The 70,421-nt window shown below is 52.8% G+C and overlaps 1 protein-coding gene across 1 annotated transcript; it reads right to left on the bottom strand.

Annotated features, from left to right (window-relative positions):
• Positions 1 to 29,824: 29,824 nt before the first annotated feature.
• Positions 29,825 to 30,958, bottom strand: Actrt2 (actin related protein T2). The gene has a single exon (XM_055615032.1). The coding sequence runs from the start codon at positions 30,956 to 30,958 to the stop codon at positions 29,825 to 29,827; it is 1,134 nt and encodes a 377-aa protein (XP_055471007.1).
• Between the last annotated feature and the right edge of the window lie 39,463 nt (positions 30,959 to 70,421).

The raw sequence follows: 70,421 nt of genomic DNA, 5'->3' as shown, positions 1-70,421 counted from the left end.
CTTTTGGCTAGCTTCCTCGCCCTCGCCTTGGATCGCATGGTGTCGGCTCGCGGAATCTCTCTCCTCCTCCTTGAGCCCAGAAGCAGCTACACACTATCTTCATCTCCCTAGCATTGTCAGTTTGGACACCTTCGCACATGCGCACAGAGCACTCAATCTGACACCCCTCGCCGGGGCCAAAAAAACTTTGCAATGTGTTCATCATCCTCTTCGTCGCGCCGCCGCCGCCGCCGCCTCGGCGCGGGATTGGGGGGCTCTCCGAGGCCTTCCCGGTCTTCACCTCACTTCTCGCCCTCCCCCTCCCCCCCTTTTCAGCGCAGCTCGGAACTGGCCCTTTAAGAAAACATTCCCTGCCCGCCGCTCCCGCCTGGGGCCCGCACCCCGGACACTTTAAAAGGACCCAGGTAGCCCCGGAGGCGAGGCGACGGGCCCCCGCCCCGCGCCGCGCGGCGCCGCCGCTCCCGCCCAGGCCGGGCGGCGGAGGGAGGAGACGGCCGCCGCCTGCCGCCGACCCCTCGGCAATCCCCGCAGACGCGCGCAGTGTCCGGACGCGGCTCCGGGCCGCCGCGCGGCGTTTGGTTGCGTTTTATTACTAATTAAAAAGCTTTCGTTCGCCGTCGCCCCGGAGCGCTCTCTCCCGAACGCCCCTCGGTCCCCGCCCGCACCCCGCGCCCGCCGAGGGGGTGTCGGGGCCCGCGTGCCCCGGAACCCGGCTCCTCCGAAGCCCCCGCCGGCCGCCGCCCCCGCCCCCGCCCCTCCCCCTCGCCCCCACCCGGCGGCCGCCGCTTCGGGCTCCGCGGCTCGAAAACAAACAGCCGAGGCGCCGCCGGCTCCGCGCTCCGCCACCGCCCGGGACGCCGAGCCGCGCCGGACCCGTCGGTCCTCGGTCGGGCGCGGCGGCCGAGGGCAGCGCTCCCCGCGCCGGGGGGCGGCCGTGCCAAGGCCGAGCGGGGCGTCCCGCACCTCTGCGCCTCCGGGGCGGGCCCTCGGGCCCCGGCCTCCGCGCCCCGCTGGGCTGCGGCCGCGGCCCCCAGGTGAGTACCGGGCGCCGAAGCGCCGGAGCTCGGCCACTCTCCGGAGCCGGGGTCCTCTCCGGACACTCCCCTCCGGCCTCTCCCGGCCCTGGTGCGTCCTGGGCTGCGGAGCCCGAGGCACAGGTGGAGGAGTACGCGCTGGAGAAAGCCCGGCGCCTCCGCCCCTGCCGCCTGCCCCTCGGAGCTCAGGCCAGCGAGGGGCCTGGCCGGGCGAGCAGGGTGGCCCCAACTAAGAGGCCTAACGGGGTGAGTGCGGAGTCCCCGTTCCAGCACGGCCACGATTTGAGTTTCAGTTGCGAACAAACGGAGGCGCTGCCCGGGCTGGGTCACGGCCCTGGGCGCCCTTCCCGAACACCGAGGTCCCTCCAGGCAACGAGATTGAGAACTGTCAGGGCGTCACCTGAGCCTTAGCAGGGCCAGGCGCCATTTGGGGCTTTCTGCCTCCCAGGTGGGGCTTCTCGCCATCCTCACCCCTTCTTTGTTGTGCAACGAAAGCAGTCTCCTAATACTAACATCCGCACACCGAGTCCCTGTTAAACAGCAGTCCTCAGAGACTCCTTCCTTTAGGCTCCTCACCTAATGGAGAGCGCTGCCGGGCCCGGGCTACCCCAGAGAAAAGCCCCAGGGCGGTCGAGCAGCGGCGGCGTGCTGAGCCTTCTGACCGCCAAAGGATTCCCCGCAGAGACCCAAAGTCTCTGAGGAGCCCACAGCTCTGGGTGTCTGGCCCTGCACCCGGCTGGCTGCACGGACTGAGGCCCTTTCGTGGAAAGGCCTCACTCCTCTCCCTTTCTCAGCCTCTCTACCTAGGTGGAGTCACAGATCCGCTCCGTTTCGAGTACTAGGCTCCCGGGTCTCGCTGCTGCAGCTCCCGGTGGTCTTGGAGGGCCCTGAATCTGCTCACCTCCAGGAGGGGGGGGGGTGATGGAGCCGGCAGAACCGGCGACACTGCTCCACCTGGGCCGGGAGGGACCCTAGTATGTGCGCTCAATCTGGCTAGCGTAGCAAAGAAGGCTCAAGGCCACCCAGTGTAGCACCCCAGGCGGCCCTTGATGTTTGGGGAACACCTGGGAAGACACAGAGTTGCTGGTAAAGAGCTCTCTGCTGCAGAGGGACCCTGAGCACGCACACACACCCCGGCCGAGGCAGAACCCCTGCTTCCTCCAGGGAGTCCGGTTTGCTGGAGCCCCTCTTCTGGCCCCTTCTTTGCTAAGGAGGACGCAGAGTTCTGGGCAGGTTGGACCAGCTCAGCCCAGGATGGAAGCAGGCGCCTTCCCTTGCCAGTGGAGGTGTGCGGAGCTGGCGGTAGCAAGTCCCTCCTGCTCTTAGCTGCCACCCTCTGAGCCCGGAGGGATGGCTGCCTGGGGAGGAGGCCTGGGAACCCAGGCTGACCAGGAGCCCCCAGGTGCAGCAGGGGCTCTAAGATGCCGGACCTCCTGGCCTGGAAAGGCCGTGGCCCTGGCCAGGCCCTGCCCCCGCGTGGCCGGAGTTAGAACCTGAGAGGTCAGAAACGGAGGAATTCCTCAAGGAGAGTGGGAAAGCAAGGGAACGCAGACTCCAGTCCCCTAGGAGGAAGTTTTGTACTTCCATCCCACAGAGAATTTTTTTTTTTTTTGGCAGGAATGGGGGTCGACACAGAGGAACAAGTGTGGGCAAGTGGAGGGCCTCTGTGGGAGCGATTCTCACTAGATGCTTTAGGAACCGTTTTTAAAGTCGAGTCAGGCCTTGGGGGAGTGTAGGGTCCAGGGATTCTGCAGTGAGAAATGCTGCCCACTTTGGGGCTGACCAAATAATTCCCTGTGCTGGACAACTGCTAATACTGCCAAGTTCAAGGACCAACTTCATTGCTGGCGGGGGAGGGGCATGCTAGTGAAGAGAAGCCCAGCAACCTCTACTGTGCTCCCTGCTAGGGAGATGCCTCCCCTTCTAGCTGAGAAAGAGGCTGCAGAACCAGGTCAGATCACGGTCGGGCCTGGGGAAGGACCAGACTGTGGGAGTGGTCCTCAGTCCCCTAGGGAGCGCTGAGTGCCCCCAGCCTTCCTGCTGCTCTGGCCTACGGAGTTTCTTTTTTAGCCACACCCAGTCCCAGGCCTCCTAGGGGAAGCCAGCCTCTGGAGAGGCTGGGGCTCAGAAGCCCCGTCTTTACCCCTCTCAGCGAGGCGGGCAGCCCCTTGTGCAGCCTGGCTAGGTGTGCCTGCCACCACCTTCCTCCTCTCTCCTCCCCGCTCATGAAGCTCTTCCTCCGTGTTCTCCACAAGTTCAGTCTGTACAACCTCCCGGCTGTGGTCCCATCCTGCCGGTGGCAAAGGAGACAAAAGCACCTCTCCCTGAGTTGCCACGGGCTTCTTCGTGCAAGTGTCATGGGAGGAATCTCAGTTGGACTCACCCTACCCTGGCACGTGGGCCACCAAGCCGGGACGGGTGAGTCTCCTCACCACGGAGGTGTGTTTTCATGCTCCACGCCTTTGGTGGAGGTGGTGGCTGGCTACCACTGCACAGACTGGCAAAGAGAGCAGAGACTGAGGCAGGGAGAGTCACTGCCTGCGGCGAGGAGGCCAGACCGCTCGCTGCAGCTTGGGTCTGACCTCGCACTTAGGATAGGCTTAAAAATACCTAAAGAACTGGTCCCAGGCAGGCCTAGAAAGTGTCCCCAAATGGGGGGCCCCCAGCACCCAGGCTTTACTGCATGTGCCCCACACTGGACACATGTTTAGATCCTGCTCTGCCCAGCTGCCCTCCCAGCTCCAGGGAACCTTAACGAGACCTGAATGACCTTGAGAACGGAAGGACAGTGGTCAGACTTTCTGCCCAAGGGGTTCTCTCTGAAGGCTTGGGACCTCCCAGGCCCAGAGTGTGGCTCTGGGGGGTGTGGGGGGCTCTCTCAACCAAGCCGGCCCAGGAGTGCTAGCTTAGCGATTTTGAACAGCCCCCAGATGTTCAGAAACAGACGTCTTTGGATCACAGGACGACTTTTGTCCCTGCGTGCGCAGCGTCCTAGAGGTCTGCACGGGAGTCTTTGCACGGGGGCTGTGGCGGCTAGGGATTCCAGCAGAATCTCGTCTGGCCTCCGTCCTGAGCCCCTGCCGTCGGGACGCACAGGAGATGATTTGCCGCTCACCTGCACGCCTTTTGGACAGTGAGGACAAAGTGGGGGGGGGGGATGTTTTGCTTTAAAATATCGAGAGCTTGGGCCTCCTGCACTCCCTTTTCCTCTCCCCGCTTGAGTACAGGAGGGAGTTGGCTTTTCTGTCTTGCGGAGGGGAAAACCCGCTCCAGAAGGCGCTGGACGCTCCCAAGGACTCTTCCCGCCTGGAGAGCACAGTGTGCGGAATCGAGTGCAGAGAAGCCTGGGCTCTTCCAGCTGCGCAGAGGCTGCGGCCGCCGGGAGCAATAAACGGACTCTGTTCCCCGCTACTTCCCTCCTGATCCCTTAACCTTCGAAAATTCGCCAACGAATCCGAATCTGCGGCTGGCGCTGCGAGTGTCCGCCAGGCACGTGCTCATCCCGGCCCGGGCAGCGGCGCGGCCCGTAGCTTCCTCCCCTTCGCCCGAGCTCACCGGCAGCAACTTCGTCCTTGCAGGTAAAAGCCGAGGCGTGCGCTGAGACAGTTCAGCCGAGTGGCACCGCTCCGGCTCCACGCTGCCGCCAGTCTAGGATGCCCCCGCTTCTAGCGAGCGCGAGCACGGAGGGCCCTGGCAGCAACGAAAACAGCAAGCTGCCGGTGCCTCCCGCCCCGAGACTCGGGCTCCAGAGCCGCAGAGTGGGAGCCTGCCTTCCAAGCGCAGCCAAGTCCAGAGCTGGGTAGGCTGGCCAGACAACCAAGTCTCCTCGGCTCATCTTGAATCCGAAACGACATTTCGTTTTTGCAGAGTCGCCTACTACTTAACGATTCGGTGGTAGATTCGGCTCGGTACAGCTGACACTGTTTGGGAACCAGATTCTGTGTTTGGACTTAATGCAGTGTTGGATCTCACAGTTCACACTGTTAGGAGGGAGCTGCTAGGTGATTCTCCTCCTTTACCCTTCTGTGACTCGGCCATTCATCCTTCCCTTCAGAGTTCTGCGTGATTGGCAGGCAAGAACGGTTAGTTTTCAGGGCCAGGCTGAAGGCTGAGCCGGCAGAGTGGCACAGCGCAGCCCACCCTCATGACCACAGTTTGAGACCGAGACGTGGGTGCTCAGAGAGGAATCTCCCAGGCGGCAGTGGGGCGGCTGTCATGCCTCTGCAGCCCTGCTTCCTCCCTCGCGCCTCCCTCACTCCGTGTCGGGTGGGGGAGTTGAGAGTCTCTTCTTGGCCCGGGAGAAGATTTAACAAGGCCTCTCCACTTGGCACTCAACATCCTGAAGAAGGGGGACAGGGTCATGGTGCGGCCAGAAGGGAACAACCTTCAGAGGCTCTAGCTCCAGCCGCTTTGGGGGACACTGGTCCACCCCTCCCCCACACCTTCACATCACCCCAGCTCCACCTGGCCGCCTTAGCCTGGCATGTGTGGTACACACTGCAGAGACCAAGCCCCGACGGAGGCTTCTGAAAACTTCTCTCTGGGAGAAGGCGGAGTGCTGTCCAGCAAGAGAAGAGTGGTAAAACTTCCTGTCTTTCCTCACCACTAAGACCTCTGATCCAGCAGACACCGAGAGAGGCCAGGGAGATGCTCAAAAGGTCTCTGCAAACACACACACACACACACACACACACACACACACACACACACACACACCTTCTGCTTTCTACTAAAGCAATAACAGCAGAACTCTGTAGATATGCTTTGTGAGCCAGCAAGAAAAGGGCAGAGACCAGTATGGCCTGAGGCTGGGAAAAAAATTAACAGTTCTGCAGGGTCACTAAAGGTGATGGAATCAGTGGTCCGTGTCCTCCAGGGACAAGGTGCCAGATCCCCACCTGTTCCCAAGCCCCAAAGGTGGAAAAGCCCAGGGCAGTGGCAGCAGGGAGTCCTAAGGGCTTCACCTGGCTTTATGACTTTGGATCACTGGCATCCTGCCCTCAATCCTCCTGACACTCAGCACATGGCTCCTCAGTTGCGCTGCGGAAGACACACCTGGGTTCAGCATGGTGTCTGCCTGCAGAGAATAGGGACGGGGTGAAGCTGACTGGTCTCCCCTGAGCATCTTCTCTGGGGGTGAGGTGGCTGTTGTAATTGTAACAGGCATCAAGTATCAGTAGAGGAGGGCTGGGTTGGGTCCTGCCGGCTGCTGGAGAAACTATCCTCTAAGCCAGCATGAAGCCATTTGATAAGAGCAGCTTGACTCCTTGGAGGCGACCCCCTGAGGTCAGGCTTGCAGAAGGTGAGAGTGGGGAGGGGCCTCAGAGACCCTGCTCCCACCCACCCACCTTTTGTATGTAATTCTGCCGTAATTGCAGGTGGTCCCAGAGGGCTAAAGGATGCGGTCTTGGTGACTAAATGGGGGTGGACAATTCTAACTGTGCAGCCCTGGGGACTTCATCCAATCTGGATGTTGCTCTGGGTCACTCATGCTCCTATGAGGAATCCTTCACCCATACTGTGTTGTCCATGGAGTGTGAGAGAGCGGGGGGGGGGGGGGATTAGGTGGCCTGTAATCTTGACAGCCCACACTCCTTTGGGAGCCTCCCTCAGCTCCTTGGCTTTACAGACCCTGTTTCCTGGTGGCACGGGGTGAGTGGGTGGGTGAACCTGGCAGTACCCTGGCAACAGCCTTCAGGGGAAGAAGGTTCCGCCTGCCAGGAGCTCCCTGTGGATTGGTTCTGTGGATTGGTTCTGTGGATTGGTGACTGCAGAGGCTAGGACCCCTTTCCCTTTGCTACTTTCTCAATTCCTCTCCCAGAACCTAGAGTTTGTCCCCAGAGCTTCGAGTTGAAGCCCTGGAAAGCACCTGTCCTCGGCTGGACAGAGAGGGCCATTGGAACCATGTGTGGGGTTCATTCCCTGTGGACTTCTTACAGGCTTCACAGCCCCTGAGCTCCAGGCTTGTCTGGAACTGAGCAGACGCAGCCGCTTGGGCTCTGTGCTTCCAGAGTCCGGTACTCCATGGGCAGTCAGGAGGCCCTTACCCTAATCTCATTTCAGGGCTGAGCTGTGGCTGTCTGGGGTGAGGGAAGCCCTCATGCCTGAGACAGTCGCTCTGGGGGTCTCATCGCGGGGCTAACACAGCGAGGTCATGTTCTGACACACCAGCATATTCTGTATTTGCGCTTCTATGAGGCATTTTTAATTATAAAGCAATGTCACCAGGACAGAAACAAACAGTGTCCGTTAAGCGTTCGTGAGGCCTGCAGCACAGGGGACACAGTGGTCCCAGTGAACATGAGTAAGCCAGTTTTCACATTAGAGAAATAACAGTTCTGGTAGAAATGCAGCACTTTTAAAAGAGGTTAATTAATAAACAGCAGGTAATTGCTCGTGGCACGATGTGGCAGAGGGTAATTTTCATTTTTGAGGGTGGAAGGACCAGATGCCCCTCCCTCCCCACTCAGCATTTCTCTGTAATAATCACCTTGGCTTCCCTTCCGCCTTTAATTTTTACAGCTGGAGCTGTTTATCATCGCTCCAACTTTCACTAAAAAAGGCAAAACTATCACTTAAACAAAGCTATTGAAAACTCAGCATCATATGTGGGTTTCTTAACATAAATAAATCATACAAACCAAGATTTATGTTCAAGGATGATGTCATTCATTGAAGGCTGCCTTCTCAATCAGATCAGTCTCTCTCTCTCTCTCTCTCTCTCTCTCTGTGCGTGTGTGTGTGTGTGTGTGTGTGTGTGTGTGTGTGAGAGAGAGAGAGAGAGAGAGAGAGAGAGAGAGAGAGAGAGAACAACTTCTCTAGCACCCTGGATGTTCTTCTCTTTGTCTCAGGTCATCGAGATGATCATGCCTTGTGTCAGCCCAGCAGAACCAGGCCTAAGTGGCAAGAGCATTCTTCTCCTGCAGCTGAGGAAGAAAGCTAGGCTTGCCCAAAGAGCCCAGTAAGCTCTTGCTGTCGGTCATGGTCCCTCTGGTCTTCTGACTTTTGGAATGAGTCCAGCTAGGAATGGCTCTGCCACAGAAGCTTAGCCATGCTGAAATGACTGAGGAATGTTACAGCCACAGAGAGGTAAACAAACAACAGCCAGGCCATCCATACACAGTGCTGTGTGACCTCAAAGGGGTGAGACACTGACCTGTGCTTCAAAATGACGAACCTCAGAAACATGGCAAATGCATGGCGCTGTCCATTAAAGGCCACACACCACATGATTCACAGTCCAATAGGTCCAGAACCAGAAAATCCACAGAGACAAACGGGGGGGGGGGGGGTGGAGAGAGAGAGGGAGTGACTGTTGGCGGATGAAGTGATGAAGCTCTGTAGTAAGCATGGTACAGGCTGCACATGGAGAAGTTTAAATGTCACTGTTTTGTTGACCCTAATAAAGTTAATTACGCATCACAAATCGGCATTTGAGTCTTTAAAATTAAAATATAATTACCACAAAATCCAGCATTCAAATTTAAGGAAACATTCTTACTTTTCCCAGTGGACATAAACAAATAGTATTCATCCCAGATCTGGCACTAAGGACAGAGCAAATAAATGATTCCACTTATTTACAGGACTATAAGCCACTTAAGACTTTCCCTCCCCAAACTATTAACTGCATATATATCCCCAGGGATGGGGGTTATGGTGCCCTAATTGTACTGATCCCGAGCTCTCTCCCCCATGAGGGAATGTTCGTGAGTGCAAACTTGTGAGGGCTTATGGTTTCTGATAGGTAATTGCTGCTGCTCAAGATTCAAGACAGCAACTGCCATGTTATACCAGGAGAGCAGGGTTACACAGTTCCATGCTCATCTTTAAAGCTTTAACTTTCAAAGTGATCACACAAATAAGGACTGTATCCTCACACAGCTTGGAGAGCAGTACACAGGTGCTCAGCTAAAAGATGGGTGTATATCCTTCACAGCTCTCCCTGTAGTTGGAGGTTTGAAGCCTTCCCCTTCATTTGATGTGCAGTCTTAGCCAGAATCAAAGCAAAAGAAGACAGGCATCTTTCCATTTCTAAAGGGTGAGTAAAATATCCTCCATTCATTCTCTCGGGGTACGGTGAGCCATGAATGGTAGGGCGCTTTTACGCCTCAATGTGCATGAACCCTGGCAACTACACGAAGACCTGAAGAGAGCCAGTTGCTGAAGGTCACATGGTACGTGATTTCAAAAATGTCCAGGCAAAGTTACCGAGACAGAATGTAGAGAGGGGCTGCTGGCAAGAACTGGAAAAGTGGTGATGTCTCAACAGAGCAGATGGAAGTTCTAGGTCTGAGAGCAGGTGTGCCTTATAAGTCCAGCTTCATCCCCCTGAGGATGTGCTGAGGGAAACAGCCCTGACCCAGATCAGGTGCCTAGCAGACTGAACTGCGAGCCTTTTATTCTTCAAGAGTTATTACAAGAGCTGGAGGAATGCCTCAGCTGTTAAGAACGCTTGCTGTACCCACGTGGTGGCTCCCAACCTTCTGTAACATGAGTTCTAGGGGATCCAGTGCCCCAAGAATACAGTAGTGTCCCAGTTAGGCCTCTAATTTTCTTGAGGTCACATCCGTGTGGAAAGGCAACACTTCACAAGCTGGGAGACTTTCCTAGTAGGCTAGAAAGTTCTGAATGCTAAAGACACAACAGGGTTTGAGATGTAACTCTTTTAGGACTTTACCTGTCTGAAGATGTCTTTTTCCAGCATAGCAGGGGGATAGTTGAGCTAGGTATGGAATTCTAGCATAGTGATGACTTCTTCATTCAGATTTAGAGAATGTTGGCCATCTTTTCTTCCAAGGGAGCTAAGAAGTCCATGAGAGATTTCACTACCTCGGCTTTTATGTGACTTGCTTTTGCTCTTGGAAAAATCATAGAATCGTCTCTTTGTCCCTGGAGTTCCGGTGTTTGCTGAGCTTGTGTCCATCGACACTGGAACCTTCAACTTTAGGTAATTTTCTTGAATTGCTATTGTTGATTTTCTGAATTATTTTGTCTGTCCATGGATTTTGAAACTTGAAGGCTGTACTGCTTTCATCTCCCCATGTAGGACATGCATATACCAAATGTCTGTCTCTCCTTGGCTGGCCATTCATGCCAAGGAACTTACTGAGAGAAAGGATTTGGAGCTGCTTATCTCCATGGTTGAGCTCCATGACTGGATGCTGCTAAGAATCCTGGGTGTTGCCATCTTGAGGAATCCATCTAGTCTCCCAGGGGCTTTTCCAGGAAGCTGTTGGTGGGGGGGGGGGGGGTCTGGCTGTCAGCCTTAAGTAGCCAGACTGAAGAGGTGGGAGTCTCTGCAGCTTCAGGAGAATAGACCTTTGGATTTCTGCTAACAGGAGGGGAGAAGTTGCTTTGTGGAGAAGTGAAGGGGAGCTAGGAATTTAACTTGTTTATAGCATACTCTTCCTAAATTCCAGGAGTGTTCTTATTAATCCCGAGTTTAGGGAGCTCTATTCTCTAGCCCAGGGGAGTATTCCTCTTGTTTTGTGTTCTCTAGGATTTACATATACTTCAGCTGTGATCCCAGAACCAGCAGGTCCTGTAGGAGGGACTCCCAGCCTGATTCTTCACCCCCAACACAGGGACATTTCCTGTGCAGAAGACAGGAAAGAAGGGAGATGAACAGCTTGATGTAACCCAGATTCTTGAGGGAAGGTAAGCTCTGACTGTTGCTCACCCTGCAGGTTCTTGCATCTGGTTCTCGAGGACAGCGCTTCTCCAGGACCTTGCAGTGACTATCTTCCTCATGATTCCAAGGAGGGCAGGACACCCCAAGGGAGGAGCTGCGACAGGGGAGTCTGCCAAGCCTTCCTCCTTTCATACTACCCTCCTGCTGCCTTAACTCATACTTAGTCCTGCGTGTTTTCATGTAATTCAGGGAGCAGTGCTCTTCCTGCATGTTTCTGGCACTTTCTTCCCTATATCGGACCCTATTGTGGGTGAACTCAGCAGACCTGGCTGAGGCGCTGGCCTCATCCTGCAGAAAAAAAAAAAAAAAAAAAAAAAAAGATGATGAAGCTGAATTGGGCCCCTCTGAGACCCTACTGTGTAGAGTCTGGGTCACTCTGAGGCTCACAATGACTCCAGCCAGGTGAAGCAGGGGCGTGTTGTTCGGGTCGGAGGCTATCCTCACTGCAACCTCTATCCAAATATCCCCGTGATCCCACACAGTCGCCTGTGGTAGAATGTGGACTCCCTGAAAACGAGCCATGGCAGAAACAGCTGCCCCAGGCTCCAAGGCTTTTATAGGTTTGCCTTAAAGATTTTATTCCAGAAAAAACCCAAAGCAATTAATTCAAATTACAGAGTAGTCATTTGCGATAATATTTGCTTTAAATATATGTTTTTTTAAAAAACCCTCAGCTGTGGGCCTTGAGTGAGTTGGAGGTGAAGGACACCTTGAAATAATTACATTTTTGCGCATTTTATGTTGTGAAAATGGCTTAGTCAATTTGGAGAAGAACATAAAGTGTTCGGCTGACTCCCCTGTAAAGTCCGTGCTGTTTCTCTTCCCGTTCCTGCCAGGGCGACCACGCTGGGATCATTCGCCCTTTCGCCTCCAAGGTGGATTTCTTCCAGAAGGCACCCAGGCACTGGCCCAGCTGCCTCTCCGTCCAGCTCTTGGCAGCAGAGAGGAGCAAGGCCTTTTTTGGAGGTCCACCTGATGGTGGCATGGGGAAACCTGGAGAACAGATCTGTGTGTGGGCGTCCTCAAGCTGGCCCCCAGCTGGTGGGGAGCGGAGTGGCGACCCCCCCTGCCCACTCTGTCCTGGGAGCTTTGATAGGGGCTTTACCTGCAGATGGGTGCAGTTCAGAGTAGGGCAGCAAGCCCAGCTGGACTGTAGCCAGCCTACATGTCTGGAGAGAGGGTCAGAGCCTGGAGAATGGGCATTCGTTAAGGTGATACCGTGAGTGGAATGGCATCAGGATGTGGGCCTGTTCGGATTCAGGGGTGCCTGATGCTCCCACTGCCACAGATTCCTCCTCCCGGCCACACAGGCAAGGATGGAGACTTGTCTTCCTGTTCTGCTTGCCTTTTCTTTCCGTTGTTTTTGGTATGCCGTGGGACTTAAATTTCTCCTTTATTTGTATATATAGGCTGTATGCGTGGGTGTGCATGTCACTCATGTGGTTCTTTCCCTTCACCGTGTTGGTCCCGGGGATTGAAATCACGTTGTCAAGGTTCCTTTACCTGCTGAGTCCTCTTAGCAGCCCGGGTCTTACAAGAGCTATGCAAGCACTACCCCAGCCCATCTGTACATTTGCTTATTTCAAAATAAAGAAATAAATAAATAAAACAATTGAGACAGGGTCTCATGTAGCCGAGGTTAGCCTTGAACCTGCTTTGTATGAAGCTGAAGATAACCTGAAATTACCTCCCGCATGTTAGGATCACAGGTCCACACACACGCACGCGCACACGCACACACAGCAGCCCACTCCAGTTTATTCTGTGTTGTGGACAGTGCCCAGAGCGTCACACCTTCTAGGCAGCCATCGTTCATTCAGCCCCTTGAGCTCAAAAAAACAAAAACAAAAGCCCACATTTACATTTTAGCAGCATCCTATATTTTTTCCACTAACAATTTGTTTCCACTTTTGTTATACTTTTAAAAATCCTTGCCTAACTCAAAGCCAACACTGTCTACCATGTTAACCCTAAAATTTTATATATTTATTTTTAGACCAAAGATATACAGCAACAGTCCCAGCTACTCAGAAATGAGGCAAGGGGGTTGCATGTGCCCAGAACTTGCGGGCGGGTCAGGACAGCAGAGCAGAAGGCCCGTCCTTAACGGAGAGTGGAGGGGCTGGAGCCCAGCGGTTAAGAACTGGCTGCGCTGGCAGAGGCTTGGCTCCCAGCACCCACACCAGGTGGTTCACAACCAACTGCAGCTCCAGGTGCAGGGGATCCAACACCATCTTTTGACCTCTCTGGGCACCTGCATGCATACTCACACTCTTATAAACACACAAACCTATGTATAAACAAAACTAAATATTTTCTAAATAGCAAACTCATGTAGGGTCTATTTTGAGCTAGTACTTACGTTGGAGGAGCTTTGTAAAATTTATTTATGTGTTTATCTATGTGTGTGAATGTTTTGCCTGCATGCATGTGCGTGTACGGCATGCATGTCTGTGTCCTTGAAGGTCAGAGGTAGGCATCCAATCCCCTGAAACTGAGGTGGTAATGGTTGTGAGCCTCCGTCTGGGTGGGGGGAAACAAACCCAGATACTCTATCAGGATAGCAAATGCTATTAACTGCTGATCCATTTCTCCAGCCCCCTCTTTTTATTTTATTTTTTAATTTAGAAAGTGACTTTTAAAATGTATGGGGGGACAGACATGTGGAGGTCAGAGGACCTTGCAGGAGTCTTTTCTCTACTTCCACTGTGTGGGTCCCAGAGATTGAACCCAGGTCTTCAGGTTGGCAGCAAGCACTTTTGCCCACTGAGCCATCTCGGCAGCACTGAACATGATTTTCTTTGCGTGTGTGTCTAATTGTTTTGGCATCACTTGTTGAGAAGTATTTGATTTCGCCATGGAACCAATGCTATGGTTTGCATCTGAAATACCCCCAAATTCTGTTGTGTGGCAGGCTCACAAGCGGGAGTCTTTTGGAAATGTCTGGGTCATGGGGGTCTGACTTCATCCATAGATTCATCCATGGATGGGTTCTTAGCTTAATGGGTCTGGAGAGGAAGGCGCCTTCATGTGAAAGTCAGTGCTCTGCTTGCTGGGCTTCATGAGGCGAGCAGCGGCCTTCACCACACATTCCCACCAGCACACGGAGCTTAGCCACCCTGCATTGAGACCTCAGAAACAGCCAAGGGAACCTTTCCTCTGCTTAAGTTGTTTACCTCAAGTGTGTCTACAAAGTAACAAGCTGAATCACTTGGGTTGACAACCTTGCAAAAGCTAACAGGCACGAGTGAGTCCGTGGGCTCCACCGGGTCTGTCTGTCCTTCCTCCCACCAATACCGCACTGCTTGCCTCGCTAGTGCACCATAATATATTCTGGGGGATGTTGTTACTGTTTTTGTTGTTTTGTGCGCTTGGTTTCTTTGTTTTGTTTTTTAAAACAGAGCCTCCCTGTGTAACCCTGGATGGCCTGTAACTTTTTAGGTAACACCTGCCTCTGCCTCCACAGTGCTGGACTAAGTACATGCCAGCTATAACATGCTCCAAAATATACCATGTCTTTCAAATTCTGTGGGGTTTTGTTTAGGCTACTGTGCTGGCTAGTTTTATGTCTGCTCGACACAAGCTACAGTCAGCTGAAGGAGGGAACCTCAGTTGAGAAAATGCCTCTAAAGCATTTTCTAAATTAGTGATCTGTAGGGGAGGGCCTGCCCATTGTGGGCGGTGCCATCCCTGGGCTGTAAGAAAGCAGCTGAGCAAGCCTCCATGAGCAAGCCAGTAAGCAGCACTCTTCTGTGGTTTCTGTCTCCAGGTTCCTGCCCTGTTAGAGTTCCTGTCCTGATTTCCTTTGATAATAAACTGTGATGTGATGACAAATAAATTCTTCCCCAACTTGCTTTTGGTCATGATGTTTCGTTGCAGCAATAGTAATCCTAACTAAACAAAGAGCTCCTTTCCATGTAAGCATGAGAACTGCCCCATTTCCAGTCGACGTTGAATCTGTTGGCCCAGGTTCGGGAGTCCTGCCTTCCTAACGGCGCTGAGCTTCAGGTCCATAGACACAGGCCCCTTGCACTCTGGGTGACATTTCTTGGTTCTCACTGTGTGAGATGAAATAAACATTTTGGGGTGGGGAAAGATTTAAGGCCCTGAGATAAAGTAGACATATTTCTGGATGTACACTAAGTGTCGAGTTTGGCCCAAGAGAAAACAAAAAGTTACAAAGGGTCAAAATGGGAATAAGAAACGCCCTTCCGTCCTCTGCCCTTCTGCCCTTCTGCCCTTCTGCAGCAGAGCCCTCTGCCTGCATGGATTGCAGACCAGTTCTTGCAAGGGGCAGATGTTGTCTATTTTAGAAAGGATTTTCTAGAATGTAACAAAGGGAAAAAACACTCTGTTCAATTTTTTTGAGGCACCATCTGACTAGGTAGATTGGTCTTGAACTTGTGATCCTGTCTCAGATGCTGGGATTATAGGTCTACATTGAAAGATGGGTTGTCATGCCATTCCAGCTCCTCGCTGGACACCAGATCTGCTGGTGCCTAACTGTGGGTAAGGTGCTTGCCATGCTCTCCTGACCTGTGTTTGGCTCCCCAGAAGCCATGTGAAAGCCAGATGCACAGTACAAACATTTGTAATTCCAGCTGCTCTATGGGAAGTAGGTGGACACTGGCCAGACAGCCCGGCCTACACAGCAAAGACCCTGGGTAAATCGGATTTTAACTAACTTATCACAAGTACTTCACTAGAGTTTTGAAACACTCTTGCCAAGGCCAGACAAGTGTGCTCACCATCATTTTATGACTGTTGGACAGCCGTGACCAGTTGCCACCGCTGCCAGGGGCCAAGGAGAAACCAGGGTGCAGAGACTTACAAGCTTTAAGGCATGTGTTTTCAATACCAGCATCCAGGAGGCAGAGGTAGAGAGAGCTCTCTGAGTTCAAAGCCAGTCAAGCCTACATAAGCAAAGAGCCTGTTCCTACAGATGAACTGTGAGCATCTGTGCAAAAATTATGAATAAACAAAGACAAAACATTATTGTCATTATCAGTACTATTCTAGATGAAAAATCAACACATACACACCCAACACACATGTATATAAAACACACGCACACACAGTATGTATACATACAACATACATGTACCCACAACTCATATACTGAGAACACATGGACAGATACACATAGCATGCATACAGAGAGTGTAACATGCACACACAACACATACCTGTTTGTATACCTTCCATCTATATACAGGACACACACACATACAGTCAACATTGTACACAGAAATCACACATGTATATGTTCATATATTTGTATGCACATATGTGCACATATGTGTTCATATATGTGTATATACGTGTGTGCATGTATATATACGTATATATTCCGCCACCATACTTATGCCCCAGACGGCTGCCCAAGGCAGAAGAGGAAGGATGGAGAGGAAGGATTGGGATAGAGTGTAAAATGACAGAGGCAGGTGCTGAGGAAAGGCAGCCACAACCATGAACTAGGAGCTCAGGTAGCTGGGCTGGGGGCGGGGATGGGACGCCACACTCAGGCTAAAGGGCTCAGTTATGCGGCTTTGGCACCCGTCTCCACACGCCTTTGTCCTCGTGAGTGCCCCACACCTCTGAAGCCCTGGCATTCCTGGAGCCCGGAAAGGGGAAGGGCACGTCTTCTTCCCCATGACCCTGCTCTGCCCCGGGCCAGAGTCCCCGAGGTTTGGGCCCACACTTGACCAGTGTCTGGGTGGTCTGCCACAACTACTCTCCGGAAACCCGACGCCCTCCAGCCAGTCGTCTGTCTGGTGGACTTGCAGCTGCAGGGGCAGGCTGCCCCGGCAACCCACGGCCCACACCACACCATTCCCAGGCTGCTGCAGGGGGATGCCCCTTCGGTCTCAGTTTAGCAGTAGAAGGGCAGCTGTTCCCAGCTGCATCTCAGTGGGACAGAGACTGTGAGAAGAGGCTTCCCTGCCCTCGCTACCTCCCCGTCCACTCCCGGCTGCCCCCGTGCTGGACCCGACACCAGCTGCTGCAGGTCACCAAGGTGTTGCTGAGGTGGCCGCCACCCAGGACCAGCAGCGGGGCTGAAGCTGCCTCCTGCTGCCGGCAGTTTCCACTTCACTCTCACTTGCCCACCCTGTTTGTTGCCCACAGAGTTCTCGCCCCTCCACAAGACTGCACATTGTCTGTATTTTTTGGATGAGGAACTTGCCCTTACCAATGTGGAAGAGCTCGGCTCTGAAACTTGACTGGCTTGCTGTTTTGGTTCTTACACTGAGGAGGCACAGGGGCCTCAGGAACAAGGTCACCTGAAGGACGCCGAGGGCCGGTGTTCAGGGAGCAGAGAGTGGAACACCACTACTGGCTGTTTTCTGGTCTCCTGGCCTCAGGACCTTTGCACGTGCTCTCAGCCAGCTCTGCTTACCTTGTCATTCCAGCTTTTCCTGCCTGTTCAGTTGTCAGGACTCGGGAAGGAGGCCATTTCTGAGTGCTCTCATCTCAATGGGTCAGGAAGCAGAGAAAGACAAACTCCAAACTGTTTCTCTTGAGTACCCCAGTTCATGAGTGGGTCTGTCTCCTCATTTGATTCTCTCTGAAAACTTCAGTCTTCTGGGTGATTCCCAAATCTAAGCAAATTGACATTAAAGAATAGCTATCCGTCATCCTTCACAAGGCCAAGGCAATTCCACCATCTTGATGCATTTTCTATGACTAGAGTAGAATTCCCAAGACTGAGTGGTCATAGGATAGAGGCTTGTTTGGCTTCTGGTTTTGGCGGCTGGGACTCCAAGATGAGGTCCAGCTTCCTGTTAGTTCCCGTGCTGCTTCATTCAGCCTCTGACCGGAAGCAGGACAAGGGGAGCTAGCAGGAAAGAGAGCAGGAGCCACGGCCCAGCAGCTGCCCTCACTGGGATGACCTCAGCTCTTGGCAGATCTCACTTTCTTAATGGCTCCAACCACTCTTGAGGGGTCTCCAGCACCTCAGTACACCCCAACCTACCACCCTGGACAGGCTTTACCAGAAACTTAGGAGAAAAACCACTCTTCGATCGTAGCACTTGCCAAACCACTCAGCGGGGTTCCCGCTGACGCAAAGCCAAGGTCCCCTCACTGCTGTCTTCCTGGCCTCAAGAATGGCCCCCAGAACTGGCCCTGCTGAGCCCCATGGTGTGGGCCCCCTGCACTCCACAGGCAGCCATGACCCTACTGCATTCACACGTAGCCTGAGCCCACTCAGATGTCTAACCAGGCTACCCAGAGGGAGAGCCACCCAGCGCCCAGCGTGGAGCAGCCTCTCAGAAGACGGGTGAGTTCCTCCCGTCTTCTGCACTCTATGTTCCAGTGTGTCTCCACACTCAGATGTGGACATTCCCAAGTGTGAGTCCAAGATGCAGGCAGCTTCCTTGGGGGAAGAGTGGACCCTGTCACCCATGTCAGGCACGGCCCTTGCCAGACATCGCCCTCCCAGGTGGAAGCCCTGTCCCCAGCTCCCCTCTGAGAAGGGGTCTCCTTATCTTCTCCGTGGTTTTATGCTGTGGCCAGGGGGTAGAAGGTCTCACTCATCCCCACATCAGGGAGAGAGACAAAAACTATTGCATCACCCTGGTGGAAAGAATGGCTTTGGCTTCGTGAAGTCCCAGCAGAAATCCTGCCATTATTCAGACTCTAGTTCTGCTAATGTTGGAGCAGGGAGGGGCTGACCGCAGGGGCGAGGGTGGGGATGTCCACAGAGCCTGGGTAACTACCCCTTTGGCTATCACCTCCCAAAGGACTGCCTCTCCTGATCCCATCTACACAAGTAGCCCCTGGAGTGAGACCTTTGACCTCAAGAGAGTGGAAAGCCTTGGAAATAAGAAAAGCTCCGGCCCAGAAGCTTGCCGCTCAGGGTGGAGTCAGGCCAGGAGGGGCTGTGCTTCCCAGCATCCTGTGCTGGATGATCTGTGTGCGGGTTAAGGGGAGGGTCCAGGACATTCTTCTTCAGTCCTTCCTAGACCAGGGGACTACAGGCTTACCTGGTGTCTTGACCCCCCCCCCACCTGAGGAGAACAGACACTCCAGCCTTCTGTCGGTCAAGTACTTGACCAGGCATCAAGCACAGAACACACAGCCAGTCGGGTCTGAGCCCTGACATCACAGCCAGTTCTTAAGGCCACTATTCCTGGGATGTGGGGAGCAAAGGACATACGGACTCATTCTGGTGATGCACTGTGAGGACGAAGCAAAGCCCAAGGCTCACCACATCCATTATCCAAGGAGCTTCTGCCTCTGGTGGCTCCCCATCTCACCTTGTTCAGGAGGCACTCCTTCTGCAAGAGCAAGTTTGAAGGTAAGGTATCACACACTCAGCACCCTGGAAAGTCACACATTTAGTTTGCACAGCGATATGATGGTCATTGTGGGGCCAGGCCGGAGGGGGCTGACTGCAGCTGTTTAGCTGTTTAGCTGTGTGTGCTTTCACATACGTGTGGTGCCTGTGTGCTCACTTGCCAGTACAGGGTACACAAATAAATGTACGGGTGTTCGTGTGTTCACACACATGCCTGGGGCGTCTGTGACTGCACATGTTTGTCCGCTCTAGAGCACGCGCTGAACCACCTGGCATCTCCAACGCACCCCAGGAAGCAGGCACTGGTCTAGGGAAGGGCCAGAGCTGCAGGGAGGGAGCCCTTCCGCAGTGTGTCTCAGCCACAGGGACAGTCACAACTCTTTCCGACTCCACGGCCTGGCAGTGAAGGCGTCGCTAGACTGCCCGGCCACCGAGCGTTCACACCAGCTCCTGAAACCCGAGAGCCGTTGGCAACCTGGGACTGATTTCTAAGCCGAGACTTGGCTGTGCTTTTGTTGCAAGGACTTAAGATTTTTATTTGTATTCTTGAAAGGTTGACTCACTTGTTCTTTAATAGTTTTCAGAAAATCTAGCTGGGGCCAGACTTGGTTGCTCACACCTGTAATAGGAGGCTGAAGCAGGAAGATTGCCATGAGTCCAAGGCCAGCCTGGACTACACAGTAAGGCTCTTCCTCAAAAAAAATAAAAAATCAAAGTCAAGCTGGGTTTCTAGGAAAAAGAGTCAATAGAATGCATGATGTTTTCTGTATACACATATGTGTGCTGTAGTCTGCAATGTTCACACGTGTGTGTGTGTGTATATTCATAAATACATATGTGTGTAGACATGTACATCGCTGTTGATACATATGTGTGCATAGATGTGCTTAAGTGGAGAAATGTGTTCATGCGTGGCTGTGTGCACATGTGTATGTTATGTGTGTGTATGTGTGTGTTCTGTGATCCGTATAGCATGGTGCAAATGTGTTCAAAATGCATGCTTTGGTGCCAGTCTGTGTGCTCTATGATGTGTACACACTGTGTGTGCATGTGTGTGCTACGGTCTGGATATGCTCATGCTTGCATGTGCATGCAAGTGTCGCTATAGTCTATATACGCTCATGTATGTGTACACATACATATTCATGCATGCTCTAAGTCCACACCTGTGTGCTATGATCTGCATACACTGTGTGCGTGTGTGTGTTTGCACAGGTGAGGTCTATTTCAAGCGGCTGCTCCTATGATTGCAGCCGTGGCAGGTGTGCTGGGATGGAAACCCCACAAGAGCTGAGGTTGCAGTCTGGAGCCAGGAGGGAGGACTCCCTCCTTCCTGAGAGGCCGCTGTCGTGTCCCTTGAGGCCGTCAGCTGATGGTGTGAGGTCACCCACAGCAGGGCACCTGCTTTCCTCAAAGACCACTGACTCAAGTGCTGATGTTTTAAAAAATCTCCACAGCAAAGTCAAGCCACTATCTGATTCGGTTTGTGGGCGCCACCTTCCATCCTGGCAGATGTGAAGAGCATCATCTCTGAAGCCCCCAAGACCTGGGACTTGCATGTCTTGCTCCCTGGGAATTCAGGTGAGAGGAGCAGGGGTATAGTTTCTAAACAAAACAACAAAACAAAACAAAACAAAACAAAAAAACCAAGGTTGTGACTGGGATGCCACTTAATGGTACAGCATTTACCTAAGTATGCAAAGCACAAAGATGCAAAAACAGAGATGTAAAGCCAGGCTTGGTGGTGCACACCTATAATCTCAGCACTTGGAGGGGCAGAGGCAGGTGGATCTCTGAGTTCAAGGCCAGCCTGGTGTACAAAACTAGTCCAGGGCAGCCAAGGCTACACAGAGAAACCCTGCCTCAAAAACAAACACATAAATAATAAAGGAGTAAACAGTAAGTGCAGCTATTAGCACTCATCCACTCTGGGCAGGTGCTTTGAGCTGAGCCTGAAGCTGCGGGAGCAGAAGGGTCCACAAGCTGCCCAAGAGAACTCAGAACATCTTTCAAGGAGAGGAAGGGAAGATGTTTGATCTTCTCTGAGGAGGGAGGGAAGATGTTTGATCTCTGAGGACTGGAAATGCAATGGCCATGTGGACAGCTGAGGGCAGGGGCAGAGCTGAGGCAGGGCTCTGTGGCTTGGGTCACTTGGACATTCAGTCTCACCACCATTCTCTCAAAAAGCCCACCTGTCTCCTGAAAAGAAAGCTGAAACAGGCAGAAGAGAGTCAGGGTCCTCCCCTGGGGATAAGTGGGGGGAGGGGCAGCATCATACACCTCCCAGGGGTCAGGTGGAGGTGTGGTCAATTTACTTTTGAGATGTGCTTCATTAAGGGTGAAAACCCTTTGGCTGCTGAATCTGAACACACACACACACACACACACACACACACACTACATTCGTATCTCACTGTCCATACCATCAGGAGAAGCGAGAAGCCCCTGCTGTGTAGACAGCCTGGCTGGGGTAGGGAGGTGGGGAGGTGAGAGGAGGCTGGAGCAGGCTGCTGACTGGATGTGGATGGTTTACCTGCACAGGGGCACAGGACAGAGCCAGTTCTGCAGTCTGGCTGGTCAGGCTCTTGAGTCGCCTCAGCTAGGGTACATTCACAGAGCCTGTGGCACCAGGGATGGACAGAGCTTTCTCCCCAGGGATGTGCCCGCTGAGAGGCAAGGCGAGTGGGTGTGTCCTCAGCCTTGTGAGTGGGTGGACAACCAGCCAGGGCTCTTAGTCTGCGAACCACCCAGGGACCCAGACTACCTACGGCAGTCTGCCTATGGTCCTGCAGGCTACCTGGGTTTTCAGGGAAGAGACACCCCATCTCTTCCCTGCCATCTGGCTCAGAAAAGGCTAGTCTGTGGACTTGGCCCCATCCTGGCCCGATAGATAAATTCTGGGTCTGCTGATTGTCAGGGTCCCCCAAACACAGGGAGCTTTGGGTGACACAGAGCAGAGAGACAGAGGCCACTTAGGAGGCTCCCTTTCTGCTAGAAGGAGATGGGGACAGTTTGTGCCCTGAGCTTCTGCCACATGTAAGAAAAGACACACACACACACACACACACACACACACACCTGATGTCCTGAGCACCAGGTTCTGAGGGGAGCGTCCTGCTGTGGCCCCCCTGTCCTGTGGCTGTGCTGGAGAGCCAAGCAGCTGACTTAGAGCTGGTTAACAGGTTTTAGCCTGGAAATGACCATGCCCTTTGCCCAGCCTCAGAGAGGCCCTGCAAGGACAGCTGGTTTGGAGGTGCCTCTGTCCCACCCGCTGGCATGGTTCTGCCTGGAAATTAATGCTGTCCCACCCCAGGTGCTCTCCCCTGGCAGCTTCCAGCTCAGGGCTTCCGAGTTATAGACTATCATGACCAGATCTGTCTGGCCAGTCCCTGGCTCTGGGCAGGAACACGCAGGCACAGGGGGTCAACAGAGTGGGCTGCCTTTGGTTTCTGATCCCCAGAATGCGTCCATTCTGAGCACAGGATTTTCTGTTTATCATCCTCGTCCCCTACATGCACTGCCTAGAGCTGACATCTTAGGCTTTTACAGAGCCCTGCTTCCTCTTCTCTGATTTATGTTCCTGGGGATGAGTTTTATAGGAAACAGCCTCTGAGCTCCTGTGAGATAAAAGGCAGCTCCTGCTCCTGCAAGATGGAGACACTCACCCCACCGCTCATAGATCTTAACACTCTGGGCTCAAGCTGCAGCCTCCCACACGGCTGCCTCCGTCTGCTATCAACCTCATCCTGGTGCAGAATAATGTCTGTAAGACTCTCCTCTGCACGATAGCCATCCTTGCTGTGTAACAGTTCCCTCTGAGATTGAACATTTCACACTACAGGGAAGCTCCTTAAACAGGAAGGCAAACAACTCAAAAGAGCTTCAGGAAGTCCCTGAAACTGAGCAGACTCACAATGTTGGGGAGGGGTGGGGATGTCCTAGCCCACCCATGTACATGCCCCACCCAGAGTCACCCTCAGATCAAAAGAGCCAAGCTTGCTAACATGACTCTTAGGAGCAGCCTGAAAGGACAAAAGGAGTTCATCTGCCTGGAAGAGGTTTAGGCCAACTGAGTCACTTGGAAAAAGCAACCTCCAACCTGCTGAGCTGTCTGCAGGCTGCACAGCGTGCTCCAGGCCCCAGCTTTTGTGATCTGTCACCCATGCTGGGTGGGCTTTGGTGATGGAGTCTTTGAGTCATTTTCTGCTCCTGTACCCACATTCCTATAAGTAACTACCCCACACTGGGGAAAAAAAACAGAAACAAAAACACATAGTAAACCAAGTTGATTTTAGTGGTATCCATACTTCGTTCTGTTGTGGGCTTCCTGTCTGTGTTGAATAGACATATAAAGTGTCTCCGCAGGAAAAGTTTTTTCACACAACACCTGCTGGCTACGGATGGTACCAGGACAACTCCTGGTACCTTCTTTTCTGGCATCTTCTTTTCTAGCAGTGTCCCACCAAGGACCCCACTCTTCATCTTCCTCTCACGCCACACTTGCCCTCTCACTCCAAAAGCTGGTGAGTGCCTCCAGCTCATCCTCTGTGCCCTCCATTCCCAGTACCCCGGGTATTCACACTCCCAGCCCCGCCAGGTTCTAGGACACCCTGTGAAACAGGCATATCCCTGCTTTTCCAGCTCGTGTGTGTCAACTCCGCATAGTGATTCTCCAGTGACAGCCGAGTTGTCGGCACCTGCAGTGAGCTGGCCCCCATGGGACTCTCTAACACCCACTACCAGGCACAGAACACGTCACCCACCGTGCAATCCTAGCGCAAAGAAAGAGAGCAAAGGCCTCGCCATCCCCTCCCCCTCCATGCCGTGCACAGGGTTTGTGTGTGAAATGTCCCTGTCTAACTAGGGGAAAGAGGAGACTCTGGACTTCCTGCCTTCCCTGAGGCGCTGGGGCGGCTGCAGGGCCAGGCTGGCTGCAAGAGTGGGCCAGACCTCCTAGCAGGCTGCCCTTCCAAGGAAGACTCCAATTGGTGTCCAACCCTCCCCACTCTCCCCCTGCAATCAGGCCTGAAGATTTCACACTCTGGAGCCGGGATGGTGCTTGTTTTGGCTGGCCGGTGCAGGCAGCCCATCCTCGCAGACCCCGGGTTGCATAATGGTGAGGTATCCGCTTACGCCGGCTGCCTCCTTGCAGCAAGGCCTGGGCAGCCTTCCTTGGGTGGGGCAGCCTCCCTGGGAGGTGCCCAGCCCCACCAGGCTAGCTGTAGGGTCTCCTGGATCTCTCGACCCCCTGCAGCAGCTGGCAGGACCACGTGGTGTCTGAGCCTCCAGAAGCCAAGAGCAGCCACCTCTGGCCGGAGTTGGCCCTCGTGGGTGTAGGCGGGCAAGGGGCTGCCTCCACCCACTGCTCACTTCTCTTCCCAGCCTCTACGTCATCGTTGGTTCTGCCAGAGCACTGTGGGCCCTGGGTCAAGAGACAGCAGTGCAGTTGGAGGACAGATCCAGGAAATGGACTGCTGGGTGCCCTTGTTGCTGCCCAGGGCCCTGAAGGAGCCTTGGGAGCAGCATCTGCCTCCCAGGTCCCTGTGGGCCCCTGGACACGGCCCAGCTGGCCCAGGTGTGAAGAGGTCCCTAGTGTGCAAGGCCCTCACAGCCCTTCTGCTGTCGCCAAAAGGTGGAGCCAGAGAAATGGGAGATTTGAATAATGGAAGAAAATTATTATGTCTTCATGTGAGCTGGAGCCCAGCCCTGCTCCCCATGGGTGTGATAACTGGGGGCGTCTTACATTTCTCCTGCTCAGAGCCAAGGCCAGCCATGACAATACGCACATTGTTTCCTGTGCCGGGGTATTGTTATCCGATGACAGTGCCTGAAACACCGCTACGGGGCTTAGGCTTAGCACACGTTTGAAACCGAGGGCATCTGTAGAAAGACGAAGGCTGGGGGCAGGGACTAGAGAGTCTGCAGGGAATTACAGTTTTATACAAGTGGCCTGGTGACAGCCAGGCACACAGCTGGGCAGGGCCTGGCATGTGGGAGCTGTGAACACCCTGGTAGCCAGTGTCCATGGGCTTCAGAGGTTCCTTCCTGAGACAAAACTAGACTGAAACTGGCTTTGTTTTCTCACCTGGGGCCAGGTGAGGGGGTGTTCCCTGCTCCTGAGCTGTTGGACCTGCCTTCAGAGTCTGATGTTCAGGTCCTGTCTCAGAACAAAGAAAGCACAGCACACTGTTCGGGAGGCAGGGGGACACCAGGTTGCTGACTCAGGTTCAGGGATAGACACTAGTTTTCCTTCATACACAGAGGCCGGGAAGCCTCTCCTCTCCATACCCCCAGAGAGGAGAGCACCAGCCAGCCATCGCGGCAAGCGGGACTTCAGCCCTCCCCAACCGCAGCCCACCATTCCCTCTAGACTGCTGGCCATCTACATAATCATTCCGGAGAGGACTGGAAAGTGGTGGGCCCCAGGGCCATGGTTCCTCCTGCAGCCAAGCCCACCTGCGAATGGCCGTGTCCTACATCTTGAAAAGGGTGGACGCTACCTCTGAGTTGGCATGAAGTCAGCAAGAGTATGTAGGAGGGACAGCCCTGGGGAGAGGCCCTGGCTACCACACACAGGGCCGTCAAGATAACCTGGCTTCCCAGCAAATCCCGCTTGGCTTTCTGTGTTGGAATGTGGAGACAAGTCTGAACTCTTGAGCCTCATCCCACATGAGGAATTGGAGGGGATGTGTGCTTAGATTCGTTGGTTGACAGGACTCCTGCACTAGCATAGAGGACCAGGAGGCTGGAAGTCCCCAAAGGCTCCTGTCTAACCCTACTGTCCTGAGAAGGGAGCTGGGGAGAGGCACAGGTGTGCATGTAGAGTCAGAGGCTCTTCCCTACCTGTGGCTCGAGGGAGCCTAAGAGCCCTGTCTCTTGCTAGTTCCAGCTCTTTCCAGAGAAGGACAGAACAGCTGGCTGCTCAGACTCAGACTCTGGCCAGCTGCCTGGTAGGGATACCATCTCTCTCACACAGATCTTCTGCCCCTGGGAGCATCCCATTGGGATATTAAAACTTCATAGGAGGCCAGGGCCCAGGGCCAGAAGAACTTTACACCTGGGGCTCTTTGGTTCTCATGGCACACATCTGGACAGCATCTGTCCTCACAGGTGCACAGAGTCTGAAACCCCGAGGTGCATCCACCCTATGCAAAAAAGAGCTGGGGACCAGCTGAGGGACATGGAATTCTGCTCTGTGCTTCCCGGGTCTTAGTCTGTCAGTGCATGGTCAGCCAGCCCGGCTCCTGGCCTCACGGGTTCTGCTTCCTGGGGGTGCTCTGGACTGGTCGGATTCCTTTGAGTGCTTGTGAGATGATGAAGCACCTGACTATGAATGAGTGGGTGAGTGACATGATGGATTTGTGAATGAATAAGTGAATGAATGGGTAAGTGAATGGATGGATGAGTAAGTGCACAGGACAAGCTTCCTGGCATGAGCATCCTGGGAGAATGAGGTCTCTGAGGATAGTTCCTGACGGGAAGAGGAACAGGGGAGCCACCCTAGCTGCTGTAACAAAGTACCAAAGGAGGCAGCCTCACATGTCGGGCTGAGATCATTCACCTGCCAGTTCCTCCTGGAGGCTCTGGTGGCTGTGGGCTTTGTCTTCTCTGTGTGCTGCTGTGTCCTGCAGCAGACTGTCCTCATCGTGATTATCTGGCGTCTGCAGTGAGGTGGCAGGGCCACCCAATCTACCTTCTTCCGAACCTGAACTGAGTGCCAGGATCCTGAGATACCGTGGAGGTGGTAGAGACAGCCCCAGCCCCAGCAGCCAAGAGCAGCTTGAGACTGTTGGGGACGAGCAGAAGAGACGCATTCTAGGTACTACCGTTTCGGTTTCAGATTCCATTTAGTCATAGGGAGAAATTAAGTTCAAGGTCCCAGGCCCTAGGCGAGCTGGGGACTTCCCAATAGCTGAACAACTTCTGTTGTAAGGAAACAGTTGTCTAAGTCCAGACATCTCAGGGGCAACTTGTAAGGAGACAGTTGTCTGAGTCCAGCACATCTCAAGGACAACTTCTCCATCAACTAAGCTCATGTTCTCAGGCCCAGATTGACAGAAACTCCCTTGCTCAACCTCTTATGACAGATACGACTGACAATGCCACAGCCCAGCCTTCTCCCACTCACTTTATGGCTTCCTTCTTTAAATATGCTGAACATGGCCCCTTCAGGGCTGCAGTTCAGCTCCGAATCTGCTCTGCAGCCCTGGTCAATCAGCAGCAGCTTGATTACAATCAATTTTCATCATCTGCATTGACCTAGTGTTTGAGTTGTGTTGGATTTAAGCGGATCCCACAGCAGAGACAAGTAACCGAACACGGTGATATTCAGGGGAAGGTTGTGCTATTAGATGGCCCGTGGGTGACAGGGTACAAGGGACATCTTGGCCAGACCTTGCTTCAATTCTGTCTACTCTCCACCATGAGTGTGGGCCTCTGAGTCTCTCAGGAAACCTGCTCCTGAGAGTTCTACTTGCAAACCCCTGAGCTGTCCTCCAGAGGAGCAGCTGAGATTGGAAGATGCTGCTGTCAAGGCCCAAGACAGGGCGCACTGTGGAGCACAGGGCGGAGGACACTGCCCACACGGGCGACAGCCTCCTCACACTCCAAATAACAGCTTGCCCCTGTCTGTGCATGGAGCACCGCTCGGCTGGCCTAACTCGGGGTTACTCATGAGAACAGTCAACTACTATATTGGTCCTAAAGTCACCTTCTGTGGTTTCCCCCACAGAACTCCTTTTAAGATGGATGAAACATGCACACATGGACATCAGTTTGCTGATGCCTGGGAAAACACCACCGTTTTCTTTTAAAGAGGTGTGGGGTCAGGTTACTATGAAGATAACCCAGTCAGTAAAGTTATTTATACCCAAGTATGAGGGCTCAGATTTAATTTCCAGTCAGACACAGAGGAGCTTAGAGAGATGGCTCAGCAGTTAAGAGCACTGGCCACCCTTCCAGAGAGCATGGCTTCAATGGCTGTTTTATAGTTTCCTCTGAGAGTAAACATTTCATCCTACAGGGAAGCTCCTTAAACAGGAAGGTAAACAACTCAAAGAGCTTCGGGAAGTTCCTGAAACTGACTAGACTTACTAGTCCCCTCCCTGCCGAGAGTCACCTTCAGGCCAAAAGAACCAAGCTGCTAAGAAGACTCTCAAGACCAGACAAGCTGCCTGGAAGGACAAACCATTTTATCTGCCTGGAAAAGGTTTAGAGCAACTGAGTCACTAGGAAAAAAAATACCCTCCAACCCATTGATCTGTCTAAAGACTGCAATGTTCTCCAGGTTCCAGCTTTTATAGTCTGTCAGCCATACTGGGGTGAGTTTTGGTAACGTAGCATCCTTTGAATTATTCCTATCCCTGTAAGTGATCCCCGTAAAACCCGTAGCTCACCAAGTTGAATTTTGTTGGCATCAATACTTAAGTCTGTCATGGGATCCCTATCTGGACTGAATAGAAGCGTGGGTAGCATCTCCTTAGAAAAGGTTTCCTCACAGAGCGGTGGCTCACAGCCATAACTCCAGTTCCATGGGATCTGAAACCCTCTTCTGAACTTCTCACAAACGTGCTCATCATACCTGCAAGCAAACCACTCACAATTATGAAATAAAGTATCTAAAATAATAAAATTATTCTTTTTGAAGGCCAACGTGAAGGCCTGTATTTGCGGCTCCAATGTTAGGGACATAGTCCCAGGCTCTTGTGGGCCCGATGGCTGGCCAATCCATGCAACACGGTGAACTAAGTGCAAAGTGGACAAGCTCCTTGGGAACGACACCCAGGCTTCTGGCTTGCTTCCGGCTTCCACACGCATGCATACAATACACGACCTGCACACATGGACACACACACACATGCATGCACAAGGCAGGGAGGAGGGGTAAGGGATCATAGGATTTCTATGTAGTTTCCACTTCTCTGACAATTACATTTTGGGAGAGGTCCACCAAATGCATGTGGAAATTCCCTTCATGCATCAGCTAGTCAACCGTTACTTTACTGACAGCCATTAACTTTGTTTCCAGTATTTCAGCCCAAACTGATGCTATAAACATCCTTGAAAGTGAAAACAAACAGAATCACCCAAAGAGGTGTAAGGAGTCCGGAGCTGCTGATGCTTGCCCCCAGGTTCAGGCTGTCACCTCCTGCCGAGGACAGAGGCTCCAGGACAGCCCTGTCCTGCCTGGCAGGGACCTCCAGGGGACGGTCCTTGGGCTCTCAGGACCCAACAGCACTTAGACCAGCTCTTCAGCCTCCTGCTGACTGCTGAGCAGCTCTCACCTACCCGTGCAGCGTTACTGGGCAGCCTCTGGCCTCTGGGCCAGAGCTCTGCAGCTGAACAGCACCAGGGCTCTCTCCGAAGAAAGGGCAGGAGCACAGGGCATAAGAAGAACTGCCACGGAGTCACAAGGGTCCTGGTAAAGGCCTGGAGAGATGGCTTAGTTGGTAACGTACTTGCCACAAAGTGCTGGGGACGCAGAAACAGGAGGCTCCATAGCCAGCCAGCCTACCCTAAGTGGCAAGCACCAGGTCCTAGTGCTTGTCTCAGAAAGAAAGGTATGGATGCTCCTGAGGAAGGATACCTGAGGTCACATGGACACACACACACACACACACACACACACACACACACACCAAAACGATGCTTCCTCGGAGGATGAACAGAGCCTGACACAGTCAAATGCTTCACCATTCTTTTATTGAATATGGTGTGTTAAAGCCGTGGAGATAGTTCACTTCCCAAGGGTGCCCCTTGCACGGGACAATGTGATTACTGGGAGCGTGGAGCACTCCTTCAGAAACACCGTCTCTGGACCACCGACGCCCCAAACTCCTTGAAGTCTGCGGCCGTGATCCACATCTGCTTAAAGCTGCTCAGAGACGTGACAATGGAGGCGCCGATCCACGTGGAGAACCAGCGGTCTGGCGGCGCCGTGATCTTGATGGGGACCCCTTTGCAAGCCAGCTGCTCCAGTTCCTTTAGGAGCCTGTCGTCCAGCCCCTGGAACAACGTGGAGCCCCCGGACAGCACGATCTCCCCGAACAGCGTCTTCTGTATGTCAGTGTCACACTTGGCTATGCTGTTGGATGCCATCTGTGCCAGCCCTGGGCCATGGGTGCCCAGCTGGTCTGGCGAGAACAGGACCTCAGGAGCCTGGTATAGCTGGTCTCCGATGTAGATGATGTTCCCGTCGGGCAGCTTGTACTCCCTCAGGACGTCTTCTGTCCGCCGAGAGAGCTCCTCCTCGGGCTCCAGGGCCACATAGCAGAGTTTCTCCTTGATGTCATCCACCAAGGACTTATCCAGAGGGCATGGGAAGGCTCTCCCGCTGGCCAGGAGGAGCCGTGTGAGGAGCTCCGTGATGTCTCTGCCAGCCAGGTAAAGCTTGCTGACGGCGTGAGGCAGGGAGTAACCCTCAAAGATAGGGACGGTGCAGGTGACCCCGTCCCCGCTGTCCACCACCAGGCCCGTGACGCACGCCGAGGCGTAGAGCGCCAGCACCGCCTGGTCTGACAGGTAGAAGGCGGGCACCTCAAAGGTCTCAAACATCACCTCTGCTGCCTTCTCTCGGTTCTCCCTGGGGTTCAGGGAGGGCTCCGTCATGAGCACAGGGCGCTCGCTGGGCTTCACGCCCAGCTCCCACTCGAAGAGATGTCTCCAGAGCTTCTCCACATTGTCCCAGCTGGTGACCAGGCCCCGCTCGATGGGCGAGTGCAGGCGCAGAGTGTCCCGATTGTACAGGGCTTCCTCCCCAACAAAATATTTCTTCTGGTTGGCTCCCGCTGAGGCCATCTTGAGCTCCGGGTGTCCCACGACGGAGCTGGTGACATGCCGGGGCCCAATCTCCCCAGACAGCCCTGCCTTACAGAGCCCGGAGCCACTGTCAAAAATGACAGCAGGGGACTCCAGCGCCTGTGGGTCGGACATGTCTGCAGCACCCTCCTGAGTGACACAAGACTGCCCGATGAGCCTCTGTGGGCCAGTTCGTGTCACAATAGGCTTCCCCGGAAGCTCACAGGGTTCCAGGGTTCCTGGAGGTCTCCCAGGCACAGCTAGCAGACTGACTCCAGTGCCCGGGAATCCTCCATGCTCTCGGGTGGCCTGCTTTCCTCTCAGGTAGCCCTGACCTGCAAGGCCTTTTCAGGGGTGTTTGTCAATATGCAACAATGCAGGGAAGTAACACGTGTCCTCAGTGGGTGTCAGAGCCCTGCACAGTGGCCCTGCAGCCCTGCGTCCTTCCAGGGTGAGGCACTCAGCAGAAAAGGTCTGGGTGATGTTGTGAGGGACCACACTTCAGGGGCCTTTCAGAATGAGGAAGCCTGAGGGTGATGCCTTGTGTAGGACGGCATTTCACTTGCCAGGCTCAAGGGGCCACGTCTCACAGACCCTCAGAACATTTCTTTTTGAGTATGCCCTATTCCAGGAAGCCCTCAGGAATGTCTTCTCACTGTCTACTTGGCTCTGGTTCTCTGTCCATGCTCCTGTTCAGGTCGGGGTCCATCTCTCTGTGCACACCCTAAGGTGCCTACCAGCAATTTCTACTTCATTTCAATGTCACTCATTCAGAGGTGTCCCTGGAGTTTGGGACATCTGTGTGTCTGGGCCTGCAGGACAGTCAAGGCGTGCCCATGGACAGATGAAAAGGAACTGCTAAACAAAGACTGAGCGAGACTGGGAAGGTGGCTGGTGTCACCTACTATGACCTCAGAGACACACAGAGGCGTACACTGGCTTCAAGAACCGACCTGGCACTTAGCTTGGGTTGAGGATTGAGCCTGGACACAGTTTTCCTCTTCCTTAATGATGGCAGGAGCCTTGGAAAGGTAGACTCATCCAGCTGTTCCCCTCCCATCATGCACAAAGACACAAGTAAGCTAGACATCTCCTCCATCCTGAAAATTCTGCCAGAGCATCGCTTTCTGGTGCCACAGCCTTCCCAGTGCCTGGGGGGTCCCTCGATACTCACCCAACCCTGCTGATCCATCACTAGGCCTTACTAAGAAAAGCCACCATGAGGCCACACCATTCAGACACATAGGCATGACACAGACACTGTGAAAGTGGGAAGTGGGCTGAGCACTCACATGAAAGGTGTCATGAGCTGTCAGCATGGACATCTATTTAAGATGTGGCTTCCTGAGCACCACTGAACCCCACCGGGGGTGGCGAGGGGAATTTGGTGGTCACTGGAGGCTTTGCCCCAAAGGAGGCCCAGAGGAAACCATCAAGAGGCTGAGGCTCAGAGGGGACTGAGAGACCTTCATGAACACAGGTGTGAGCGTGTGCTGCAGGGCTGGGGTCAGGCCCCACCAGAGCAGGAGGTTCCCCAGAGGCTGCAGTCTGCGGACCGTGGGCTCTGCCTCCCTGAAGGTGCTCTGCACGCCTGCGGGTGTCATATTGGACTGGCGAGATGGTGGCACTCAGCAATAGAGCATCCTGCTTATGTGAGGCTCATTCTGTACTGAGCCCGACAAGGCAGCCTCGACCTTGAAAAGGACCCAGTGGCCGTGAATATCGAGCTGACTGTGTCCTCTACCTAGACCCGATTCTGTATGATCTGCCCGTTTGCTTTTGCTGTGGGATGGCTAAGACTTAAAGTCCCACATTTTGTGGTCAGTATCGTTATCTGAGTGCCTGGGGGATGGGTGGCGGAATGCTGTGACTTGGGGTTCCATCCTGCTTGCATCACAAAGGCCCCGAGTGCTCACCTCAGGCCCTGCCTTCATTTTCTAGCTCAGCCAGAAGCTCTTCCTGGCTGTGAGCATGGTCTGCGGTGGGAGGGGAGGAAATGGTGCGTGGGCCAGCGTCTCAGTGGCCAGGGCTCACTGAGGGTTTGCCGTGCACGGCTGTCATGGGGCACTGAGGCTCCTTGGCACCCTGCCGATAGAACAGCATGTGAGAGCAGTGTACCAGGGGCCGGCAGATTCCGACACAAGCACAGGCAGGCAAGCCCGGCCTGTCTCGCCTCTTCAGCCTCCAAGTTAGGTTCCCAAGTCTCTCAGGTCTCTCATCCTCCACACTGCTGTGTGTGCGGGTGTGCATGCATGCGTGTGGTGTGTGTGTGTGTGTGTGTGTGTGTGTCTGTGTGCTGCGTGTGTGTGTGTGTGTGTGTGTGTGTGTGCTGCGTGTCTGCACAGGGTGCAGTATGCACAGTGGCCGCCGTGTGCGCACTGTGTGTGTGTGTGTGCAGTGGGGAGTACGTGCGTGTGTGTGGTGTGTGCGTGTGTATGTGCAGCGTGTGTGTGTGCAGCGTGTGCTGCGTGTCTGCACAGGGTGTAGTATGCACAGTGGCCGCCGTGTACGCACTGTGTGTGTGTGTGTGTGGTGTGTGTGTGTGTGTGTGTGTGTGCAGTGGGGAGTGCGTGCGTGTGGTGTGTGTGTGTGTGTGTGTGTGTGTGTGTGTGTGTGTGTGTGCAGCGTGTCTCTGTGTGTAGTGTGTGTGGTGTGTGCACGGTGTGTGTGTGGTGTCTGTGTGCCTGTGTACAGGTACACGTGTAAGCCAGAGGACAGCTTCAGGGTGACTAAGAGTATTGTTCCTTGGTGTTAGACCTTGTTGGTGAACCTTGTCATTAGTACCCGCAGATACTCGCTTCATGATTCAAACAAGCGAGATTAGCGATGAGGAGGGTGAGATAAGGTCATGCCTGGGTCACCGCATCATGAGGAAGTGCGTTAATGGCCACAGCGTTAGGAAGGTTGAGAACCCCCGCACGAGGCCTTTCCCCCACGGTCCCCTTGCTTCTGAGAAAGCACATCTGTAGCGGCGGCAGACAGCTGAGAACAGGACAGCGGCCTTGCAGCAGCCAGCCGCCCACCTGTGCCCACCCTCCTCTTCAGGGGTGTCTCTCCTTGCTGCTGAGCCAGGCGAGGCATGGGTTTCGGTATGGTACCACCTCCTCTCTGTCCCAGGACAGCTGTGGCTGTCACGGGTCAGCACACCCAGCTGAGTGGCCCCGCAGGACGGTGAGCAGACCTTTGCCAGGTGCCAAATTCAGTGGGTGACAGGATAAGACTGGATTTTCTTTCCTGGCTTTTCTATTGAAGTCTAAAGGAGGCAAGGCCCAGCCCAGAGCATAGCGAAGGCTCAGCAAACTCTGTCCTAACACCAGTGTCTAACCGGACAAGGGACAAAAACTCAGGGAGGTTGTGAACACTGTGCACAGAGGAGCCAAGGTATCCCTTGGAGTAACACCACAAGGCTACTGAAAAACAAAAAACAAAACAAAACAAAAAGGGTGGGTTTATGAACCATGGCCTGTGAATGTGACGGGCTGGTTGGGAGCTGCCCTGGGGCAGAAATTCCACCTCTCGGGTGCTGGGAACTTCCTCTGCCCTGTTTAGAATCCTTGATGTGAGTCCACCTCAGAAACACTCTGACCCGAGTCCCAGGGTCTGTATGTCCTGGAAGGACGGTGCACACCTTGGCTTGGCTGAGACCCTTGAGTCTCCTGTCCCTGCAAGGATGTGCTGTCAGCAAGACAAACATACGGTAGCTGGCCAGCAGTGCAGTTTCAGGGGCAGCCACTACAAGGGTATGTTTGCCATTAACCCAGGATCTCTCCTCTCCCGGCTCCAATTAGAAGCTGCCCGAGTCTGCCGCCCCTACCCTAAGCCAACCAAGCCTCATAAATCGCTTGAACAAGTTTATGGGCAAACTGGCTGTAATGACGTACCCTCCCCAGTGCTCGCTCTGGAGGGCCACTGTTCCCTCCACGAAGCAAGCGTGCCTCGTGTCTCTTCCACCGTGTGTCTCAATGGCAGTCTGCTCCCGCCTGCCTCCATATGATCTCACCTCTCAATTTAAGGTCATGGTGGGAGGTGGGAGAAAGCCCTGGGGTGCCCGAGAAGGTACTAGACATTCATCTGTAGGAGTGGCTAGCCCCGTACCTTCCCAACATGCCTGTCCTGAAATGCGTGGGTCCCTAAGCCCTGAGACAGGCCTACCTGTCTGTCTTACCATCATCTGTAGTTCCATCTCTCACTAGTGTCCCAGCACCTCGGCCCATTAGTGACCAGCAGGCTGGGCTCATTAGTACCAGCCTAACATCTGGTGGCCAGATCCTCTTACACGGGACTGGTCCACACATTAGGAGCCCAGAGGAGCAGGGTGGCCCTCCAGGTGACAGGATACACACTGTCATTGTAAGATCTGTGCTGTCTGAGGGTCAGTCTGGGGCCACACATAGCTCCACAGAAGGCTGCCTTCCCACTCTGGGCTCTCCCAAACATGCTGGAACCGAGAGTGTGTTCCCCAGCAACTACACCCTTCTGAGTCTCAGAGATGCAACTGGAGTCATTCAGGCACTTACCAATGTACTTATCCATCTGCCCATCCTCCTGTTTACCCACCCACCCACCCACCCACCCGTCCACTCACTCACCCACCCATCCATCCATCCATTACCTACCCATGCATCCATCTACCTACCCATCCTTTCATTCCCTGCTTACCTACACATCTGCCCATTCTTCTGCTCATCCATCCCCCATCCATCCATCCATCCATCCATCCATCCATCCATCCATCCATTTACCCATCTATCCCACCCAATCATTCATCCATCCATCTACGCACACACCTACCCCATCCATACACCCATGTATCTACTTCTCATTTACTCACTCGCCGCTCATTTATTCATGTAAATATTCATCTTTCTACCAGCACAGACAAATCACATACCTCTCCTCTCTCCTCCCTTCCTTCCTCCCCTTCTTCCTTCCCTCCTCCTCTCTCTTGTTTTGTTTGTTTCTTTCCTTTCTTTTTTCATTATTTCCTTCCATTTATCTTTCCATCGATCATCCACAGATCCAGCTATACCCATCTATATGCCTTTCCACCATCCACTCATTCCTCCTTCCTTCCCCAGTAACTGAAGTTAGCATCTCCTCTTGCCTTATCTCCCTTTCTTTGGATACTTTTAAGCTTAGACTCACAGTCATCCCCCTGCCCACGCCTTCCCAGCATCAAGAACCCTCCCTACTCCAATATCCCTCCCATTCTGTGGGGTCAGAGAAGATAACCAGACCACACCCCCATGTGGAACTGGAGGGGTAGGCCTCACCACCTCAGCCAACCAGCCTGCCCTCCCACCTCATGAACCAGGGAGAGGGAGGACTTGATACAAGCTTGACCCTCACTGAGGAGCCAAAGAAAAGTCCTTGGTGCATTGTCCCTGTGGGGCTCTGTGGAAGCTCCTTGGGTAGGCAAAGGGAAGCAGGCCTTCCCAGTTCTTGGAAAAGCAATCTGAGGCCAGCTGGCCATTTCTCACTAAAGGTCACAAACCCTCATGTAACCCAATCCTGTATAAAGGGCCTGACCCCTGTGGCATCCTATTGGCCTCATTTCTCTGGAGTCCTTAAGGCTCATCCTCCACTGAGATGCCCAGTGATGATCGCTGACCCTGTTGCTCTACCCCACCCTCGTGCACCCCATGTACACACCTCGTGTATTTCTGCTGGGGGAAGTCAGGAGTTCTAAGATCCCTGTCGTGTGGACAGGCAAGGACAGAACCTAAAGATACTCAGTCTCCTCTGTGTACAGCCTTGGCTCAGGAAGGCCAGTCGGTCACAGCCTCAGGGGAGGTGTTTCCTAGTCAGCTGACTGCATGCAGTGCTCCCCCATCTCCCCTAACCACCAGCACTGCAGCCCCTCACCATGTCTGCTCTCTGGGCAATTATCCCCACCTTTCCATTTATCAGAACTTTGAAAGTACACCAGCCAGAGTGATGCTTTGTCCTCTTTCACAGGGATGAGCACTGCCAGGCCGGGCTTAGGGAGGACCATTCCCATGGACACGTGTAGCTGGAAACCTGCACTGGTGTTTGGGCGCTCCAATGCAGCCAGACGGCGAGTACCGTTTCCAGGGTTGCTGGAATACAACTCTCCAGAACCTTTTCTCCTTGTGAGGGTGTCCTGCTCCCAGAATTATCCTAGAACAGCGGGCGTCAGTCAGAGAATGGTTTCAGACACTCTGAGCGGGTGTTCCAGTTTGGGAGTTTCAGGAGTTTCAGGTCTCTGGTTAAACTGCAGCTGGAGCTGAAGTCGCCTCAAGGCTCAGCAGCGAGGGTGAGGATTCAGCTTCCGTGGACTCTCTCCCTTGCTATTTGAACTGTACTGAGAAGCTTCACCAGGTACAATCTGACTTACTTTGTTCTCATTGTCTTAGCTCATTGTGAAAGCCTGTCAGTTTGGTCCATACTATGAGGTCAGGGCTACAAAGTAGAGAGAGACCACCAGACTTCCAGCTTGACACTCCTAGTCCAGTCAGGACCCCTCATTGCCTCCCCTGTCATCAGCCCACACTGCTCCCCAGTGTGTCAAGCACAACTCTCTGGGCCGCACTCCCTGAGAGGCCAGGGCGTCCGGCTTTGCCTGACATGCCCAGTGAGTGCAAGCCAGCAGGGACGCACCTAGACAGTGCCCGAGAAGTTCCCAGTGGCCTTCCATCTCCTCCCTTTAAATGGCTCATGCTACTGCTGCCCAGTTCTTACTTTCTCAAAATTTTGTGACCTTATCCAAACAAAGGAGGGCTTACCTCTCAGCACCCAGGGAGAGTCCTGTCTCCCTGGCCCCACTTTTGCCTGTGGGAGTCCTCTTCTCAGCTCAGGGCCTCCCTGAGCCCCCATCCACCTTCCCAACCTTAACTCTGTTTGTAGAGGCCCTTCCCCTCACTCCTCTCCTTGGCTGTGTCTTTGGGATTCCTCCCTCCTGTCTTCAGCTCTGTACCTCTGGTCCCAGCTCTCTCTGTGGGATTCCTCTATTTGCTACTTTCCCCAGCTTGGACAGCTGAGGCAGCTGGAAATACAGAACCCAGGATCCCAGGCTAGTCCCAGAGGAGCTGTGCCCTGACCCTCGAAGTTACAAAAAGCATTTTCTGCCCCCTGCTGGTGCCCATGCGGAACTACCACAGGGTCGGGGGTGGGGGAATTGGGGAACCTTGGGCAGGAGCAAGCAGGCTTGTTAATTTCTGGGCAAGCAGGACACTAGGAGAGAGAAAGAATCAATGTTTGCTAAATAAGGGAAAGGCATCACCCCGTCTCAGCGGAGAAGAGGTCTGTTTTCAAGTGTATCACGGTGATTACCCAGAGGAGGGCAAGTGCACCGAGGAACTCGCAGTCCGTTCCCCAAAGGGTGCGCGTTAATGCGCTCCCTCCAACCAAACACAGCCAAGCTTTGGGTTTTAAATAGTTTATAGCATTTCAGATGCGGCTTCGAAGTCAGGCAGTCCCTGGGGAGGCCGAGCAGACTTCTACACTTAGCCAATGATGAATAACCGAGAGGGCTCAGGGCCCGGAAGGATTCCAGATTTAATTCAAATAATTTAAAATCTAATGTTGAAAGAGCTCTTTGCGTTCATGGGCCATACCCATTTCCAGCTGGAGAAAGAAAAGGCTTTGTGTTTGCGGCTGAGGTCGGAGCGCTAACTGTCTTACCATGCGCCTGCCACTTCCAGCCAGCACACCAACATTTTTCATGTTGCAAATGGCAGGCTGTGATTCCAAAAGCCAGACACGATGAGGGGGAAAGATTTATCATCGCCGAGGAGTTTCAGCTCCAGGTGGAATGATTTTGTCCATGTCCACGGTGAGCTTGCTGCTGACCCAGCCCTGCCAAGAGGAGATGGAGCACCCTGGCCCAAGGTGCACGGCCTGGAAGGCCCTGGGGACCTCAGAACACCGGATGCAGAGTCAAGCACCCCCACACGTGCTTGGCTGCACCGTGTGCAAGTTCTGCTGCTTCAGAAGAGGTGGGGAATGCCGGGAGCTCACTGGCTGCCAGACGCTCCCTGCCTGGCCAAGGCCACCTGTTTCCCTCTTGTCTAGTCTCAGACCAGACAAGAAGGGCTTGGGTCACGAGAGACTGCACACAGAGGTTTGCAAGCTCCCTAAAACTCAGGCTGGGCCTTTGCCTGGACCAGACTGTATCTCCCCCCTGCCAAACACACACATACACACAAACTTATATCACTCAGAATTTCAGAATACAAGTTTACTTGTAAGTTGGGTCTTTGCAGATCTAATGAAGCAAGCTAAAATTAGGGCTGCTGAATTAAGATGGGCCTCAAACACCACCTCTGGCACCCCCAGAACGGGAAGATGAGACAACACAGGTGTGTCCAGCAGTCAGAGAGAAAGGAGGTCCCTAGCCAGATTCTGGGAGTGGCCGTGTAATCCAGACATAGGGAAGGGATCCCTGTGTCCTATCTGTTCCATTCTGCTCTCCGTTATAGTGGGGATCCCTGTGTCCTATCTGTCCCATTCTGCTCTCCGTTATAGTGGGGATCCCTGTGTCCTATCTGTCCCATTCTGCTCTCCGTTATAGTGGGGATCCCTGTGACCTATCTGTTCCATTCTGCTCTCCGTTATAGTGGCCACAGACATTATCTGTCAATCAGATTCTCAAAACATCGCAGCTCTTGCTAATTCACAAATACAACTGTCTAATGAGAGAGCAAACATGTATGCCAGACTGTATGAAGCAGCCCTGCCCCATGCCCTTTCCGGGGAGGTCCTTGGGTGCTTGGGTCTCTTCAGAGTGTCTTCACTGTGTTCCACAATTATCTTTGAAGCCAGTTCATCTTTCAAAATCCTCTTCCCTCACCCTGACGTCGCCTTTTAAAGGAAACCCACAGGAACAAAAGGTACCAAAAAAGGCAACGTCTCTTCCAGAGTATGCCAGCGTGGCTGACAAGGGCTTCTGTGAGGTATGGAGGCCAGGGGTGCAGAGTGCAGTGACCTCAGCAAGCAAAGCTAGTTTCATTCTCTCTCCCCCAGGGAGGTTTCAGTAAAGGCTCCACATTAATCAGAGCCACGTTTTAAGAGCAACAGACTCAGGATTTTGGAAGAGTGAAAAAGAGTTTCTAAAACAGACAACATTGAGCTCAAAATGAGTTGCTTGGGGCTCCCACCAGGTCCTGAGGACCTGCCATTCCCTGAGACCTTGGTTCTTCCTCCTTAAGGGAAGACACTATGGTGAGTGCTGATGGACAGAGGCAGCTCCATCAGAGGGGACGAAGAGACACTGCTCCAAAGCTCATCCAAGGACTTTGAGGACAAGAGTTTCATTGTAGCCTCATGTTGTCACAGTTCCTTTGCCCCAGTCTTCTGGGTCCTCCAGGAGAGCAGTTGAGTATTTTTTCTGAGGGAATCTGCTGGTGACAGCCCATCAGTTGGCCTAGACTCCCCGAGTATGGGCACAGAAAGTGTGAGCAGGTCCTAGGCTCCTAAAGCTTCAGGCCCATCTCAGCACACAGAGCTTGCGTGCTTGTCTCCTGGGATCTCCTGGATCCCAGGGTAGTGAACATCCTGTCGTTCAGCTGCCATCCGCTCGCCATGATGACCCTGAAAGACTGTGCACAGGCCTCTGCTCACGCCCCCCACGGGTCAGAACTGATCACGTGGCCAGCCCACCTGCACGAGACCCTGGGTCCAGGAAGCACAGGGGCCATGCCTCCTAAGTAGTGTTGGACTTGCTACCCAGCTCACTAAGACTGGGGCACTTCCACACTCAGCATCTGGATCACAGTGCCAGGTGTCCACCCCGTATTCGAGTCACCGGCTTGACACCTGCCCTGCCAGTCTCATCAGCTGCAGTGGCTTAGCTCCACAGTGACATCAGCACCAACCGGTACAGTGAGACCGGAGAGGCTGCCACGGAAGTCACCTTGGTCCTGCTAGGGGCAGAGCTCCACTGTCCTCCATGCACCTGCCCCTAAGGCAGACCTGGAGCTCTCCAGAGGGCATTCAACCTGAAGTGAGGGTGGGCTCCATTCTCCTGTCCACCCCGACTCCCAGGACAGAGATATTGGAGCAGCGGGTAGGAGTAGGTGTACCGCCCATAGCCTTGTGCTTCTGTGCCAGGCACAGGCGGTCACCCGCAGGGCCGTATTAACACCATCTTTTCTAGCTGCCCTGGCATTCCCCTCTGGCAAAAGTGAAGACTCTGTCTGGAAGTCACCAGGAAACCATGCAGCCAAAACAACCCATCAAGAACTGTGTGCTGACAGACCCACCAAGTTGGAGTTTGCATGCCACCCTCAGATGATGTAGATTATCTAGAGATAAGCTCAAGCCAGCACAGAGGGCATAATGCCACTGCCCAGAGAGTAGGCCTCAACCCACACCTACTGCCCTGTCCCACCAATCCCTCTCCCACTGTTCACACCTGGGCTTCTTGAAAGAAAGGCAAGCTTAAACCTCAAACTTGGCATGGCCTTCAGTGTAAGCTAAAACAAGGCAACCACTCTCTGCTCCCTCAAACCAGACCTCCCAGACGGGGATATTCCCAGTTGGTAGAGCTGTGAGTATCATGCTGGGTATAAACCTTGTGGGGAGACAGATACCAGCTCCCGTGCCACCGTGAATACTTAATGTGTAGCCCAAGCCTGAGAAGAAAAACGTCAGACATCAAAGACTGGTGGAGAGAAGCCATGTCAGTGGCCTGGGGAGGTGGAAACGTTACGTGGATAGTGGCAGGCCTTTGAGCAAACTTCATGCCCACCCCCCGCCCCGAGCAGCACGGTGGGAGTGCTGGAGCCCCCAAGGTGACTCAGCAGTTGGCCGCTGTTTCTGCAGAGTGTGGCACCTCCCCACAGCACGAGCAGACCTTGTCCTGACTCCAGCTATCAAAGATAGCACCAGCCGCTTAGGCCATGTTGGTTCCATAGAACCCTTTGCATGCTGGGAAGGGCAGTGATTTACCCCTGTGGGCTGGCACCTGTTCTGGGTACCATGACCAAATGCCAGGTTTGCTCGGAGGGGATCTTCCCTTTTAGAATGATAACATGTATCATAATGCCATCGTATGTGGGAAGTGTGTGCTCTGCCTTTTGAATGTGATTTTACAGTTTCCAAATTGTCTTGAGTCGAAGAAGAGACTGATCTTTGAACTTTGAAACAGTGTTGAGACTGCGGGGACTTTTGAAGTTGGACTGGATGCATTTTCGTACTGTGATGTGACTACAAGCCGGGGCAGGGGGGCGTGATGGATGAGAATGGCCCCGTTGGCCTCACTCTCCGGATGCTCCGTCAGAGCCGCACTGCTTGAGAAGTAACGAGGTGTGGACTTGCTGTAGAAAGTGTGGGCTTTGAGCTTTCAAAAGCTCCAGCTAAGCCCAGAGTCTGTCTCTTCCTGCTGCCCTTGGGTCCAGATGTGGAACCCTCATCTACTTCTCCATTGCTGTGTCTGCTTCCTGCTGTGACAATAATGACTAAGCAGTCCCTGATTAAATGCTCTCTCTTTAAGAGTTGCTGTGGTCATGGTGTCTCTTCACAGCAATGGGACACTGAGATAGGGTGTCTGGGAGATTCCTGATGTTCTGAGGACATGTGGACCACAAGGAGGATGCCACAAGGACCCTGGCTCCCTCGCTGGACTATGGCTTCCAAACCGTCCCAGGCTGCCCTGGGCATTGCTCCAGTCCTCACCATCATGTCCAACCTCAGGGTCATCTGCCCCACCTGCCTACTCTCCGGTGGCCTTCCCTTCCAACACCTCCCCTGGTCTGGTTGTCCTGGGTAAATCGTGTCTCTGTTGTGTTTTGGGGCCCTGTCAGCAGCTGGGCCCCAGCACTCACATCATAAAGACCTCTGGAGAAAACCAAGGAGGCTGAGGCACCATGCAAGAACTGAGGTGCCCTGCTTGCACCCAGCACTCTTGACACATGCAGGTTCAGGCCTGCATGTCGTGTTTCCATAGCTGTGTGTGGGTGCTTGTGTGACTTTTAAATAGGAAGAATTTCTTTCACCAAGAGTATCTCAGCTGAGATGATCCGGAGAACACTCCCATTTAGAGAAGAGTAAGCTAAGAAAGGCCAGGTAAGATAAGAGCATCTTCCATGCAGAACTGAGCTTTCAAACGAGTAATGGAAATTTCTAGGGGCTCAAAATGAATAACACGACCCAAAGTAGCGATTATGTGAGGTGACGCTGTGCTGCCTGGGGGCTGGCTTGCAGATGTTGGTCTTGGTATCAAGGGGCTTAGAATGGTTCCTAGAACAAGGAGGCCCTCCATTCCTCAAGGGCAAAAGCCAGACCTGTGACTTTTGCGTAAAGCTGTTGTCCCTGCCTCCACCTCAGTTTTGGTTTTAGCAAACCTGCCCCCAGAACATGGTGTGACGGGAAAAACTGTCTGCCTGGCTCTGACTACGATGCTGCTGCAGGCTGGTTGGAATGAGTTATCTTGGTCCCTGCAGTGTAAAAAGAACTTTTATTCACCTGTTTCAAATGTTGTCTCTGAGGCTTTATAAACTGCCTCAGTCTGTTCACCTAGGCCTAGTCCTGGAAGCGTCTAGCCTCCATACAATCTAATCTAGGCCTAGAACATTTTCAGCCTCTGAGACTGACCTCTTAGTAAGCTCACCCTTTCTTGTCCTTTCTGAGCTCTGGGCTGGCTGGTTCAACTCAGCTGTTCTGGCTCAAACTCCTCTCCCAGCTGACTTATTCAATCTGGCTTCTCTCTTGGCCTCTGAATTGCTCTGCTTGGCCTCAAAATAACTCAAGCAATCTGCTCTAATCTCTGGGCTCCTTCTCATTCTCTGGCGCATTCCAACTTCACCTGAGTTCTCTCTCTGCAACCTGTCTCTCTATTACTGTCACAGTAAAACTGTCTTTTTTCTCTATCGCTCATTGCTCCCTTTCCTCTCTCTTTTCATGAGTGTTGGGCAGATCCTGTTTGAAATCTCTCTCTGATTTGTTATGTTTTCTGCCACTCAGTTAGACATCACTTTCAAACACAGGTGCTTCCTTCTGCAAACTCACTACCTTGTTTGGGATTAAAGGCATGCACTACCACACCTGGAGCTAAGCTTTTCTTCACCTGAAACTTGCTCTATTCCAAGCTGGTCTTAAATTCAGACATCTGTTTGTTTCTGTCTCCTGGATTAAAGGCGTGTTTGTATTTACTGGATCACATAGACCTACAAGGCCTTTGGATGTGCTCTCTTGCCAGAACAGCCATGTTCTCAATTAACATTCCTCTACACTGCAGTGTCCTTAGAAGGAAGGGTCCTAGTGGGAGGAGCTTTGGTCACTGGGGCCTTTGTCTCAGGCTCTCAGTTTCCTGGCTTGAGCTACCGTCTTCTTGTGTGTGCCTGCCATCGGAGGTCATCAGAGACCCAAATCAGTCATGTTACCTGGTCCTAAAGCTGAGCCCCTATGACTGAGTGCTAAGGAGACCATACTGCTTTATGTCTCACACATTCCACTGTAATAGCACAACGAAGACATAGAAGTGGGAAGTTTGAAAGTGACTCCTGGGGATGGAGAGATGGAGGGCTCAGCAGTTAAGAGTGCTCACTGCTCTTCCAGAGGGCTCAGGTTCAATTTCCAGCACCCACAGAGCAGCTCAGGACTGTCTGTAACTCCAGTTCCAGAGGACCCAGTGCCCTTTGCTAGCCTCCACAGGTACTGCACAATGTGATGCCCAGATGTGTACATAGGTAAACACACATAGATATAAAATGATGGTGGTGGGGAGGATAAATAATAATAATAGTTTCAAGGTTTCTTCTGCAAAGAACTTACAGAATAATGCGCTAGTGATCTCTAAATCCTATAACTCCAGAAAATCAAGGAGAGTGCTGGGGAAAATCGATAAAATTAATCTCTGAATTCTGACTGACCTTGAGACCCTGGGAAGCAGTAATTAGTCTGCCAGAGTTGCACCGTGCCTGCTAGGAGACCGAAGTCTCACTCCCTGAATTCTCAGAGACCCCCCTCTATCTGGGGTTGGTGAGGTGACTCACCAGGGCAAGTGCTTGTCACAGAAACCTGACCACCTCAATTTGATTTCCAGAACCCTCGAAAAAAGCCAAATGTGGTAGCGCACATCTGCAGTCCCAGCATGCCACCCTCCAACAGCAAGATGGAGCTGGAGATAGACTCTTCCAGAAGCTCTTTGGCCAGCTAGCCAGGTGTATGTGTGTGCTAGTGCGGGAGAGACTCCAAGCCAGAGTTCCGCTGCCTCAGCAAGGAGGAAGGTAGAGCAGACTCCTGGAACAGCATCTAACACACATGTGCCGCAACATGCTTCTGCTTACCCCACCCTTACTAGAGTGTTGAAAAACTAAAGAAATTCGTATCCAAACAGTAACTGACCACCAGGCAGACAGCGCAGATACTTCAGTGGCCACACACGATAGAGAAAGCAGATCTCACAGGAAATCCGCCAGGTTAAAAAAAAAAAAGTATCAACAAAACAAAAAAGAAGAACCAAAACTCTAGTATGGAAGGAAAATATGACTTTTTTTAGCTTTACAATTTATTGCTCAAAATGTCCGCATTTCAGCAAAAACTTATGAAACTTTCAAGGAAACAGGACAATATAGCCAATAAATGAAGATGTTTTTCTAATCAATAAAAATCTGTCTCTGAGGAAATCAAATGCTAAATGTACTAGGCAAAACTTTAAGTCATCTATTATAAACATGTTTAAAGAAAACCATGAGAAGGATGCTTTACCAAGTAGAGAATAAATCAATAAATAATCAAATGGAGACTCTGCTGCTGAAAAATATAACTAAATGAGAAAAGATGAAACGAACAGCAGATAGACTTTACAACAGAGCCAGTGAACTTGACACTGGGCAAATTAAGATCAGAACTTCCAAAATCAACTTGAAATTTGTCTACATATTCTAGAAACTTGATTAACTTTGAGTAGAATGAACTCAAAGAGATCTACACCTGAGCACTTAACAATTGTCAGAAAGTAAAGAGGCAAAAACCAGACCTCACATGTCAAAGTTACCCTGATATCTAAATCAGACTAATCCAGAGGGTGAGGAGGGGCTGCACACCAGAACCCCTTATTAGCATTGCTGAAATATACTAAAATTCAAACCCAGCAATACAGAGGACTCTATTCCTTGTGGTCTATGGAATATGTCCCAAGAACTTAAGTCCTGTTCAACATACAAAATCCAATTAATGAAACACCTACGGCAGGCTGTAAAGAAAAGAGGTTAATTAGCTCACAGATTGAGAGAATGAAGGGGCTGAGAGGCCCTCGTGAATGGCAAAGAGTACAAAGGGAAGGAGCCAGATCCTCAAGTGAGAAGCCAAAATGGCTGGGTATGGCCTTGGCAATAAGCACCTAGTACCTCCCACTGAAATTGCCCCTCTTCCTCTCATACCTCACACCCCTGACTTGGGGATCTTGCACTGGGCTCTGCCCCTTAAGCTCACCATTCGAGCAGGGACCGATCAGGAGACCTGCTCACACAGGCTTTGCCACAGTATATGAATCTCCAGCTTTCGGGAACAAAGTCGACCAGGGGAAAAATTCACAGAGACGTGATTGATTCTAAGATTGGAGTGGGGAAAATGTGGAACAACACGAACAGCTTATGAAGCCAGCAAGCAGGAATGGAGCTAACACAAGTGTGTTTCTTAGTGGAGTGGGGTGTCGAAAGGAAACGGGGCCTGTCACGAGGCGCTCTGGCTGGCCGAAGCCGCTGACGTCAGTAATGACTGCAACGGTGATGGTGAGAGGAAAACTAGTCCATGAGCGATGAGTCAACAGGAGAGAAGCAGCGCTCTCCCCAGCAACACGGCGATGGGGTCGTGCAAACGACGCCGTGTCAATGGAAACGGCAGTGATGGGGCTGGAGAGATGACTCGGTACCCAGCACATGAGGCGGCTCCCAACAGCATGTAACTCCAGCTCCTCGGGACCTGATGCCCTTGCTCAGCTTCTTCTGGAACCCGAACTCGCAGACGCATGCCAAGACACAGACATCACACACAAACACACACACATACATACACGCACGCACGCGCGCACGCACGCAGCATGCATACACATGTAAATAAACAAAACTTATTTTTAAAAAACAAATGCAGTAGTAATTGCTACAGGTAAAAAATCCTCCAATGAAGTCAGGAGACAAATTTTTCAGAAAAAAACGGAGCTTTGAAGAGCCTCAAACTATTCTCTAATTCCAAGTGGAAGAGTAGTTAACTTCACAAAAGAGAACAGCAGATACCATGTTAATCTTAATCTAGAGTCAAGGTCAACACACCCAAAGGGTAAAGTGAAATCTCACATCCAGGATACAATGTTCCCAGACTTTCTTGACCCGATCTAGAACCACAAAATTCTAAGAAAACAAAATGAACTCAAGTTTGTGCATTCTTCAAAGTACCTGACCTGTACTCTTCAGGAGTATGGAGGCCCATGGTCATGGCTGGAAGAGGGCTGTCCCCCAGCTGGTGGTTTGGGGGTGAGTATAGGAGGTGCAGCATGGCTGGAACAGATGTGCCTGATGTAGAAGGTGATACCTGGCCCTCTGTTCTCACCTCACTCTGGGCTCCTTGCACCACAAATCTCAGCTGCTATGGCATCCTGCCCAGCCCAAAAGCCAAGCTCGGAAACCAGGAGCCAAAATAAATTGTCTGCTATGTTCTGCGTGTGAGTCAGGAGGCTGAAGTAGAAACATGTCCACAGACTGTAAGGAAAAGCAGAAGGACCTCTCTTCAGAGGCCAGGGGACATGACAGCTGAATGTTGGCACAGAAGAGTAGAGTAGACAGGAAACAGATGAAATTCAAACGGAGTCCATGATTTTGCTTAAAAGCTTACTAAAAGAAGCATAGACAACTGGGACTGTGGCCCTAAATGTAGTTAAAGAATCTTTCAGAATAGAGTATTTTAATAGTCTCTAAAATACTAAATAAATGCAAATCCCTGGGTCTAAACAGACTTTCAGATCATAGAACGAAATGCCATTTACCAATTGCCATTATCCCTTCATTTTTAAGAGTCATCTATTTTATGTGTATGAGGATTTTGCCTTCATGTGTGTCTGTGCTCCTCGTGCCAGCCTGGTGCCTGGAGTTGCTGTAACTAGGTGTGAGGCCCCTGCAGCTAGAGCTACAAATGTTTGTGACCCATCGTGTTGGAGCTGGGGACCCCACGAGAGTCCTCAGCCAAGAGCAGAGAGTGCTCACTGAGCCACCTCCTGGCCCTCTGAATTATCTAATATTGCTGAAATTGCTTTAATATTTGCTATCAGAAGTGGATCTTACAAAAGGGGGAAAGTACAGGTTACATTTATTTATAGGAATGAATTTTTAAATAATAAGTAAAACAGTTAAAAATTAAACTCAGCAATGTGAAACAGGCAAGTGTCTTTGTTTTTGTTTTGAGACAGGGTTTCTCTGTGTAGCTCTGGCTGTCCTAGACTCACTTTGTAGACCAGGCTGGCCTCAAACTCAGCGATCCATCTCTGCCTCCCAGAGTGCTGGGATTATAGGCACTAAAGGTGTGCACCACCACAGCCAGCTTAGGAACAAGTCAGGCACTATGACTGTTAGGCTTGCTTTTGAGTAGACTTGTTCTTACTCCTTCACTAGCATTTTGGGGAGAGGCTCTCAGCTGTCACAATAGGCCCCTGGAGGTCACTGAGAAACTGGGAATCTGCTTTGCTCTGTCCTCCCTTCTCTAAGATTTCACTCTCAGATGTCTGCTCCAAGATGACTGGCTCACAACCACAGCCCTGCATCAGCAGTGTAGAAGTCTAAGAAAAGTTGGAGCACACAGCGTGCAGGTAAGAGAGTGGACAGTGTTCACCCGACTAGTCAAACTGTTGCAAGTGGATGCCCCAGAGACTGGGCAGAGGCTAAGGTCACAGCCAGGCCCTCTGTTGTCATGAGAGACTAAATTTGTATCTAGTTGTGACTTTGTTTCCAACTTCTGTCTCCCCAGAATGTGGCTCCTTAGAGCGTGGTGCCCCATACCCCCAAAGGATCCCCAATCAAATTGAGAGGAACTAGAGAGCTTTGCAGGTGCCATTAGGGTGCCAAATGAGCTGACGGAGAGACTGTTCTTGCCTAATGAGATGATCCCCTAAAGATGCGCAGGGCTCTTTCAGTGGAAGAGAATTGATTATGAGAAGTTGAACAAGGGGCGTGGCCCTTCAGGTGGCTTTGAAGACTACAAAGACTACAGGAGGCTACACAGCAAGGACAACAAAACCTGAATGATAGCCAGAAATGAAGGCAGCTGGGGCAGGAACTGCTTCTGCCAGCAGCCACAGAAGCTTGAAAGAAGCTCCTGAAGTTCAGCAAGGAACAGCACCACCTCACATGAGTCCTGAGTCAAGAATACACTTGATCGCTGACTGTAAAACCCACAGGCAGGTGGGTGGTCCAGGCTGTGGGAGTCTAGGCATAGACATCCGATGCACCTTCTCTCCGTTAAGAGCAGCAGGGTCCACCATGCTGGTCCTGTGCAGGCAGGCTTGAGAGACAGAAGCAAGTCCGCAAACATGGGTACTTTAACGTGGATTCTGCTTAAGACGACAGTACAAACTAGTGGGGAGAATACTGGGTCCACTGGATAGACATGGGAGAGGAGAAACAAAACAGCTATCCTGACCTCACAGCAGATGAGCATGTGCTAGACCATAGCTGTGAAGGGGAGTGGCACAGGCGCTGGGCCACAGGCTACCTGGAGAAGCACTAACAGTCGGGTCAGGTAAGTGGGACCACCGAGGCCGGCCACTGCCGCCACTGCCGAGAAAAGAAGCTGCAGCAACAGTGTGGACATGGTGAAGCCAGGACAGAGTCACGCCTGGATGGCACACAGACCGTGAGCAATTAGGAAGGAACTGGGCAACCCTGTGGAAAGTCCAAAAGGTTTTGGTGGGTGTTGGGTAGGAGATTATTAAACGGGAGCAGGCAAGCTGGGCAGCAGTGGCACACATTTTTAATGCCAGCACTTGGGAGAGAGAGGCAGGTGGACCTCTGGGAGTCCAAGGCCAGCCTGGTCTACAGAGTGAGTTACAGGATAGCCAGAGCTACACAGAGAAACCCTGCCTTGAAAACAAAAAAAAAAAAAAAAGAAGAAGAAGAAGAAGAAGAAGAAAGGAAAGAAAGAAGGAAAGAAAGGGAAAAAGAAATGAGGAGCAGGGAAGAAAAAGTCTTCACCCTCACTGTCATGGGGATAATGATGGCCAAGACTGCCTTGAGCTAGCACCACACAGACACAGAAGCCAGAGAGAGAGGCTGGAGAACCCCCCAGGAAAAAAAAACATTCTGAGAAACTGTCCACAGGCCCCACCCAGGTCTTTCACACTGGTTTGTGTTGGCAGAGAGCACCCCCACCTTGACGGACATTTGTAAATGCTCCTAAGACCTGATCAATGCATCCATCCATCGTGAAGTTTGTATATAGCAAGTATCCATCAGCTTTACAGCTAAATCTACATTTCAACCAGGAGCATCAGAGCTCTTACTAAGTCAGTTTGTTTACTGACTTCTTAGCCCCTGTGGCCTCCCATGGGCCTATGATACCTGCTCAAGCTGCCAGCCTATCCCAGGAGCTACCCAGTGGCCCACAAAAGCACATCCTATCTATGTACAAGGAGGTACCAGTAGACAAGAGTACACAAAAGGTAGCACTTAGGAGCAAAGTCTCTATTGGGTAGGTGGGTGGTGGGTGGATGGATGGGTGGGTAAGTAGATGACTGGAATGGGCGAGTAGGTGAATAGATGACTAGATAATGAATTAATAGTAGATACTTGAGTATAGCTAGATGGATGGGTAGACAGAATGGGTAGCATAGATGGATGACAGACAAATGTAAATATATGGGTGGGTTTCCTGATGGATAGGTAACTAGATGATGGGGATGGATAAGTGGATGGACAGATGAGTATATGATGTATGGACTAGGTAGATGAATGGTGGATAGTTTGATGGCTACATAAATGTAAGATGAATGGATGGAGTGGAGAGATGATAGAGTGATATATGGTTGGATTACCAAATAAATACATGGATGATATATTGATATATGGGCATATTACTAGATGGATGAATGAATAGAGGGATGGATGGATGAAAGGATAGATAGGTGAATGATAGGTGGGTAGATGGATGGATGTTGGATGGAAGGATGGATGGGTGGATGGATGGATGGATGGGTGGATGAATGGTTGGGTGGATGAATGAATGGAAGGAAGGAAGGAGGGAAGGAAGGAAGGAAGGAAGGAAGGAAGGAAGGAAGGAAGGAAAGAAGGAAGGATGATGGATGGATGGATGATGGATGGAAGGATGGATGAACAGGTGGATGATGAATGGATGGATGATAGAGGATGGGATCTTCCTGTCGCTGAAGCCCCCACCGAAAGCTTTTATTACACAATGGAATCCCACTAACAGCTCTTGGGTCTCAGGGATTCTAACCAATGAGCATCCACACTGGCAGGAAGATGCGCTCGTTCTACCCTCTCCAACAGAAACAATGTTCTCAGTGTGTCCAACAGATGCCAGAGCCAGCAGCAATAACGTTCATCAGCTGAAGGAGGTGGGGTTTAGATAGAGTACTGAAATATATTTATATTACATGTGTCTGCTTTGTGTGGGTAAGTGCTCATGTGTTCGTCGCCCAGGGAAACCAGGAGAAGGCATCGGATCCTCTGCAGCTGCATTCCAGGAGTTGAGATTCACTCGGTGGAGGTCCTGGGAACCAGAGTGACATCCCCAATGAGAGCGTTATGCTCTCTCAACCACTGGGCCACCTCCCCAGCCTCCCTGGCTTTGTCTCCTCCAGAAGAAAAGCAGAAAGAAAAGGAGATAATATTCTTCTCAACAAGTATTGGACCCTGTCTAAAACACAGTCGGCAGCTGGCCTCTGAGAGCTCCCTGGACCGTCAGGAGGCTCAGGGTACACAGTGAAGGTGAGCGTTTGCTGCTGGATATCATGAAGTAAAGCCTCCCTGGGGAAGAGCTGAGCCCGTGAGCGAGGACAGAAGGCTTCCTGGCATGGAAAGGCCACACCCAAGAAGGCTAACAGCTCCTCGGCAGGCTGGGAAGGCTCAGCAGAGGAGAGGGCCCCGCCAAGGCTCTGTCTGGGCGAAAATCACCGAGTCCCATCCTCAGGAAGGAAGGAAGAGACCACCGGGTTCCGTAGGGAAACAGTTCACCACGTGGTATTTTTTATTGCCACCCAAACAACAAGGCCAGCCACAAGGTTCCACAGTCCTGTGCACCCGAGGAGGCTTCCACAGAGACCCACACTGGCCTGCTGCACAGAGCATTAGTGGGTTTTGTGCCTGCCAATAAAAAAGTAAAAGCCGCTGTTAAAATCGAAGCCCTGGCACAAGCCTGGTCCAGATCACAGGGGAGCTGGGCTTTTGCACTGGAATTTGCAGCATCTGTCCCAATTAAGTCTTGTTTTTTAGCTTAAAGATATTAGTCCGATCACTAGTGTTCTGTTTGGGACATGAATGGCGCATTGTTCCACCCCGAGCAGCCCTGCAGACGCTCAGACACCATTAAACGGCTTTGCGGCCCAATTAGAAGTGGAGGTGGGCTGGCTGTGGGGCAGGGGCTGACCACCAGGGCACAACACTGGATGGACACGGAGAGGGGGAGGGGTGGCTAACGCAGTCCATGTGTGGAGAGGGTGGGCTTCGGCATGCAAGGCCCTGGCTCCGTGATGAGGCTCATCCGTCTTGAAGTGACCACTGCTTGAATGCAGTGGCCAAGTGATGAGGGGCAGTCCTCTGTGAGGCTGGGAAACAGCTCCAGGCTAACTGCAGGACCCAGAGCACTAGCGAGTGGGAGGAGCCAGCAGGCTTACACCCACATCTGCTGCTCTCCTCACCAGGCTCTCCCACCCTGCAGCAGCACACAGGCACACTCACCTGTCTGCATATGCGTTTTCACACTCGTAGCCATGCAGTCACACCCACACTGTGCACGTCGTACCACATGAATGTCTAGGTCCCTGGTTAGAAGAATGTTACTTCAGGGGCTGTCCAGTTTCTGCTTTAATGTCAAGCATAGAAACACAACCTGGTGTTTTCAAGGTTCCTGACCTACGAGTCCACAAAAAGCTTCAAGCCAAAGAATTCCATTCATAGAGCCGACATGGACCCTGTTCTGAACAGCAAGGTCTGTGTACCTGGGCAGAGAAATCATCCTCAGCCACAATTGTCCCTCTCAGAGCATTTTGCTTGTAGACAGAAGTAAGGCTTTCCTAAGTCCACATAGAAAATGAAACCCCAGTCCAGGAGCTGATGACACACATGCTTAGTTCGTGACTGTTCTGAGCATGCTCTCAGTGAATGTGTGCCTTTCCACTCGTCAATTAAATGTCAGAACCTCAGACATCCACTGCCCCTACAGCAGAGCCTCAGACATCCACTGCCCCTACAGCAGAGCCTCAGACATCCACTTGGGCAGGTTACCATTGGAAAAGGGCTGGGCGTATGCTTAGCTGAGTTGTGGAGAGTGGTGGACAGAGCTCTCCTGGAGATGCCCTCGCTGAGTTGGCCCAGCCTGTGCTGGACAATGCTTCTCATCCAAGGAAGTGGTCACCTAAGCAAATAGAAGCCTGTCTTCTTCGAGGATCATATAGCAAGCCAGGACCAGGTCAGAGTCCAGCATTGGCCCCACCTCGGGACTTTGGGCTGCCTTGGAGATGTCATACTGCTCATTAGAAAAGTCGCTTCACCTGACACTGACTCAGAAGACACTGTGCCACCTAAAGCTACCGTGCTGACCCCACACACTGCAGCACAGTGAAGTGATGGGATGTGAGGCCCTCTTCATCTATCACACAGGCTGTGCTCCACAGAGGGGAGCCTCAGCCACCTTGCTAGCCAGCCGAAGACTTTCACAGCCACCTTGCTGCCAGGTCAGCATTTCCTGCAGAGCCTCTGACAAAAGTTCTCACACTGTCATTAAGGGACAGACAGCTTACATAAGACACATGGATGTAGATGCTATCTGAGAGAGACAGAGAGAGGATGAATAGATCACTGATACCAGGTTAAGTCATATGAAAACACCACTTTTCTCATTTAAAGAGATTGAATGTGATTTAAAGATAACAATAGCCTATGGTTGACAAGAGTTGGATGGATAGATGGGTAGGTAGATGGATGGATGGTGAGTGGATGGATGAATAGATGGGTAGGTGGATGGATGGATGGATGGGTAGGTAGGTGGATGGATGGTGAGTGGATGGATGGATAGATGGGTAGGTACATGGATGGATGGATGGATGGATGGATGAATGGATAGGTAGGTGGATGGATGGTGAGTGGATGGATGGATGGATGGATGGATGGATAGGTAGGTGGATGGATGGATAGATGGGTAGGTGAATGGATGGATAGATGGATGGATGGATGGATGGATGGATGGATGGATGGATGACAGATAAGTGGGTGAGTGGCTGAATGGAAAAAGGAAGAAAGAAAATGATGAATGGATGATGGATGGATCAATTGATTGATCAACCAATTGACTGATAATTTGATGAGTTGCTCAGACTAAAAGTAGAGACATGTAGTAGAAAAATATAACTAAATGGTAAGGTTTTCAATGTTTTCTATTTCCTCCTATTGTCTGTATTTTCGAAGTCCTCTAGTAAGCAGGCAGGCAGATAGATGCATAGATGGATAGATGGATGGATGATAGATTGCTCCTATAGTAAGCAGACATAAATATCTGCATATATTTAGACATAGACACAGACAGACAGACAGGTATCTTCATTCCAAACTCCGGAGTGAAAGCACTGGCCTCTAATTCCTGACCCCAGGAAGAGGAATTCCAACACCCAGTGCCAGGAAGCTGGTTTGTCGCAGCCTTCACATTTGAAACAGAGGGGCCTCTTTCTTTCCTTGCCCAGGCAGCCTCTGCCATGACATCATCCCCACAGTGTGAAACTCGAGAAGCACTGTGGGAAGCCTTGGAGCTGATTGATCTGTGTGCTGGTGTCCAGGAGGCCGAGGGGCCAGCCCGAGACGGCAGCTGGCTGTGTCTCTCACTGGGGACGGGGCTGCATCTTCACCCCACAGTCCAGAAACTGGAAGAGCATGCTGTGTGTGCGTGTCACATTTCCAGTGAGCACACTGGGCACTGGCATGAGCCTTAGAGGAAACATATGTGTGTGCATGGTCCCTTCCCAAGGTCCCCACCCCCTCCTTCCCACCCTATCTGCCTGGCCCTGCCTGACTCCTTGGGTGGGCCGCAGTTGTTGCCTTTTCTCCACAGAGAAGGCAGGAGGTGGGGAGGGCTGGGGGAGGCTGTCTAGGTACCCCTGGATGTTGAAGCCAATTTACTAGTCTGGAGGTAGGCACTGTCTGGGCTACTGGACCAACACCTGGAGAGAGGCCTGAGCTGCTGCTTTGCTTGCTTATTGTTTCATTGTTGGGGTCCGATCATGAGCAGAGTCTTATGAGGGTCAGGGCAGTGGTCTCTCAGACTCATGGAATATCTTCCCACTTGGCCCTCTTGTAAGGCACGGACACTTAACTCCTTGGAGCCTCAGAGTTACAAACTATAAAATAGGAAATTGTCCACCCAAAAGGTGGTCGTAGAAAAGACAGGAGCCATCAGCTGGGTGCCTAGACACAGGGAGTGACCAGCTCATGGTTCTGCCTGGCACCTGAACAGGACTTGGAACCCTAGTTTCCGGTATGACCAGGGGACTCACCTTTGCTCCCATCCACTAGACTTTCGTGTAAGGTGGTGCTGGGCTGTCCTCCCCCTCCACCAGGTGAGGTGTGGCATTCTTTTCACCCTAGTGGATACTCTGTGTCAGGCCAAGGGCAGTCTCTGCCTCATTTTGAATTAACCTGGGTTTCAGTGCATGAGTTCCCAGGCCCTTGGTCGTCTTCTTATAGGAAAGGGAGAGCTCAGACTTCTCACAGATAGTCCACAGTCTTGATGGCAATGTGGGGCCCTCACCGATCACTTGCAATCCTCAGGACTACAAGAATTGTGATACCTGGGCTCAGAAATGCCCCTTGTTCCTGAAAATCCTTGTCTCTATCCACTCCAGGTCACCAAGATGACAGATGGCTGCACTCAGCAATAGTATCAGAACTGAGCTGCCACACCAGGGAGGCCCCAGCTAATACCATGGCTTGTTTGTTTGTTTGTTTTGCCACTTTGAGGAAGGTGCTAGCATGGACCTTCCTGACTTTTCAAATGACTCTGTAAGCCTGAAAGAGTTGTGGCTCCCAATTTTTCAACGCCCCTGAGGAGCTGGGCTCAGAGAAATGAAGAAAAACAGTTAATGTCACACAGCTTCTGGGAAGCAGCACAGGGCTATGCAGGCCTGCTGCTTCGAATGTGGCTTCCTGGAGTCAGGTGCAGGCCAGTACACTGTCCAGTCACCCCAAGGGGCTTGCCTGATGCCCTGCATTAGCAAATGCAACACACAAAGGGATGCTAAGAAAAAAAATCAATTTACAGTGGAATGGCCATCTATTTCAGAGTAAAAACAATCACCTTTGTGTTCCAGAGAAATGAGAGAAAGCACTTATTTAAATTGCTGTCTTAGAACTACACAGAAGCTATTTTCAGAAACCCCTTGAATGCTTTTTCCTTTCCTTCCCACAGAATCCCGCTGCCACTCCCCCCGTGCGCCTGCTTAGGCCTGCAGAGTCCCTAGACCCCCAGAATGAAGCACTGGGCCTCCCTCAAGCAGGGCTGGCCATCCATGGCCCAGGCCGGCAGGGCCCATGGCTTTTCTGAAGCCATTAAAATAGGGAATGTGGAGGGCATTGCCTTTGCAGCATGGCCAGGAGGGGAGCGACAGGTCAGGCCCCCTCGCTGAGGCAGTTAAAAAGTAACACAGCCCCCAAATCACATTAAATATGTTAAGCAAACACACGGCAGGCGGCGGGGATATTAGGTCATTTCTCATAAATATTAATACCGGGGAGTTTTCCAACGGGCGGAATTACAGAAACAAAGATGCCTCTTCAGGTGCAGTCTCGCTCTCTGGTAGTCCTGGACCAGGCCCAGCAGGGGAGGGGTCAAGCCAATTCAGCATCCAAAAAGACTTCTCAGCACACTGGCAAATGTGGACTCCCAAGTGATATGTTCGCACACAGAGGCAGAGTGAGGGCCAGGCACCCAGTAGGACCAAGCCTGTCCTCCGCAGGCCACGGCACTGCCCCCCACTGGGGCTTCAGGACTCTCTCTCTCGCCAGCATGCAGGCCCACCATCTACAACTGACAACTCCCCAGACCTGAGGTCTGTGAAGGAAGTCACCCAGCCTGGCCTCACCGCCCTTTCTGAAGTAGCCAAGAGCTCTGTATGTTTACACCAGGGGTGTCCTTCTAGGAGCACACAGTGAAAGATCTCAAAAGCACAGAATACTGCTGCTCTCTTCTCAGGGTTCCCTCGCCTACGTGCCAGATAGCACGGTGCTCACCTGGACCCCAGAGTAGGAGGGCAAGTGTGGGCAAGATATGGGGTTGGCCTGATACCTGGGACACAGCTCAGAAAGGCTGTCCTGAGAAGCTGGGTCCTGAGAACTGGTGGCTTGTCTTTCTACCTCTTTGGCCTGAAGTAGCTTGGGAAGGGTCAGACGAGGCCATCTTCAGGGAACACTTTGGGTTCCAGACTCGCTCAAGCGTCCGAACGGCTAAATAGTAACTTAGGTCAAGCTCAGCCTGACAAGATAAAGGAGGAAAAGATTTGGAGGAAGAAGGCTTCGCTGTGGCCATTCACAACATCTGCACAGCATCTACCACCCGCCTTCAGGGCGGGGGATAGGCTGGGGGACTTTGTTCCATCCCCTCATGGCTCCCGTAAGCTGCTTTCTCCTCCCCTGGGGCTCCACATTTTACTTGTGTACAGGAGAATTCCTTGCTCTTCACGGGTGGGCCAGGGTTCTTGGAGCCCACAACCCCTGCCCACAACTGGGCTTGGCACCACTTGCCAGGGTAGCTATACGCAGAGGACATGCCCTGCAGCTGCCTGACTGATGCAGGCACTTGCCAGACAAGTGACCTGGACAAGGCAACCCTGCACTCTGAGACGCAATGATTCAGCACAGCTAGAATTTGTCAGTTACAACTCAGCTCCAAGTCGCAGCAAGGGGGCTGGGTGCCTCAGTGGGTAAAATACTGGCCTTACAAGGACCCTGGACTTGAGTTCAGTCTCCAACAACAACCTTAAAAAGTCGGATGAGGCAGTGTGCCCCACCAGAGAAAGGAGGCAGAGAAAGAAGCGTCCCTGGGGCTTGTCAGCCAAGGAGCCTATCATAATGTAATGCTTACAAGACCCTAATAAAAGACCTTGTCGCCAAAACCCTGTGGGTGATCCGAGGTTGCCTCTGAGCTCTGCACATGTGTGTACATGCATTCACGGGTACCTTCAGGTACAGACACACAGACAGAGAGAGGGAGGGAGGGAGGGAGGGAGGGAGGGAGGGAGGGACGGAGAGACTGAAAGGGGCCTTCCACACTCTAGGTGAATGCTTATGCTGGGTAGCGTTATGTCAGCTTGACACAAGCTAAAATCAGCTGAGAGGAGGAACCCTGGATTGAGAAAATGCCTTCATAAGATTGGGCTGTACCCTAGCCCAATGGGGATGGCATACACCCTTAATCCCAGCATTAGAGAGGCAGAGTTGTAGGCCAGCTTAGTCTACAGAATGAGTTCCTGGACAGCTAAGAACTCATTTTTTGAAAGAGTGAAACCTGTTTCAAAAACCATTAAAAAACAAAAACAAATACAAAATCATTGTAGGCAAGCCTGTAGGGCATTTTCTTAATCAGTGATTGATAGAGGAGGACCCAGTGGGTGGGTTAACTCCCACACATATGGTCCTAGGTTCTGTAAGAAAGCAGGTTGATGAAGCCTCGGGGAGCAGGCCAGGAAGCAGCACCCTCCATGGCCTCGGCATCAGTGCCTGCCTCCAGGTTCCTGCCCTGTGTGGGTTCCTCCCTGACTCCCTTCAGTGACGAACAGATATGGAAGTGTAAGCTGAATTAACCCTTTCTCATTGGGTTTCTGTGGATATGGTGTTTCATCACAGCAGCAGAAACCCTAGCTAAGAATGGTGTATGCTGTCAGGCACACGCCAGGTGTTGGAAGCCATCCCCACTGACAAAGCACAGCAGCTGTACGTGCTACGTAACTCCACTATTACAGAATTTCAGGAACTCTCAGCTCAGGAGTAACAAGAAGACCAGTGATTGTGTGTCTGGCCTGTAGAGGAAGGGCGAGCAGTGGTATGAGGAGGTGGGGCCAATGAGCACCCCACAACTCACAGGCCGATATTTGAGCTCCAAGGCATGCTGAGGCAGAGTGCAGGGACTCACATCCACACACATGCACTCCGTGTTCCCTTCTCAACCACTGACCCATGCTACAGATGAAGCTCAGGTAGCCTGAGGTCCACTGGGAGGAACACGGCCAGCCCCAGACCTGCCCTATGCCTGCTCCCTTGAGGAAGCCCCTGGCCAAGCCCTGCCACTTGGAGAGGCTCCTGGGAACCTCACTCTTGCTTGGTTATTTTTGGAAACTGTTAATGATTCTGTTTGCCTTTCCAATGACCTCAAAAGTTCCACTGCTCCAGACCCCGCCCCCTGCCATCTATGCCCAACTGCCCTGCCACCCTCTTCCCGGAACAGACCACAAGCAAAGAAGCTAAGGACCTGAGCGCCCCTCCCTATGCTCCTGGCTGCTCCCTGGCATGTGGATGATGTCTCCATAACAGGGACAAAAGGAACGTGTCCAGGGCACCCTCCCCCTGTGGCAGTTCACTTTCCTAACCAGTTGGGGCTGGGCTGGCCGCCAGAGGTGAGACTGACAGTCTTGCTGGCAGCTGTGGGCACTGTCCTGGTTGGGGGTAGTGAGGAGGTGCAAGCCGGGTCTATGAGAGATACAGAGCAGGGATGAGGCAGAGAAGGGGCCTGTGGGGCCTAGGCTGTGTGCATGGACCAAGCACAGAGCAACTGGCTGAGGGAGAGCGCGCCAGTAGCCTGCCCTTGGCTTTCGGGGAACATGGACATAGAGTTTTATTGCCCGAAGCCGCTTTCCCCTTGATTTCCAAACCCATGTGTATTTATAAAGGAAATTTAATCGGGTTGTTTTTAATTCTCTTACACTTAACTCATCAAAATGCTATTCGGTGAGAACAGGGCCAGGCCAAGGCTGTCTCTAGAGCCTCTGCTTGCAAGGGCTGCGTGGCCAAGCATGGCCAGCCTCTCTCAGGATGCTGACAGGCTGGGGCGGTGCGGCATCCTGCCGCCCGGGATGCTCGAGCAGGGAGGTGGGATAGAGACCCTTCTTTCCTGGAGAGAATCCTGGGTCCCTAGATCTGGATCCTGTAACTTCTCCAGCTCCAGCTCTTGAGGACACTGAGAACACAGGGTGGGTATGAGGGCCTGGACAGCATTCCTGGTGCTCCCCACCTGCCACAGCTGCCCCTTTAATGCAGCAGACAGTCTCAGGAAGGAGCGAAGCCATAGGGCGGGCTGCCAGCAGGTGGACATCGCTGTGCTCGCCAGTGGCCAGTGCCGCTGGGTTTCATCTAAAGGCAGCATCCACTGTGTCTCACAGGCTTACCTTCACCGAGTGTCCTGAGACCGGGAGAGGGCCAGCTGCGGGCCCAGGGGAAGAGGCAGAAAGCACATTCCCACACTCTGGGGGCAGGGTGACTGAGAGACCAGCACACACTCGCCCCAAAGTAGCTGCAAAGCTGCTGGAAATGGGGCGCGAAAGCATGTGCAAGCGTAGCCGGGAAGCCAGGGCTGACAGGCTCCTGAGAGCCGCCCTCACTGTGTGAGGGCGTTGGAGTGGAGGGGCTGGCAGGGAGGGTTCTCAAATGCATTCTGGGTCCTCAGGAGCCACAGGTCTCCTCCACCCTTTTCATTGTCCTCTCTGCCAAGACGGAGCAAGGGGCAGGGGGAGCCTGAGTGAGGACACATGCCATGAATGCCTTCCCGTGCTCTGACCTGAAGTGGTCAGGTGGGCCCAGGGCTGCAGACTGTGAGGCGTAGGAGACTCATCCTAACCAACCAGCTCTCTTAAGACTTACTCCTTTCCCAGCCCAGCTGGAAGCCCTGCTTCCTCACCCTAGCACCTTTCACTGACTTTGGAGGTTGGGTTAGGGGTGTCCTTGAGGTGGTGGGTGTCCTGGGAGTTTCAGATTCTGATGGGCAGCAGGTGTTCATGGACAGTCCAACCCAGCTTAGCGGCTTCAGTGACAATGGGAGGGGCAACTCACTCTCCTGCCCACTCCTCTGTCATTCTTTGACAGGCCTAGCTTGTGGAAAGCCTGGGGTGAGTGAGTGAGTTCTGGTCCAGCCAAGGACGGGAGGTCTCAGTCAAGCCTGGGGATAAGGAGGGAGAAAGACAGCCCACCCACATCTGCCAAGATTGACCAGGCTTGATGGTGAGGAGAGCATGGGGTAGGGAAGCAGTTAAAACCACAGGTCATTTTGGGCATGGCGGCCAGGTAAGCTGGAGGTGATCTAATTCTGACCGAGGCAGCAAGCATCAGGTACTTCAGAAACTCAGAACTGACTAGAGCGAAGCCTGGCCAATCCCGTTGTTCTGCTGGCTCACCCCTGGCTGTTTCTATTGCTGTCCTGCTTTGTGTGTGTGTTTGGGGGGACAGCCTTCATGATGATCTGGTAGCTTACCAGTGCCCAGAGCCAAAGGAGTCCAGTGACGACCCAAAGACTGCCCACCCTAGGGCAGGTTGCCTCGTGTAAGCCACACAAGCATTGCCATGCTTCAGTGCACACTCAGGGTCTAAGTTTATATTGGGTTTCAGGTAGATCCCAATTCCAGTATCTGACAAACAGGCTCCAAGCCCAGGCCCCAATTAACAGTGTCTTAGTGACGACCATCAGGCCCCAGGGGACAGCAGACTCCAGGTGGACAGTAGGCCCTGGGGGGCTGTGAAGCCCCAGTGGACACTCAGGCCCAGGTGACTGCTTACGTAACAGGTGGGCACTAGGCCTCAGGTGGGCATCAAGCCTCAGGTGGACATCAGGCCCTAGTCGCAGCTGACATCCAGGCTCACACGCAGGCCCCAGCAGACACCCACTCTGGGGACCTCCATCATAGAGAGTGGAGGCTTTTATCAGACAAGCATCTCAGCTTTCCTTGGAAATGCTCAGCTTAGCCATCGCCCACAGACAGCCCACAGGGCCTGTGCCTAGCCTACCAGGAAGGCAGGTGGGAAGCTCCGGCTGGAGTGCTGGGATCCAGGCCCGGCCAGGTTCCATCTGCAGCCACCATGCTCTGAGCGGCAGGCCAGGAGGGACCCAGGGAGCCTTCGTCAATGGGCTTTTCATTTCATCTGATTTCACCTCTGCTGCAGCCTTGCTCCCTCTCTCCCCAGCAGAATTACTCTTATCTGCAAGTGATTTAAAGTCTAAGGTTTACTGAAGATTTAAAGACTGTGAACACAGTTGGAATGTTTTAGACCAACAGTGCAAGTTGCATTTTAAGAAAATAATTAACTCCCGGGGGAGGTGTGGGTTTTGGAGCCATGACAGACCCTCGAGGCTGCCTTCCCTATATGGAATTTCCAAATAATAAAATATCTTTGATTCCCTGCTGATGTCAGGCGAGAACCTGTGAGTGTGCGAGCAAACTGTCATTTTTTAAAAGAGGGCCCATTAGTGTCTTAAAGATGCAGAGAGCAAAGGGTTTGTTTGAAGTGCCCACGGGGGTGGGGCCGGGGGGGGGGACAGGACTGCTGTAATCTCACAGATGCCCTGTTTCTCGCCCTCTCGCCTCCTCTAACTTCCCACTGCCGAGACAGTGTGCCAGACTAGGCACACTCATTCCAGGACCACAGAGGCTGAGCCCTGACCTCCCAGGATGCCTCCCTTAAGAACAGCAGCGATGCCCACCCTCCAGCCCCAGCGCAGGGCACAAACCCGGCTAGGCCAATAGCCCAGCACTAAAGTGTCCACACAACACGGAGAGTATTCACGGGGTCTCAGGGAGCTATCAGCCCCCCAGAAGCAATGGAAGAATTCCAGGTCCATCCAGCAGTGGTTCTTGAGTCCAGTCTTGAGCTGTGTATCACTCAGTGTCCACAAAGCTCTAAGGTGGAGGTTTTCTTTCACATTGTGAGTGTGGGGGTGGGGGGCAGTCACTCACCAGGTTAAAGAGCTTTGCAGGATGTTCAGTGCTAGCCAGGAACACAGAGCCCAACTACCAACCTTGGCCTGGCTCACAGTATTTCCCTCCCATGAAGCAGCAGATCAGCAGCTGAGGAGCCCCAGCAACATGGCTCCTAATGCCCGCAGTCTGGGGAGAGTCTGTTGCAGAGAAAGAGCAGGCAGAGTGAGTAGCCCCAAGTCCCTGACATGGCTTTAGGAAGCAGATGTCACTTTTATCAATGATAACTGGGGATGGCTTTTATGCCACCTACCCAGCCATTTCTGGAGTCACCATCCCTGGAATGAGCTCAACATTTTCCCTGTGCCCAACCTCGCTCTAGGCACTGTCCCCAACATGGGCCCTCACACAGTGACAGTGGAATGTGTCTTCTGCTGTCATTATCTTTCAGCCTTGAGCCACCTTGGCACCCTCCTTTCTGACCTCATTGCCTCCCTCCAAAGATAGGGCACCATAGGCCCTTAGAGAGCCTGCTCCTTCCAGGTTCATCCTACCACTGTCCTGGCCTGGAAGATTGGCCACTGTCCCCTGACCACTTCTACTCTCCTCTTAAGAGCCTTCCAGGAGCCCCCTAGAATAAAGAATGCCCCATCTCCAACTGTTTCCTGGTACCCTTCCTTCCCCAGAGCTCCTGGACTGGCTGGAATGCAGGTCAATCCCAACTGTCTTTTGGAGAAGCTCATCCCCTCCATCTTCCAGCTCCTGTCTCCAGGATCATGGCTACCATCTGGACAGCTTCCTTCGGATCCAGTCCCAACTCCTAAGATATACGCAGGACATTTCAGAGAGGTGTCAAAGACAACTGTTCCAGTCCTCACCCCAACCCTGGCTTGCGGAAGGAGGCTGAGGGGAGAGCTCACCACAGGCCCCACTCTGGGAAAGCAGGTCCTACGAAGAGGATTAGCACCCTTTCTTCCAACCTGTACCTTACTCTGGCCTCAGGAGTGGCCCAGCTGGCATGGCCAGCTGGCCTGTGTGCCTGTGGCGAGGGATGAAGACAAACATTGCTGGCTGTCCAGTTTTCTAACACCTTTCCACAAATCTCTGCCTCTCAGGAATAATTCTTTCTGGTAATTTACTTGCAAAACATTTGGCCATTAACACCCAGCCAAGAGTGGATGGCAGGTCACAGACTATTAAAAATATCCACACCTGGGCCCTCAGGCAGCCCATTTAACCACTGCCCTGGGCAGAGAGAGTCCAGCCAAGGGATCCACATGCCTGCCAAGCAGGTTGTATGAGGGCAAGAGGGCGCCTGCCCAACCTGTCCTGGCCTTTTTGCTCCTCTGCATCTGCCATCACTGCCATCCTTTGCCAAAGGTTTGGGGCACACATGGGCATCCCTAACTCTAGGCCCCGGAGGTTACCCGAGGAGCAAGGACACCAGAACCTTCTGGTTTAGAGTGGCTCCTGGGGGGCGGGGGGGCTGCAGCATCATGTCTTTGCCCACGTTCTACCCATGGCACAGATGAAGAATGTCTTCAGCAGAAGTACCTGACGCTCTCCAGGACGCCATGTGCTGGCCCGTCACTGCAGCCGACTCTGATTACCTCAGGCTCTTTCTGACCCATCTCCTTTGAGGATGCCTGTGAGGTTTCTGCTGCTGCCCTGGAGTAGGAAGGACAGTGGCCACTGTCAGGCTGTTCCCGCCCACTCTTTTCTAAGCATCACACAGCAGAGCAGCTTCATAGCCCCTCCCAGCTGCTCTGCCTGGTGGACAAGACAGAGCAAGAAAACTGAGGCAGGAAAGGCAACCAGCCACCACCTCAGAGAGCAGGGCTTGCACCATGCCCTGCCTGTCACCTCCCAGAGGTGGACACCATGGTTGGACTTGGAACACTAGCCTCCTTCTTCCGAAATTTCTGGAATGTGGCCCTTGGATGTGGCAGAGGCCCCTGTTAGCCCCCGCCGAGGAGAATTTGCCTCTGCTCCAGTAGGTAATCAAATTCCGGGGACTTCTATGTAAAAATGAGAAGCCTGGGGGCCCAAGAGCCCAGCCCTGTGTACCCAGCAGAGCTTGGCATGTCAGCCAGACCCCAGAAGAGAGCCAGACAGGAATGGACCTCCACCTACTGAGCACAGCTATGTCTTCTCCCAGGCAGGGGTCCTGGATGAGGGTGCCGAGAAACCCAGCAAAGCCTGGCATGGTCTGAATTTCCAGAGCCATGAGAAGACACTGGCTGTGCTGGTGGGCAGTGCTGGTGGGGTGACGGGCTGGAGGGGGTGAAAGACGGGACGTGAGACACAGAAAGGCAACATCCACCAGAGGTCCTGGAGTCGCAGATGTAGTTTTGTCCCTCGGGCACCCTGTGCGAATTTTGTAGCCTACCCCTAAGAGCTGGACTATCACATTCTCCCTGATCTTGAGGCTGTACCCAGGAGAAGGTGAGCAAAGACCCCAGTGCAGAGGACTGGATCTCAAGAGTGTGCACAGCACAGACTTCTGCTAGACACGCTCCCAGCCACCCTTCGTGGCTCACAGCAGGCAGAAGACATCCCCAAGCCCAGCCATCAGCCCCAGTGTCTTCCTCCCTCTACGCCCTGCCACTTGCCGCCCAACACTCACAACCAACATGGCCGCCTCCAGTAAAGATGTGCCCAGCTCCTTCCAAGGAGATGAGTAGGACTCTGGGGAGTCCACCCCATCCTGTGCTGAGAGCAATGTCCCCATCACAGGAAAATGTGTCCTGTCCCATGGAAGTGCCTGTATCTGTGGAGCCTGTTTCCCATGAGGCTGGGGCAGAGGCGAGACCCCTCAGTGTCAAATTCTTGGAGCTACAAGAGGCAGGGGCCCCAGCCCAGCCTATGCTTGGAAGAACCAGGGTGGTTACAGCTCTGAGGTGGTGGCCCAGGACTCCACGGCCTACCCTACTCTCCCACGCACATGGTTTCCGCATCTACCTCACTTCGGCAGGCCTCTGCCTTAGGTTTAGGGGAGCCACAGAGGTCAGGACTGGACACGAACAGTACCTCCAAGGCTCACTGGGCTGTGTGCCAACAGGGGAGAAGATGCTGGAAAGTAATGCTAGGTCCAGACAAAGCCCCCAAGTCCTTCTCAACCCTCAAGCCAGAGCCTGACAACAGTAACCTTCCCAGCCCCCGGACCACCTACTGGTGGTCAGCACAGGCTTCAGGGTCCATGTGCTGCCCTGAGCAATAGGCCCCGACTCTTGCTCATCTCTCAGGTTCTCAACACTCAGGTGATTTATTGTCCCCACTCCATAGCCAATGGTCAATTTCCACTCTCCAGGAGAGCCTTTTCCATGTGGGACTTCTGGGCTGCACCCTTGGGCCAACTGTACTTGACCCATGAGCATTTTCTGAAAAGTTGATAAGCCACAAGGAAAAGAAGGTCTCGGGTTTAGGTGCAAATACCTAGCAGGCACCCAGTGAGCCCCCGTGATGAACCACTGGCAGCTCCAAAGACCTTGAGTTGAAGCCCAACTTACCAGCTGTGGCCTGGCTCCAGCACAGGAGGGCAAAGCTGAGGACAGACCCAGCAAGTTTGACCTCAGCCTCCATGAAAGACCATTTTTCAGGCTTCCCCCCCAACCCTCTTACCCCACCCCAAGACCCCCTCTCCGCCAGGCCAAAGAGGTTTATAACGAACTGTGCGGCACACCAGAGAAAATGCCCCTATCATTAAGGGATTTAACGACAGCGTTGGCCGCTATTGGGGATTTGTTCTGTCTCTCATTACACATTTTAACAAGCGCGTTTCTTCAGCGCGCAGCCCGCATCCTGGGCCGCCTGCCCCTCTGCGTGTGTTACTTTCATTAGAAGGCGTTTTATGAAGCCACCGATCACAGATGCTCATGCAACCCACAACTGCTGCCTGGTGTCCTGAGCTGGGTGGCCAACAGCGTGCCTTTTGCATGCCTGTGGTGGTGATGTCTGCAGGGCCACGCACGGGCAGGCCCCTCTCCTTTCATACCAACCAAAGCCCTAACGAAGGAGCAGCTGGGAATCTGAGGCATACTGAAGAAAGTCAGGGTGTCTCCAAGCATGCTTCCGGCAGACCTGAGCTGCTGCTTGCTCCTCTCTAGGCCTCAGGCTCTTGTGTGTGAGGCCAAGGTATCCTGGCTGACAAGTGTCTTTCAGCTTATTTTAGTAACAACTATATTTTCCCACAAACCACTAAGTGGTATGAAAACAAAACCAAGAGTCAGAAATAAAGCTGATTCTATACATGTAAAACAGCTACTGGATCCCACCCACTCCACTCCAGGAGGCCCTGAGAGCACCCAGAATTCTTGGGGGTCTGGAAACAATTGGGGCCTGGGTGCCCCTCCTCTAGCCCTATGGCTGGAACCCCCGTGACAGGGCAGCCTTGGGCTCCAGGCTTCCTGGCAGGAAGGAGATGCATGGATTCTCATGTCCTCCAAGCCACCCACCAGTATCTGAGTATGTGCTTGGTTTTAAGGCCAGGTGAAGCTGAGTTTTGCCAGAGGTGAGCCTGAGCCTCTGGGGGCTGTTAGAGGCCAGCACATCGTGGGCAGAGGGGCAGTTCTTGCAAGATATTCCTGGACCAGCAAGAGTGCTGAGCTGATGGAGCGCCGAGGGAGAGCACACCCCAGCCCTGGAGCCTCATCTACAGCCATCCATCCCTCTGCCTCTCCACGCTGACAACTGATTCTCAGCCATACATCCTTATGGGGTGCCAAGATGGAGGACTTCCCGTTCTGTGGAATCTTCTGTATTTTTTCCCTAGACCAAGCAGGGCAGCAGGTCTGAAGATGTGTTCAGACAGTTTGGGCTCAGCCCCTTGGCCAGTTCACAGAAGCTCAAAGAAACCAGGGAGGTAAGTCAAGACACGGGCCATGTCAAGAGGTAGGTGAGGGACAGAAATCACCATCCTTTGGGGCCAAACAGACCTCCTGGGGACACAGACATGCAGAAACCTGCTCTCACCTGGGTCTCCTGCTTCCTCCTAGACAAAAAGCCACAGGCTGGAGCGGTGAATCCCAGCAGGGAGCCACAGAGGTGTAGAGAGGTAGGTGTTACAGCCCCAGCTGAGACGGGCTCACCCTGCCCCCACCAAGAAGCAAGTGTGCTATTAAACAGCAAACTCTGAGAGTCCCACTCCACTGCCCATTTGGCCGCCCGGCCTGTGACTGTGGCCACAATGCCTTGCTTTCATTATGCTCCTTAAAAATGGCCTTGTGTGTCTGGAGAACAGGAAGTGGCCCGAGTCCCCCGTGTAAAAGCCATCTGAAGCTCTGGACCAGGTATGTTCTCAATCAGGAAGCAGGCAGTAAATAAACATTTACGTCCCGAGGCCGAGCACGGCCTGCCCCCGGGCTGCAGAGGAACATGGAGAGCGGAAATTTGCTTAGTCCTATAAAAGCACAGGCCGTATATCAATAAATGATTAAAAATGGAAACGGAGCCGGCTAATGGACGGTATTGATTTTAATAAGCGTTAAGTACATGGGGTTTAAAGATAAGAACGGCCTGCCCATCTCTCTGCGCTCCAGGAAAGTGACTCATGCAAAGAAGAAAAAGGCCTCTTTTCCAAGTTAAACCTCCCTCCTGTCCTTTCGGGACGGTTTCCAAGCCAGCGCCCACCTGAGCCTCCATGTGGCACAGAAGTGTTGGTTTACTTCCACTATGAGGACAACGTGACACCCTCAGAGTGAAAGGCATGGAAGCTGTGAAGCCCCCCACATGACCACAAGGCCCGTCTCCTTGTCACCAGCGCTGGCCAGGCCCCTGCAGGCCCCAGGGGGCACCAAGTGTCCTCTCGCCATAGGGTGGCACGAGAACACCATACCAAAGATGACCCAGCCGGTGTCATGCTCTTGTGTCAGAGATGCCCCAGGCCACCTGTTAGGACATTTCCTCCAGCTCACCCAAATTCAAAATCGGCCTGGGTCCTGGGGAGTTAACCTTCCCGCTGAGGAGCATGTGATCTGGACGAATTCAAACCCGGGGGAGATAAAGGCACCGTTGACCTCCTGACCACAACATAGCTTTCCCCCCAGCAAGACAATGTCTCCCAACCCCCCAGATGGTCACTGCCTGCAGCTGCTGGTTGGACAAGAGGGCTGGTCCCTGGGAGACAGCTGGGCAAGTATGGTCCATCTTGACTCACAGCCGTTTAAAGCCAGAAAGGGAAAAGGGGGGGTACACGTGGGTGACCACCGTCGGAAGTTCTGGTTGAAGACAGCCCACTAGTCACCCCATTGCCAAGGTCATCATTTGTCCCAAACTTCCTGCCCCAGATTTCCCATGAGAAGAAATGGTTGCTCAGTTAAGTCCTCACTGCCACAGTAATCCTGGCCCTGAGGGGGGAGCCTCAGAGCTCCAAACCCACCTGGCCTATCAGGTATGTGTTCAAGAACAGTGGGTCCTCAGAGAAAGAATGCTTCCAAACAACGAGGCTGTGAGCAGGGCAGACTGTTGCCTGCCTGTCCACCAGGCTCTGAACGAGAGTCACTGGCAGAGGTGGGAGTCCAGCCAGGCAGATCCAGATGTAAGACACCTCCTCCCCAGAGCCCCATCCCTGGCTGGGAAAGACTGCCCCAGCCACATTCTGGTTGTGACCGACGGCCGCTTGGAATTTTCTGATCCATTATTTTGTCTAGCCGGCATTCCAGACCGACCTCCTTGGCCTCCGAATCCTTTATAAATCATCTGCAGGAGTGGGAAACTGAATACCCACCAAGTCTCAGTGCTGAGGCAGGCAGGGACCTCATGAGGGACATCTCATTCTCACAGCCAGCAATGGCAGACCCTCGTCAGCTTTGCCAGGGTGAGCTGCCGAGCGCTTGCAGGTAGGAGCTGTGGGGTTCAGGACAGGGCATGGCTTGCAGTGGCCAGATCAAGGTTCCTAGAGGCAGGTTGTCTTAGAAGATGAAGGTGTGGAATGGGGAGATAGCTCAGTCACTAAAGCATTTTCTATGTAAGCATGAGGACCCAAGTTTGGATCGCAAGAAACCCATGAAAAGGCCGACTGGGCCTAGTAATCCCCAGGGGAAGCTGCTTGGGAAGAGTAGCCACATCAGTGAGCTCTGGGGTTGATTGAGAGATTCTGCCTCAGTAAATAAAATGGAAGAGCAATCAAAGATGATTCCAGACACCAGTGTAATTAATGTAGCGCCTCTACTCTCACACACGGGCACACACACATTTACACACATCCACGCACACACCCACGCTCACACACGTTCCCATGCACACGCATGCACACCACACGGAAAAAGTTAAAAACACGGGAACGAAGGTGGGTCTGAAGCACCCGCGGCGGAGCAGGCGGTTCTTCCGCTGCCTCCAGTCTTGGTGATGAGCTGCTGCATCGGGCCGGCGACAGTCCCGTGCAGGGTGGCCATGCCCGGAAAGGGGCGGGGGCTGGGCGGGGGCTGCTTCCCAGCCCCCAGGAGTCACAGCACTGTCACCGAAAAGCGGTGCCTTGGAGCAACAGAAGTTCATTCTCCAGTCTGGAGACCAAAAGAACAGCACCAACGTGCCGAGGGG

The sequence above is a fragment of the Psammomys obesus genome, unplaced genomic scaffold, assembly GCF_907164565.1.
Source record: "Psammomys obesus unplaced genomic scaffold, mPsaObe1.curated_primary_1811, whole genome shotgun sequence".
Taxonomy (NCBI): Eukaryota; Metazoa; Chordata; class Mammalia; order Rodentia; family Muridae; genus Psammomys; species Psammomys obesus.
This window is presented reverse-complemented; position numbering and strand designations above follow the sequence as displayed.

Excerpts from the sequence above, each read along its gene's own strand:
- Actrt2 (XM_055615032.1), bottom strand. The coding sequence starts at position 30,958 with ATGTCCGACCCACAGGCGCTGGAGTCCCCTGCTGTCATTTTTGACAGT.